General features: G+C 39.7%; 2 protein-coding genes across 2 annotated transcripts; both read right to left on the bottom strand.

Moving 5' to 3' along the window:
* Nucleotides 1-7,818: 7,818 nt before the first annotated feature.
* LOC134749322 (uncharacterized) lies at nucleotides 7,819-8,736 on the bottom strand. The gene has a single exon (XM_063684240.1). It carries the CDS (start codon nucleotides 8,734-8,736, stop codon nucleotides 7,819-7,821), a length of 918 nt encoding a protein of 305 aa, XP_063540310.1.
* Nucleotides 8,737-12,505: 3,769 nt separating this feature from the next.
* Nucleotides 12,506-55,257, bottom strand: LOC134749332 (uncharacterized). The gene is made up of 4 exons (XM_063684252.1): nucleotides 53,348-55,257; nucleotides 52,236-53,241; nucleotides 51,900-52,040; nucleotides 12,506-12,619 (listed from the first exon to the last, which is right to left on the bottom strand). The coding sequence occupies exons 1-4, from the start codon at nucleotides 55,255-55,257 to the stop codon at nucleotides 12,506-12,508; spliced, it is 3,171 nt and encodes a 1,056-aa protein (XP_063540322.1).
* Between the last annotated feature and the right edge of the window lie 16,832 nt (nucleotides 55,258-72,089).

Raw genomic sequence — 72,089 nt, forward strand, 5'->3', positions numbered from 1 at the left:
ACATTCTGAATTTATCCCGTAGTTACGATCGCGTGGGATGCGCCTTAGGAATTCGGAAGGCGTAAAATCAAAGTACCCGATTTCCAATCTGTAAAGAGTCGCTTTGTACTGACACATAGAAAGCTTAAGTAAATAAGAATACTGAATTAACTTTTAGAATATTACGTTTCTTAATTTAAGGCAAGTCTGATAGATTTTACTTTATAGCCAAAAAAATCGATTGAGGTTCATCAAATTATTTATACCTATATTGAAACGATTACCTACCCACGTACCGTATTGCCACTAAAATACAATTTTTGCAACCCGAATATATATTTTCTTTGTGGACATTTTCCCATGTTGAAAAGATTTCTTTATTCGAGTTTATTTCTAAAAACAGGTAATGACAAATCAAAAAAAAAAATTGGCCAAGTGCGAGTCGGACTCGTGCACCGAGGGTTCCGTACTTTTTAGTATTTGTTGTTATAGCGGCAACAGAAATACATTATCTGTGAAAATTTCAACTGTCTAGCTATCACGGTTCATGACGGACAGACGGACAGACGGCCAGACGGACAGACGGACAGCGGAGTCTTAGTAATAGGGTCCCGTTTTTACTCTTTGGGTACGGAACCCTAAAAATGACTGAATGGATTATTCCAAATGTCTGTAAATATACTTTATAAAATGTCTAAAAATAATTAACCATTTATAAGAAATAATATATAAACCCGACTGTTTACATATATTTTTGAAATGGTAAGAAAAGAGTTTATTGAGGGGCTTTTGGTCGAAGTTTCGGCTGATTTTATTTGGTCCAATTGAGGTAAGCCTCTTTCTGGTTCATCTAGATTGGAACTAAATATCTCTTTGTGTCAATCAGTAAAGCCGATTTTTACACGACGAGCATTAGAATGATAGCTGAAGTAAAATCGGAAGGTAGAGTAAGGTAGGCTTAATATATATTTTTGCTCACTGCTATTTTACGTAGTTGTCCATACAAACCTAGTCTCCATTACCCTCTCTGGATATTGACATTATGGAAAATAGTTTTACACAGTTATTAATTGTATAATACCTCTTCGTTAGACTTTGTTGGATTTTTAGGGTTCCGTACATACCTCAAAAGGAAAAAACGGAAGCCTTACAGGATCACTTTGTTGTCCGTCCGTCCGTCTATCTGTCTGTCAAGACCCTTTATTTCGGGAACGTGTGGAGGTATCGAGTTGAAACTAAGACCATATACTCAAATCTACAGTCCCTTTGAAATGGGCGAGTCGGACTCGCTCTTGTCCGGTTTTTTACTTATTAAAAGAGTTAGGAGCGAAAAATTATTTCATATATTTTTTAAAAATGAAATGAAATGAAATGAAAAATATGTATTTATTTTCGAGTAACTATGGACTCATACAAATTTGTTAGACTTACGTTCCTGATGGTAGTACCTAATTAACTATTATATACCTATTTATAAGACTCTGTTACAATATAAGACTCTGTTACTGCTGGAAACATGCATTTCGCAGTAGTGTCTCATATACGGACAGTCATGTCTGTCCGCTATCAAACACAGGATAGGGTCTCCATCAGGCTCCGTCCCAAGTCGAGATCCTCCTGCCGGCAGCGGTGGGCGCCCGAGATGGGCTCTAAGCAAGCTTGACCGAGACCGGCTTACAGAAGCAGCAACAGTTCAGGCGTGGCTGCCAGCGCCAGAAGGTGAGGTTGTGGTGGAGGCGGAAGCATCCTGGTTCCAGGAAGCCATGACGCAAATATGCGACGCGGCGATGCCCCGGGCAAAGCCTCCATCACAAAAGACTCAAGTGTACTGGTGGACAGCTGAGCTTGCACTCCTGCGGAAGGGCTGCTCAGATGCGCGGCGCCGGTACCAAAGACAGAGGAGACGTCGGCGGCCAGATGAGGAGGCGGAAAGGACCCTGTATGCTCTATACAAGGCAGCGAAGGAGTCTCTCAAGACTGCCATGGGCCGAGCCATGGATGCTGCGAGAGAGGAATTTTTCGAAACACTAAATGCGTATCCCTGGGGCAGGCCCTATAAACTTATGAGAAACAAGCTGCGCCCATGGGCCCCACCCCTCACGCAAACCCTTGAAATTGAGTTCCTCGAGGAAGTGGTCACGGTACTGTTTCCTGCCAGAGGCAATGTCAATCCTCCAGCAATGGCGCCACCGCGTGCTGAAGAGACCGAAGAAGTGCCGGCGGTTTCTGCCCAGGAATTGAGAGCAGCAGTCCGGCGAATGCGTATCAAAAACACGGCCCCGGGCCCAGACGGTCTTCCTGGCCGCGCATGGGCCCTCGCAATAGCGGAGCTGGAGCCGCGTCTTACTCGCTTATTTTCGGCGTGCCTGGATCAGGGACGCTTTCCTGTAGCGTGGAAAACAGGGAAACTAGTCCTGTTGAAAAAAGAGGGTCGCCCGGCAGAATCGCCCTCGGCTTATCGGCCAATCGTGTTGCTTGATGAGGTAGGGAAGCTATTCGAGCGCATCATAGCGTCCCGCCTCATCAAGCATATGCAGACAGCGGGGCCAGACTTAGCCGACAACCAATTTGGGTTCAGGAGCGGCCATTCCACAGTGGATGCCATCCTGTGTGTCAAAACCCTGGCCCAAGAATCTGTTTCCCGAGGTGAGGTCGTTCTGGCAGTGTCATTAGACATTCGCAACGCCTTTAACACCATGCCTTGGGAAACAATAAACGAGGCAATGCGCTACCACTGCGTTCCTCCTCATTTGGCCCGTATAATCCGGGCGTATCTGAGTGATCGGTTTGTGGAGTGGCCTGGGCAGCGCACTTGGAGTCGGAAACAGATGGAGTGCGGCGTTCCTTAGGGGTCAGTGCTAGGGCCACTTCTTTGGAATGTCGGTTATGACTGGGTCTTGCGGGGAGAAAACCAACGTGGAATAAGTGTATTTTGTTACGCTGATGACACGTTGGTGATGGCCAAGGGACCAAGCTATCGTGACGCGGCCATTCTGGCTACGGCGGGTGTTGCCCAAGTCGTAAGCCGCATAAGACGGTTAGGGCTGGAGGTCGCTCTCCAAAAATCAGAAGCCATCTGCTTCTACGGGCCTCGGAAAGCACCTCCAATGGATGCCCAAATTACTGTCGGCGGGGTCCCAATCGCTGTCAAGCCAACTCTGCGTTATCTGGGAGTTGTGCTCGACAGCAAATGGAACTTCAAGGCTCATTTCGAGCGTCTGGCCCCAAAATTGATAAGCGCTGCGGCGGCCCTCGGGCGTCTACTTAAAAACTTGGGAGGGCCCAAGGCCTCGTGCCGCCGTTTATACACGGGAGTTGTGCGCTCCATAGCCCTTTATGGCGCACCCGTGTGGGCTGATGCCATTGGCAGACAGTGCACAGCTCATCTGCGGAGATCGCAGAGGGCGATGGCGCTGCGAACGGTGCGTGGGTACCGCACTGTATCCACTGATGCTGCGTGCGTTTTGGCCGGATCCCTACCCTGGGACTTGGAAGCCAAAGTTCTGGCGGAACTTTACTTCTGGCGAGTGGCGGCTTGGGAGCGAGATCATTGGCCTACTCCCTCTGAGATTGAGGCTCGACGCGCTGATTTTCTCAATGACGCGATGGGAACCTGGGAGTGCCGTCTAGAGCGGCCAATAGCTGGCTCCCGTACGATAGAAGCCATCCGCCCGGTCCTAAAAGATTGGGTGGAAAGGCGGCATGGGGTCCTGACCTTCCGTCTGACCCAGATCCTGTCGGGGCACGGCTGCTTTGGTCGGTTCCTGTGGAAAATTGTGGGTCGTGAACCAACCCCTGAATGCCACGAATGCGGAGCGGAACAAGATACGGCCCAGCACACGCTGGAAGTGTGTCCAGCATGGGGCTCGCAGCGATCCGTACTCATTCCTGTAGTAGGGTCGGACTTGTCCTTGCCGGCAGTGATTGCTGCCATGGTGAGGCAAGACACGGCGTGGCAGGCGATGCTCTCCTTCTGCGAGGAAGTGGTGGCACAGAAAGAGAAAAATGAGCGCGAAAGGGAGATTGCGGCGGAAGCAGACTCCACTCGCCGTCGAAGAGTAGGGAGGAGGCGCGCTGCGCACGACCGAAATCTCCCACCCTAAATAAGGGTAGCGGGCGGCGGAGACGGAGGGTTTCCGTCGCTCCAAGCTGATCCCCTCGAGCGGGAAGCGCGTGGAAGCTCGGCAAAGCGCGTTTCTGCTAGGTCAGCCCGGGGGGGAAGTGTGATTTCTCCCCCCTTTATTGTTCTAGTCATTACTAGTCAGCTGCTGGTGGGTCCGCGGAGAATACGCAAGTGGACCCGTGTTACCACCTAAAACCAGCGAAGCGGCCAACGTCAGTTTTTAGCAGGTATTACGGGCAACATACACCCGTCGAGTCCTGCATAACCCGGGCTCCCTCTACAAGCCCGGGTATGCGTAAAAGCATTTTCTGACGGGAAAAAAAATAAAAAAAAATGGCCCGCACCAGGGCTGTGCATCGTTTGCGCGTAGTCGCATAGAAGCAGTCCACGCGAGCTTCTGCGAACATCCCTGAGGCGCTGCAGAAACGAGGTAGTCCCATCAATACACGGAACGCGTTGTTGTATTGGATCTGGAGGGCCCCGTAGGCTCGCTGCGTATAGAACCTCCATAGGCTGCACGTATCAGGCGTAAAAGCCCCTAACTAACTCTTATAAGACCTACTTAATAATAAAATCGAAAAAAAAACAACGAAAGGGCATGGCTGTTGTTGATAAACATAAAATTGTGTAAAAATATTTTCTATAATGTTATTAACATTATTTTCCAACGAGTTATCTGGGAAATACTTTTGTATACTTTGTATGAAGAAGCGTTCACGTGACTTCGTCCCCTTTCGTCTTAACAAACCAATATATTTAATAGGATTAATTTGATTCGTTCCCTAGTTGGTGTTCTTAGAAACTTTAATTATGCGAATATTGTATCTTTTCCTAAAAAAGTTGGTCATCACTTTTGCTATTGATAATAATATATAGCAGTATTTCGTTTGTTTAATCCACTTTATTTCAATTTAATTTTTCCTTTCGACGAGCAATAGGTATTTTCCGACAGCCCACCCACGTGTTAAGGCAGTAGTTTCGCAGATAGTGGAATGTGCAGTTCAAAGAGGTGCGTTCAGCTTTGAATTTCTGGGTGAAACTAGCAGAAATGTCTTTGTGGATACCACGTTGTTGTCTGTATATTACTACGTAATAATTTCAAGCTTGAACTTATTTTCCTCAATATATACGAGTACCACATATATTCAAAACGATGTCATTTGGATTAGCAACAAAAAATTTTTATACCACGTCGGTGGCAATCAAGCATACGGCCCGCCTGATGGTAAGCAGTTACCGTAGCCTATGGACGCCTGCAACACCGGAGACACGCGCGTTGCCGACCTTAGTTGAGCTCTGGCAACTTTACTTACCGGCAGGAACACAACACTATGAGTAGGGTCTAGTGTTATTTGGCTGCGGTTTTCTGTAAGGTGGAGGTACTTCCCCAGTTGGGCTCTGCTCTAGATCTGGAATGACATCCGCTGTCCTGTGCCCTACCACACAAAGCGAGATGTCATTCACAGTGCCCATACCTCTCTTTTGGACGTAGTTTAAGGACATATCCGGGTCCGGACGCAGTTTAAGGACATACCCGGGTCCAACAAATTACCTATTTAAGTCAAAAACAACACAAAGTACACAATTCGCTTCAACTCTTGTTCAGCAAATAATTCACAAACGGTCAACATTATTCGCTTCATCTAACATAACACGGCATACATTACGAATACATACTTTTCTACTATTTAAAAGGACACTGGCTAAATTTATAAATTACAAGACGGGGGCATATCTAAAGAATTATTTAAAATAAGTACCTACCTTGTCTACTAACCTTATTTTTACATCGCCGGTGCCGGTGCCTTCACACAGTACTTTGCTATTATTAGCCACTGCCACTGAAGATTGTCCTTTCTTTATAGAACTAAAACAATTTTTTTTTTTTTTATTTTTTTTTTTTATTCAGAAACAAACAGTCATACATAGTTTATGAACTTAGTTTAAAGACAAGAAAATCAGACCTATAGTTTCATAACAAAATAACATATAAATAGGTCCGTGGCTATTAACTACATAAGAGAATGACTTAGTTTGTATTTTACAATTACTATAAATATACTTAAAATATGTAAATCAATGAATTGATACCTTTGTAAAAATTAAAATTGTAAGTGAGTTTGAACAAGATTTAAATTTAGTTATAGATATTTACTATTTAAATGCATTCTTAAGTTGTGTTAGTGTACAGTTAAAAATGTCTATATCATTAAGTTTAAGGTTCTCATTAAATAGTTTACATGCGCGTTTGATGAATACATTCCCACCGTAACCAGTCCTACTGAATGGTATAGAAAATAAGTTTCTTTTACGACAACGGCGCTCTCGTCTTCGCGGAACTCTAAAACAGATTTTATGTAAAAGAATAGGGGAAGAATTTTAGTCATTAAATAAATGGCAACTCGATCCGGAATCTATATAAACGACTTGCTGGGAGACCAGGAACTCGGCTGGCATGGGATCCTTCTTCTGCTTCTTATCTCTCTTCAGTTTAATGCACTTAGAATTGACGTGGCCATCCTTATGACAGAAGTACACTTAAACTTTTTCTTTGTTTTGAATTGTACTTTGGAAACAAAAGCAGTGTTAGATGAACATGTCGCTAGCTTCCTGGACTCTTCCTGCATCAGCCTGGCTCATACAAACTGACTAGATATAGTCGATGTTAGGTAGGCTGTAGACATATTTAAAACAAGGGAATCAAACTCTTGAGGTAACCCGCTTAAAAGCAGTTCTGCCACTTCACTATCTTTAATAGTTTTCCCAATATCCGCCAGTTGTTGGGCTAATTTCATAATAATATTGTCGTATATAGCTTTTAAGATATTTTTATTGTACGTTTTGTGATTCTCTAATTTTGTGTTTTATTATTGTGTAACTTTCTATGTCTTGTAATCATTGTGTGTTTATGTTTTTATTTCAATATTTCGTGCATAGTTATAAGTCAATCAATGTGTATTATTAAGAATCAATGTCCCACAATAAATATTACCTATTCCCTAACTTTGTAAAATAGCGTAAGCTGATTGGCCAATAAATGGATACTGACTCTGCACAACTCACCCACGTGACACAGTGGGCGGGGCGCGGTCGCGCTCTCATATAAATATGACTGCCCAACCTAGCCTCGTCAGTCCGTCAACAACTAGTCCATCAACAACTAGTCTACACTTAACAACTTATTAACCTTAAAATAAGTGTTCTTACTAACCCTCACACTAACCCGGTAACATGGTGGTGGTATTTCTGAGGTAATTGGCAGCGGTAGCTTCACTTCGGCCAGCGCGTTCCAGTCTTCGGCGTACGAGCTTCAAGAAAAACAGTCTACGCTCAATAATTATGGTCCTTCGATAGCCGAATAAAGAACAAAGAAACAAGTACGCGCTGAGTGTTGAGATTTTCTCCACTCAGATAGAAGAAAGAACAAAGAAACAAGTACGCGCTGAGTGTCGAGATTTTTCTCCACTCAGATAGAAAAAAGAAGCTTGAAAAACGAACGCGCTGAGCCTTGAAGTACGCTTCGGCTCAGACCCTTACCCAATTACCCCTCCATACCCCACCAAACCGGCTTGCCGGTCGGACCGTGCTGTGTTGTAGGTTTTCCTCCACTCACGCGTCCTGGCAACTTTCGTTGCATGTGTCACATGGTTATTTATTTATTTATTTAATCGAATGGCATAAAAAGTCACAAATAAATCGAAAATATAACAGGTATGTCACAGGTTTATATCCAAGGTTCTCAGCCATTGGGCTGCGTCAGGGGTAAGTGAGAACAGGTCATCGGGGCTTCCGGGGTAGGCTCTGAGGGGGCACTCCTGGACTATGTGTTGGACAGTCTGCGACTCGGCGCCACAGTCGCATCTGGGCGAGTCGATCCATCCACAAAGATGTTTAAAATGTGCGGTACGGCCGAACCCTGTCCGCATTCTATTCAGCTTGCACCATTCATGTCGCGGGAGACTGAACCCCTTCACTTTCACACCGGGTGAGATAAGGCTACTAACAGATAGGTCTGTCTTTGACTGCCAGTCAGAAGACCACTTTTCTTTAAGGCTGAGTCTGGATTCTGTTAGAGTCTTAGCCAGCTTACAAGGTGGGTGACGTGATTTGAGTCGATGATAATAGGGGTTAAGGAACTCTTGACGCCCGGGGAGGACCACTGTAGTTATAAGTTTTTGGGTTTCCCTTAAAAGGGCCTCTTCCCGTCTCAGTCTGGCAGGAGCAATGTTACATAGGACCGGGAGCCAGTAAGTTGGAGTGGAAAGAATGGTGCCAGAAATGCATCTCATCGACTTGTTGAGTTCCACGTCGACTCGGTCCGTGTGCGCACTTTCCAGCCACACCGGTGAGCAGTAATCGGCAGTAGAGTAAACGAGGGCCAGGGCTGAGGTGCGCAGGCAGTCTGCATTCGCTCCCCACGAAGTACTAGCAAGTTTATTGAGGATGTTGTTCCTGGTTTGCAGTTTTCTACCCAATTTTGTAAGATGTTCTTTAAATGTGAGTGAACGATCTAAAGTGACTCCCAAGTACTTAGGGGCAAAGTTGTGCGTCAGTCTTTTTCCCTGCCAGTGTACATTTAACTCGTAGTTTGCCAGCTTGTTGTGGAGATGAAAGCAGGTGACATGGTGTCTCATGGTGATGCCATCACACTGCTTTCGAACGCTCTAGGCATTGCACTTTGTCATTGCGGGAGATTCAGTGCACCGAGGGATTTACGCTTAGGGGCACTGACGTTGCGCTCTGTGGCGTCAGGGCATAGGTGTTAGGCAGGTAAATTTGTATATAGTTAGGGACCCCCGCGTGTGTGTCAAGAAAGAAGAAGATGTCTACGAAGAGTACGAGAAATCTTCGACCGCGCGCTAAGGGCCCGCCTGCCCCCGCGCCCACAGACACCCTTACCCCCTCGTCCGGCAAGACCACGTCTACCGAGACACATACATGGAGCAAAGGCTCCACCGGCAACCAAGTGAATAGCGGTGGAGAGATAGACAACAATTCGGTACACTCGGACGCGTTAGAAAATACGGTAGTAGAACGCAGTAGGTCAAATACGCTAGTAAATAAAGACCCCGTGGTCGCGCCGCCGCCGCCGCGGGCGCCGTCTGTTCGTGGATCAATCAGAGGTCGCGAATCGGTAAATAGGGATCGTGATAGTCAATTATCGGTGCTCATGGCCGAGCTCGAGGTTCATAAAGCCGCTCTAGTTGTCGCTCAGAAGCAGTCCGATACTGCCAAATTAAAGCTGCAGATCGCCGAATTGGAGGCGAATTCTGACAGAGGCAGTACCGTGGCTGACGAGTCTGAACGGCGTACTAGGAATTGGGTAGGACAACAGTGTAGGCCACAGGAGCACGACGTCGCGATCGAGAATAGTAAAATTCCCTTGCCGAAGGAGACAGCGCCGCCGCCGCGCGCCGCCGCCATTGAGCGGGGTACTAGTAGGCCGCAACCGCGTTATTTAGAGGTGCCACACGGCAGTTATGCACCTATCTACCATAAGCCGCCCGAGTTACCCTCATTCGGAGGAGATATAACCGAATGGATTTCATTTAGGGCAGAGTTCGAGGACACGTCTCCCATGTTTAGTGCCGTCAATAACGTAAGTCGTATTAGGCGCGCGCTCAAAGGCGAGGCTCGGACCGCCGTGAAATCAATTATGTACACAGTTCAGGACCCGTACGAAATTATGGAGGCGCTAGAACGGCAATTCGGCGACCCGGAGGAAATTGTGTTAACGGAGTTGCATAATATAAAACGTATGCCGCGCTTGTCGGAAGACAACGCGAACATAACTTCCTTCGCCGCACATATTGCGAATGCCGTCGCAACCATACGTTCGCTGCGACAAGAGCAGTACTTACACGCGCCTGAACTTGTAAACAAAATCGTGGACAAACTTAATCTGATTGTGCGTTACGAATGGGCAAAATATAGGCAGTCTAATAGTCAAACTCCCGGTCTAGTTGCATTATCGGAGTTTTTGAACGAAATTAGCACTGCAGCCAAACGCGTCAACCGACATAGGCCGTCGAACAGATTGCGGAACACAGTAAACACGGTATCTTTTGAGCACGACCCTAGGCGAGCAAGCAGTTCTCGCGATAGGCGTCGCGCCCCCGCGTTTTCCCGCGATCCTAGCACGGAGTCGGAATCAGATTCCCACGAGCATTACGTACGCGAAGCGCCGCGTAGTAATAAACCCGCTATCGCGCAAGTTAAGCCTCGCGATAGTAACAAAAAAAAACCCGCGTCGACCGGAGCTAAGCCCAAACAACCGACATCGTCCGTCCCTGTCTCGCGCAGCACGTGCGCCGTTTGCCAGAACGGCCACGAGCACAAAGTTAGCGCGTGTCGTAAATTTTTAGCGGCGACGATTCCTGAACGGTGGGACTTAGCGAAGGGCGCTAGATTGTGCTATAGGTGCTTAGACGCGGCTCACCGTAAGTTCAAGTGCAAGTACATCGCGTGCGGAGTTAACCAATGCGAAGCCGGACATCATAAGCTATTACACGGACTGAACGCGGCCGCGCCCGCGAACGGTAATAGTACTCCGGCGGTAGCGGTTAATAATATTAGGCTCCCGCAAACGTACCTCAAAGTCATGCCTGTAGAGGTGTCGGGACCGCTAGGTACCGTGCAAACCCTCGCGCTGCTAGACGAAGGCGCGGCTATGACTTTGATGCTTCACGAAACGGCCGATAAACTCGCGCCTCGCGTAAAAGGCGAAACTTTGGAAATAGAAGGCATAGGCGGCGTAGTCAGAAATCCAGATTCGTATACGTTACGAGTCGCAATACGGGGTTTTTGTAGCCGACACATGGAAATGATGGAGGTAATCACGATTGGCGATATTGGCATAGGAATGCAGGGCGTACCACGTGACGTAGTCGACAAGTGCGAACACTTGACTAAAATCGCGGACGAATTAAGTTACCCGACCGGCATACCTACCATCGTGATAGGACAAGATAATTGGCACCTCATCATTTCTCGGCAAATTTTAGAGGGCCCGCCTGAGCTTCCCATTGCTAGCCTAACTAGACTGGGCTGGGTTTTACACGGCCCAGATAGAACGCGCCGCGCCGCGGTAAATTTTGTAGGGCACGCACGGCCTAAAACCGCGGACGACGAGGCTTTAGAGCTAATGAAACGGCATTTTGACATAGAATCATTAGGCGTTTCACAAAAGCTACCTCGGGCCGATCCCGACCAGCGCGCGCTAGACTTGCTGAAAACCACCTGTGAAAAAATACCGGGGGAGAATAGGTATCGAGCGGGCTTATTATGGCGGACAGACGACGAAAAGCTCCCAGATAACCGAGCGCAAGCATTAAAACGGCTGTACAGTCTAGAACGAAAACTAGACCGAGATGCAACGTTAAAGGCCGAATATGCAAAGCATATGGCTAACTTGCTTGACAAAGGTTACGCGGAGAAAATGGAGTCGCCGCCCCCCCTCGATGCGCCCCGGGTGTGGTACTTAGCGCATTTCCCAACATTTCACCCGCAACGCGGCAAAATGAGATTAGTGTGGGACGCGGCCGCCACGGCCTACGGACGGTCGCTCAATAGCGCGCTTTTGGCCGGCCCCGACTTGTTAGAGTCACTCTTTGGCGTACTAGTGCGTTTCCGCGAGGGTAAAATCGCGGTAATAGCGGACGTCAAAGAAATGTTTTTACAGATCGAGATAATTGAGCAAGATCGCGATGCGTTACGTTTCGTTTGGCGGGGGGAGGACCGCACCTCTCCACCGCAAGAATACAGAATGAAGCGGCTTATATTTGGATCGGCAGCGTCGCCGACAACATACGTCAAAAACGAAAACGCAAGAACGCATAGCGAACAATTTCCGATCGCAGCTGAAAAAACGCCCGCGCCCGTCGCCGATACGGGCGAAGAACGCGTTAACAAGCTCGTATGCTCGGTAGGCGCCGCGAAAAATAAGTTTGAGTACCTGCCGGAGGTATGTAGGTTCTCAAAGTTCGTACGCTTAGTCCGCGCCACCGCTAAAACACTGGTTGCCGCCGAGGTTTTTAAAGCCGCATTGCTTAAAAAGAAACCAGACACAGACATAAATAGCTGGTTTTGGGGTCAATTTGAGTTCATGCGCGGCGCATGAGTGAGGGTGTGCGACGGGGGTGCGCGCGGCGGGGGAGGCGGGGAGCGCGCGCGCCGCCTTACCGCCGCCGCTCAGGCGCTCAGTCTCGCGCCGCGCTGTGTGCCGGACGGACCGTCGGTTCATTTTCTCCTCGCTCGCCCAGTCGCCGCGAGCCGCGAAACGATGTACTCAAACCGCGAGTTTTATGAAATGGTGAGTGTACGCCAGGGCCGATAACAATCTGAGAGCGGCTCCTAGGTTGTACGAGGCAGAGATTCTGCCCGTGTTAAGAAATACCGGTTTGCCTAATGCGCGTCTCCCAAGTCTGCGTACAATTTTGTCGGCGAGTCAGAGCCTACTGGATTTTGGACAGTTTGCAGTGCTTGCGCATGCTTAAGGTCGTGGAGCACTACGTTTAGCTGTGGAAATTGAAAAGGTGTTAAGTAGGCTAATTTCGCTAACAACCCGAGGGCCAGCACAAATGACGCAGCACGGCGTTTCGATGTGAGCCAGTAATTTGGAATCAATTTAAAACCGCCGGGACCAAATTTAACCCATCAAGGAGTGGGGGGGGGGACGCTCCGCCTGCGCGGCGAAGAACAAAAGCGGCCATCTTTGAACTCTGCTTACACCGCACAGCTCCCCGCCCGCCCGCCACTCTACCCCATGTGCAAGCGCTGCCGCTGGCCGCGAGCGGGTGCCCCGCTCACTCCTCGCCTCCGCCACTGCCGTCAGTAAGTAGGGTGACCAAGTTTTCTACTGTTTCTGTGGAATCATTTGGGTGCACTTTTCTTTTTTTTTATTTGAGAAGGGATAAAAATAAAACAAAACGTATATTTCATTTACTTTAGCGATCATTTATACGAAGTTTGTTAACTGACTAAAAAGTAACCCTGTATACTCCACGAATGGAGACGGTGTTGGCACACGCGGGGGAGATTGTCGTATATACCTTTTAAGATATTTTTATTGTACGTTTTGTGATTCTCTAATTTTGTGTTTTATTATTGTGTAACTTTCTATGTCTTGTAATCATTGTGTGTTTATGTTTTTATTTCAATATTTCGTGCATAGTTATAAGTCAATCAATGTGTATTATTAAGAATCAATGTCCCACAATAAATATTACCTATTCCCTAACTTTGTAAAATAGCGTAAGCTGATTGGCCAATAAATGGATACTGACTCTGCACAACTCACCCACGTGACACAGTGGGCGGGGCGCGGTCGCGCTCTCATATAAATATGACTGCCCAACCTAGCCTCGTCAGTCCGTCAACAACTAGTCCATCAACAACTAGTCTACACTTAACAACTTATTAACCTTAAAATAAGTGTTCTTACTAACCCTCACACTAACCCGGTAACATGGTGGTGGTATTTCTGAGGTAATTGGCAGCGGTAGCTTCACTTCGGCCAGCGCGTTCCAGTCTTCGGCGTACGAGCTTCAAGAAAAACAGTCTACGCTCAATAAATATGATCGATAATATCGATATACGCGTTCATACCGGCCTGATCGGCGTAGCTGGTATTGTAAAGTTCACGTAGCAAAACAATTCGACGATAAAACCCTCTGTCTTCAAATATATTTGTAATAAACACATAGGCCAGGAAATGAATGCCCAAAAAAAGTTATAGAGGGAAATGCTAGGAACACAATTAGTAGCTTTGTTTGGACTAGTTAGGAGATGAATCTACACATTACTACATTGTAAAACGGGACTTAATCGCGTATTTAAGTTTTAACATTTACCTCCGACGTTTCGAGTACGGCGTTGTCCCCGTGGTCTTGGAGAAGACTGGCTAAAGTTGACATCAACATCTTCTAGCCGTGGCTTGATTGTAATAATTTAGTTTGCATTGTTGTTTGTACATTGTTCAGTAAAGAAGAAATGATCAAAGACTTTAAAGAGAACAAAGTAGGAGAATTATACCCCACACAACTACACACACATATCTTAGGTTAAATTTAATTTAGTTTAGTTTGTAAGATATACATTTAAGTATATATGTTCGGTTACTTTGTATGAAACTTTGGTAGGAAAAGCGGGATCTCCTGCCACAAGTATAATTTTACTTACCTACTTGGAGATTCCAACCATAATTTGCTGTACGCAATATTGTAACCAATAAACGATTTTTCATTTTCTCATTTCATTTTCAAGAATAGCGTGTTATTTTTTACGTTCTAATAAAATCACTAGAATTACCTATTTAACTTCTTACGGTCCTCAAAAAGTTACTTTGACGTTTTCGGAACTTGAACTTTATTTCGTGACACTTTATTTTCACTATGTTCTCTTAATGTATGTTTATTGTCTGTGTGTTTACGAATAAAAACTATTCTATTCTATTCTATTTCTATATACTAGTCTAGTAGTCAAGGAAAATCCGCCGTAACAAATAGCGCATCAGAGCGCAGGTAATATTATTGAATGAAGACGGACGGCAACATTGCGCGATGAGAGCCCGATGCTTTACGAGTAATGCAGTTGCTTTTATTTTCCTGTCACTCATGAGAAATCTCTCTCCCCACACGACCCCAAACTCACGAGGAGGGCCGACCCCAAATAACGGGGCATGGCAAAGAAGAAGAAGATTTATGAGAAATCTCTATCATTTTATTTGGTTTTCAATGGCTTTTCCTGATTAGGTACGTGTTTATTAATTTTATAAATTGAGTACTCTTATAGTTTTTGCCTTTGTGTCCGTATATAGCGTATATCGTATATCCTATTATCTATTCAACCTTAATTGTATAGGTAATACTAAAATGACTAAGCCTAAAAACTACAGAGGTCGCAGTAACGCGAAGCTAGTACGAGCCCCGATGCAAATTAGTTCGTCTAGTTCCACACAACAATTTTGTTTATTCTAAAAAATTATACACATGAAGATAAAATGACCCAGTAATGGGAACCGTAATAGTAATGTTTAATCTAGTTTATTTTGATCGTATAATAAAATAGCATGAGACTCTCATAGTAAAAAAAAATTACTTTTCAAAAACATTTTCCAAATCATATATATATTGTCGTCTCCTATAGCACTGCTGCATGCATGGACTCGAAACAAAATTGTCAGTACATTGGTAGAGCCGTGTTGCTTTCCCTAGTAATAGCCCTTTTCACATCTGTTATATTCCTATCCGTCAAATAAAAATTAAAAAATCTTTTTTTTTCTCAGTACAAACGATATTTCGTGTATTCGGATTTAGTTATTGGAGAATATTACCATATAAAATTAAGCTACATTAGCATTAGCATTAAATGTTAGTGATTTTTAAACTTAAACAATTTTTCTGTACAAACGCGAGAACCTCAAAAAATGGTCTGATTAGACGAAAACATATGCATCGGGGCTCGTAAAATAAATGCTGCACAGCTGCAAACTGATTACTTGGCCAGCATACATATTTATTGAAAAACTCAGTGGGTGTGAATTTTATGAATTTTTATTCCTACGTAGGTAAATTCTGTCAGTGTTTAAACTTAATGAGAAAACACTGCAATTTGGAACAGACTAATGCATCGCATCTTTTATCCAGACCTTGTCAGAACTTTCTGCGCGGAAAATGTGAATTGGTATTTAAGTGAGAAAGTTTTGCAGCAAACGGCATTAAAGCCGCACAATGGACCGTTTACCTCTAATGTCCGCGATTGTCTAGGTTAATGCGGTTATGCCCCGAATAGAACACCAAACCAACCCTGGTATGCTTTATTTATTCCATCAATATGTCAATTAGGATTATATTGGGTTAACTGGAATGTTATTCAAAGTTGGAATTAGCAACGGATTTTACAATATTAAGGTGAATTTATGAAGTGAAATAGCCCTGAGCTACACATTGACATACCAAATGATAAGTCGCAGCGGTGCATTGTCTGTGTTCCGTACAATGGCACAAAAGACCGTCAAAATATAATTAAAATACGAGCCCGCATTGTTCCTCCAACATACTCTTTCGAGCAGACTGGGAAATTTAACTTAGAACAATTTTGAGATTATGTGTAGGTAATCTACTGAGAAATGGCTCTTTCTGCCAAACTGGTTTTGCGTACTTTGTATTTGGTGATTTTACAGATAAGAAATTTAAAGTAATAGTAAACCCTTGCAGTCATTTGCAGTTATGAACTTGCAAATCGAACAAAAATTCATACTCCTCATGCCATATTAAAAAATATACCTAAATCCGATTTTAACAGTGGGCCACGTAAAATATTATCAAGGACCGAAACAAACTAAAAGGCAATTCCCACTCGCAGCTATCACGTTCAAAAAGCATTTTCGCCGTGAAAATAGAAATTAACTCGTTGGGCTCTCTCATAACCCAGGGCACGTATTCCAAAATCAATACACTAGATTGCAAATGGAATACAACTTACAGTGCGACAAATATTTCTTGTGTAAAATGTTATTTGGTAACTTTCGTCGTGAAAGCCCGCGGCGATTGTTCAAGACAGCATACATTCCAATTCCAAGTCTACATGGAACTTGTGCTCCTATTCTATACCAAGGTAAATATGCATGGAAAACGAGATTGTAGTTGTTAGAAGTTAAGTTGAAAAAATATATTTTCCATAGAAAGCAGGTAAACTTAATCAATTTATGTGGGTTTTCAATTTATTTAACGAAAAAACTTTAGCGTCGCCTTACTAGCCCACTGAGTTTTCTTTTAGTTTTGCTGGACGTCGAGAGCTCATCGTGATTTCCCATTATTGGGCACATTCTTGGGGATATTGTCACGTAGCCGTCGGTTCCGGTCAAATGGGCTATTCCGTGCATTCCCCTGAGCGGGCTCGGACAACATTATCGACGGTTGTTACCGCTTCCAACGCGATAATACCCAACTTCGCTTATGGACGCTAGAATCACAATGCCCGCTAAATAACACGCTCAGAGGAACAACGTCGTAAGTAACAGAAGTAACTGTGACCTTACGCAGAACATACGACATTTTTGTTTCAAGTATGTCAAATGGTTGGAAAATGAACCTATACTTGCCGAGGTTACAGACAAAAGGAAGAAACTGTTGGCTGCGAGAGTTGGGCCGCTCGTTTAAGGCATTAGAAGACTGTTAGGAAATCTATTTTGTATTATAGAAATGCTTACCAAGGCAAAAAGAGGCTTCAACATTTATTCAGCAAATAGGCCACAAGAGCACTTTTACATGTCAACATGGAATTTACATAATAAGGTAAGGTGGGGTAAGACTATCACCGGGATAAGACTATCACTTGACTTATATCGACCGGGATATGGACCGTTGTATTGTTTTCGAGCTTCCGATATTTCGACGTATAAGTCTAGAGAAAAAAAACACATCAACAATTATAAAATACATCTATCTGCAAATATCAATTCAAACTAAAGGATTACAATTACTTAGAGATGTATAAAGTTTCTTAATGTCGAATTACAAAAAAAAAAACTATATTCGGAGCTTGTTATAAAGCATTTTAGTGTCAGATATGAATGTTAACATACACAAAAAATCGGCCAAGTGCGAGTCGGACTCGCGCACCGAGGGTTCCGTACTTTTTAGTATTTGTTGTTATAGCGGCAACAGAAATACATCATCTGTGAAAATTTCAACTGTCTAGCTATCACGGTTCATGAGATACAGCCTGGTGACAGACAGACAGACGGACAGCGGAGTCTTAGTAATAGAGTCTCGTTTTTACCCTTTGGGTACGGAACCCTAAAAAGTGGTTTTTCGAAAATATTTTTTTAAAATATTTTTTGACTAACGTTGCTTATTAGGTATGTAACTGTTTAAGAAAAATAATAATAGTCAGAGGCTACGTTATATAAATGTTTGATTACGTACCTTAATATTTTTTATAACATTAATCAAAAACCCAATGTACAAATGGTTCACTTATTTGTCAGAGATGACACTAAAAATAAGGTTGGCAACCATGTATTTCATACAATATTCTTTTAGTGGTCATTACACGAAGTATCGAAAAGTGCCCAATAAGATACTTACTGCGTGTATGCACAAATGCGTTTTGGGGAATAGTCTAGACTTGTCTTGACAACTATAAGGTAGGGTTTTAAAGATGTGTGCACGACCCTTTATATGACAAATAAAAGTACGGGAGTAGAAAAAGAGTTAAATCACATGAGTAGGTACTGAGTTGTTCGCTCGCTTGCCCTCGTCAAACTATAAGAATAACACCCTGGACGGTTCATTAGCAGCATTCGTTAGGTTAGACCGTTAGCTTCCGCCGTCGCGTTCGCTGCTTGCACGCAAATTAAACTATAATGCCTGGGATTTACGCTATTAGAATATACAAACTGGATAATATCCTCAGCTATGTTCCTTGTGTATAGGTACATGTGCCTGAAACTATGTTTTAACTAATCTCGTAAAAATGCCCGTAGTTTGCATGTGTTTCATCCAACTTTTATACCTACTCTAACCCTAATTTTGAATACATTCCACACAGCTCACTAACCTATTTAAGGTTCGACGCAAAACAGAATTGTGTCAAGTGTCATTTAATTTTGGTTTATCATGAATTCTAGCTTTTCAGTCACTTATCATCGAAAAAATCAAACGAGGGCATAGCTGTGGTTAAAATACATTAAAATATTTTCTATAATTTTAATATCCAGAGAGCAGAGAGTAAAATGGGGACTAGGTTTGTATCGAGAAGCAGTCGTCAACTATCGTCTTAACGGGATGATAAAAATAGCTAAAAGTTGTCACACATTGCTGGGAGTCTCTTTCACACACTATATATATTAGCTAGATCTTGATTGGATGAACCTTTAGGGCGACTATATCTAGTTTCACTCAGCTTTAATACTCGACTTCTAATTTCCGACATATACTTTGTGTATAATTTTATGGTGACACCTAAGATTGTAAGGCAAGCTTAACAAAAACAACATTGTGTTTAATGACGTCGCCTGAATTGCTACTGAAATATATTTTATAGAGACGTAAATTATGATTTAGAGGGTGATCTCGAAACAACTAGTCTTCGGATTAAGAGGAGTTATTGTCGACCGTATTTTCAAGGGCGGAATATTTATGAGGATATTAACAGGGGTAGGTACGATTATATTTACTTAGTTTTCAGTTTTTACATCAAATAACCATTGACTGTTTCTATTTTCTATCAGGAATGGAGCGTGAGTGATTGAGAATAAAACAGATAAACGATTTTAACGATAAAATACTATACTGAAATTCAATTTCTCCGCTAGAAAATAAAGAAAACAAAGCTGCATTCAAATTTACTCCTGAGACTGGAGTGTATTTTTACACGACTGCCCAAAAAAAAGGAGTGTATTGTTTTTATGCGTTATATTTCACATATATCGTGCATCATTTTACCGCGCTTGAAAATACAGACTGATACCTATTTGAAAAAAGATATTCACTACTGATTTTTGCTGTGGTAGATGGGAAAACGTTGTCTCCTCAAAATGTTGTTTTAAAATAAAATACCCTGATTAAAATTCACGTATAAATATTTTAAAGAGTCGCTAATACGCAAGTGACACATCTGACTAGCCCTAAGTTACGGTTTTCCATGTACTTGCTTGTTACCAGCGTAGTACACTTACCTCTACATAAGTTAAGTGTAACTTGTTTGAATGGCGAGTCATGGCGCTCTGAATCTCTACAAAGACCTGTCAACGGGAACACTCTAACAGGAGACCGAAGAGCTGGCAGCTACCTCGCTTAACGTATAAAGTGTATAATCCATGCTGCCAGCATCTTGGCCTCTTCAGTACTACGCCGAAGGGGCATTTATATATTTTATATAGGTAGGAATATTGCAAACTCGAGTCTTTAATGCATTCCAGCCTCGTTGCATAATGTACTATTAAACGGCTATTATATTAATCAAATTAAATATTTTTAAACATAAAGAAAAATATTATAAATGTCAGTATTTTAAAAGTAAACCTCATTTATACCCACGTGGTTCGTATGAATTAGTGACATAATTATAAAAAAGCTATAACTCCCTATTTTTTTTCACAATCCATAACTCCTTGAGAACAATACGTTAAGTGCACCTGCATGAAATAAGATCTTTTTGAAGCAAGTGTGATGAAAATACTTTTTCTTGTACTACATTGCCACGGTTACGCGGATGTATTTCTGAAGGATACTGACTGCCTTAAAGAACATACACACACATTCATGCAAATTCCGTACTAACACGTGTCCGCCCAGTGACAAACGGCCCGATTCGAACTAAGATACGTCAAATATTTGGTCTAGAAACAATATGGATTAGATATGTTTGTGTTAAAAGTGACGTTTTTGTTTGAAGAAACGTGACTTTTGACACTGACATATTTAATCCATTTTTGTGTACGTAGTCCACTGAAGCGGGAGTTGCTTGTCGACCGCCACCTTGGTAATATCGTCGTGATTATTTTTTTGTGTTTACTCATTAACGTTGTTCAAAGTGTAATACTGATAGCCTATTATGCAGTAAAATAATATGGAAGTGTGCGGATAATGAAGAATTAATCTAGATACGAGTTTATCCACCGTTCTGGCGTCAACGCCAAGTATCTCCACTTGGCCCTTGTATAGTCCTGCTATCGCTTTACAAGAGCTAATAACCGTACACAGTCTTGTACTACTAAATGTACGTGTGTAAAATACTTGGTTCTATTTTCTATTCATACCTACATAGTTTAGATTTTAGTCACAGTCGACTATCGCAACTGGCCAAATTCGCGCACGATTGTTGGAATGTGTCGGTCTCTGGAGTGCTCGTGTGGGCGCCGCGTTTCTGACAAGGGTCACGGGATTGACATACTGTTTTGTAGTCGAGCGACGTGCCGCTGCCCGCTATGCTTTTCTCAAACCTTTCTATAAAGCCTTACAACTAGTAGGTATCAATTGCCCTCGGGATCAGTATATAACGACCTCATAACGATTGAAGCTTGCTCACGAGCAAAAGTAGCTACAGTACAATCCACGTCCACTGTCATCTGGTAGTTATTTAAGGGGCCCACTAACTATCAGTCCGCCGGACGATATCGGCCTGTCAGTTGTTCGTAACTGTCAAATTTTTGTTCTCGATGACAGGCCGATATCGTCCGGCGGACTGATAGTCAGTGGGCCCTTTTAGTTTAAACAGCTAAAGGGTTGTGTCTACCAGTGACCTGTCCGGTGGGTTCTCTGATCGTATATACGCTTTTCGCTACAAAGCGCAAAAAACACGTTCGTTATCGGCTAGAGTCAAATTCAAACCAAGAAAAGTGCAGAGATTTTGACAGCATACGCAGTGCGGGTATTATTTTAAAAGTCAAACTTCTATGAAATTATAACGTATAAATAACACCGGCACTGCGTGTGCTGTCAAAATCTCTGCAGACTTTTCTTGGTCTAACGCACGCACTGAATTTCCAACAGTTTATCCGTTGCGGTATTAAGAGTGTATCATGGCTATTATTATTTATGTAATAATCAAACTGTTTTCATTGAGTTTATTATACCAACATTCTAAGTGACTTAGACATATTATTTTCTACGTTTTGTTAATGAATTGTAAAAATACGGTGCGGGTAAAATGGTAGCAAAATAACGATTACTTTCGATTCTTATTCATGCGGCAAAACTGACAGTATCGCTTAATATAATATGAATTTACTGCTAGAAAATGCTAAAAGTATTGTTCATCGTAGAGCTGAATTTAACGCATGATTTTTTTTATCACTGAACTCTGATTTACAGTGACTTTCTATAGGTACATATATGACACTGAGAATACAGTTTTACTGTAGTGTGTAAGACTTATTAAGATAAATGCTTTTGAATAGAAACTTTTGCTCTAGAATTAGATTATACTGGGCATATTTATTTCATGGTTGCCACGTGTTATGCCTGTCACATTGACGACGCGAATAGAAAGTTAATATCTTCTGTTTTTTTGTGCTATTTAAAGTCAAGAGTACCTACCTACCTACCTACCTACTCAATGTTGGTTGACAATTTCAATATAAGTAAGTAAATCTTAAACAACTGAAATGGTGGTATAATTTACCTAAAAACTGTTATTATTATTTTGAAGAAAATATGTAAAAATCGACCAACTGATTTGCATTTTTCATTTCACTTCTGATTTATGTCTTAGTTTCACTAATAGCCTTATCGTCTGCTTAATGCAAACGGATATGAAGTGATGTATCGAGGGCCCTCACACCATATACGTTTATAAACCCTTTACCTGAACTTAACCGGTCCAACGTACCTAGCCCTAACGGCTCTGGGGAATCTGCTATTAATTCCGGGCCAATTTCCGAGGCTTTTGTGAAGCGACTTTTGATTAAGGTGGTTAAGAGGTTGACGGGTTGACACGGCCTGGCCAGCGGAGATTAAGAATGATGGAGGTCCTTGTGGCCAGGTATGTCTTGTTGGCACCTAGTTTAGAAAGACTTTAATCGTCAATCAACAGTGGCGAACCACTCGGAATTTAATATAAACGGGATTAAAGTAGTATAAATATCATAATAACGTGTCAACATCTATAATATTTGACACGCAAAGTATATTGGATGAATATTTCTTTAATACTTCTTATTTCTTTAAGACGTTTTTAACCTTTTAGTTGGCTAGAATGTTGCAGAAGAAATGATTTATCGAGACTAGATTAATCTTAACTTGACTAGATACAACTCTAGGGTGTTTTATTAAACACAATGTAGTAAAATTAGGTTAATAGGTACGTATATATTTCAAAGTTATTACTGAATTACACTGTAAGTATAACATTAAAACAAGGTCGTATCTTTTTTATTATGCCAGCTATCGCTGTAGCTATAGCGTTGTAGCATGATTTTAGCTGCCCTAGTGTACGAGGGAAAGCACGGATAAGATGACAGGATATTTTGTTTTTGTGATTAAGGGTCTCCGGCAAACTCGGTTCTCCAGCATACAAACGTAGTTATGCTCTCATTTTAAAACGAGTAGCTAATTTGCTCTGAAAATTTGTATATCTATGTCTATGTCTGTTATTAGTTTATGTAGCTTCAGATATCATAGTTAAAAAAAATCCAGCGAATTTAAGTTTTTCATACAAAACTTGTTTTTGCTCTATTTCGTTTGTTTTATAATCTGGAGCTATATAAACTTATTACAGACCTAGATATACCTTATATCATTGTATAGTTTGTCAAAGGACTGACTCATTTCAAACATAGACAGATATAATCTTTATCTTTGTCTTACACTAGTACTAGCACCCGAAAGAAAAGGATGAGTATAGTTTTTTTTAATTCTTATTTACTGACAATTTAGTTTGACCAACTATATGTGCAAAGTTTTATTACAATCCAACACGTAGTTTTACAATGAGAACGAAACTCCGTTTGTATGGAAACGTGAAATTCGGCCGAGCTTGCCGATTGGTGCCATATATTTTTCTGAACACATTCGACAAACCGTTCAGACCATATATAGAACGTTATATTAGGTAAGGGCAAGTTGCTTGAAGCACGACTAGCACAAGCCCAAGAAAATATCATGTACATCGGTTTTTGGAACAAGGCAAGCCCAATTAACTTTTGTCATGATTTGTACTAATTACTGCTGCTACCTTCTTACCTTTCTTGAAAGTATGTGTTCAGGTTTTAGAAGCACCTAAATTTAACGCGTATCAGTATACAAAAAATTCCATAACATAAGTAGGTATTTTTCAGTGTAAAACATGTTATTCGTACAACTGTAAAATAAGGGCTGCGCTTCTGGACGGAGTTAGGCTGGCTAGACTGAGCTCAGCGTATATACTATACGCACAATGGCCCGATCGTATTTATTGAAATTGACAAGCACCCATACATGACACAATGCACCGCCATTTTGAACTTTCCGTTAAGGTGTTGCTAATTGAACTCAAGATTCTTTCAAACTGAACTCAGTCTGCCACAATCTTACCGGTTTAAACAGCTCCTCGATTTTGGGGTAAGTGTGTTTTGTCATTTTATCCATGTGCGCCTCTTTTCCCTATTTACCCTTTCCTTTTCAAAGAGAAACAGCACGCAAATTAACTTTATATTCTTCCGTTACGAGCGTAGCTTGTGGCGTTTTTATAATAACTCGGTTCTTATTGCGGACACAGAACGAGTAATAGTATTAAAGTACAGGACATTATCTCTCGTTTAATGTTGTCGTTTAACTACCTCTCTCTCTACTCTATATTTTCTTCTTTGGTTGATGGTTACGACCTTACGACGTTATTGATTAACACTCTCAAATTGCCAACGCGATATACATATAAAAAGAACGAGTTACATTTAAAATAATTAGTGTGTGTCGATGTTGCTCAACTTTATGTTGCTAATTAATTAATACATTATAACTTACATATACGTTTCATAAATAATAATCATCTCATTTATTTCGTGATAAAACTTAAATTACATACAAAAGTATATATAAGTATAATATTACAAAAGAAATTGCACCTGATGAAGTGTTAAGCATTTAAGTAGTAAAACAGTAAGAAGTGGCAGTGCACGTTGGAATTGGCCTGTCTATCTCTTATCTAAGAAAAACTAGTTATAAAATAAAAATGTATGTCTTTCCCGTACATGGTGTGGGACAATGATGTCCCGGACATTTGAAGCTCTTGCGTCGAAGACACCTGTCCCAAGCCCTTTTCAGCAAGGCAACATTTCAGCAAACATTGTAAGGAGTACACTGGTTTACTAAGTATGATCATGAGTAGTACTATGTAGTCAGAATTTAACTCAAACAGCACAATAAAATAATACATAACTCTGTAAGGCTCACAGCGATAGTAACAATCCAACCACACAAATGCACGATACATTTACAAAATTGTTCACAAAAGAATTCTTTTCACACACATTTCACGAAATTGAATTTCATTGAATAGATCCGGACAAAGATTGTGCACAATCTTTTGGGGTCTGACTTAAACTAGCTTAGAGTCCAAGATTGCGTGTGATAGGCAAATCCCGCGTTTGTCTTTTCAGCAATATAAAACGGCCCTAATACAACCGATCCAGATGCCATTTGGGAAAATTATTCGTGAACTTTGAGCAATAGAGGCGACGCGAGTTCGATAATGGAATTGTAATCGTTACTTACACGTGGTTGGCACTTTATGGCTTTGCTTGTTAAGCCGGTTTATTGCATTTATTTTCACTTTGTTATTTAATATTTACCCAGATAGTTACCTACTATGGCGGTCAGCAAAATATTATCAGCGCGTGTCGATAACTTAGTATAATAGGTTAGAGCACGCGCTGATTCGGTTAAGATAATGTCTGTATGGCCGCGGATTAGAGATGTGATGTTAAGATAACATGATGTATAAAACACTTGGTTATGATTTAATAAATCAGTCTAAGTCTACCCGTCAACGGTACCTTTTACTTACCCAGCCACGTTCCTCTAAACCTACCTAAAGTGTTGCTATATATTGTTCGTGTCATTATATTATGTCTGTAAATGTTTTTTTTACCTGTTATACATATATAGGGTTTAGGGCAATAATTTCAGTTGGAGGTCACAGTTCCCATTTTGTTTTATCAGTCTAAATGTAAGAGAATGTAGAATTTGACTTTATGGTAACCTATTGTAATATAAAAGCTGTAAAAAGCGAGACAATAAAGCGCTTATCCGAAAATATCCTTAGATAAGTTATGTCCGCACCGATGTGCTTTTATGCTTAACATATGAGTTTCTCTAAAACGGCAAAATACATACCTACACTCATGCAATGCGGGCGCCAAAAATCCGGAAATTTGAATCCCGTACTATCGAAAACCTTGATGTCTGACCCACTGTAAAACATTTTCACATTAACTACGTTATTGACATTACATTAAACTTAATGGAAGAGATCTCATTAAGGGATAAGTTCGTCTTTTTATTTTGTAACTGTGTCTCTTCTGTTTCTTTTTATGTACAATAAAGCATATACATAGATACATTGATTTTAAAAGTAAAATTATTATGACACACTGTAATAGCGTTCTATGGTGGGTCACAAATCAGTTTGTTCGATTATACATAACACGCTAATTATTCATGGTATTTTTACCTATTTGATTAAAAGGGTCTAGCAGGCTAAGCGAACAAGAAGTGCCCCCAACGACGGATTTGGTCATTCTTTCAGGTGGTGTACTGGCAGGACCTAAGAACACTCTACGCTTAATATCAGTCCTCGATCTTCTTTTGTTTTCGAGTTATTCAGGATAATGTAAAATAATCAGCGTATCATTGAATGTGTCATATTTTGTAATCTGTTCAAGTTAGATGAACCAAACAAAATTATATTTGACAATAATAAAATAAATAGACTACAAAATGCATATTTTTAGCTTGCATCATGTCCTTATACTTCATTATAAAAAAAACAACATTTCTTTTTTCTTTAAATTTTTTTTTTACTTTTCGCGGAGGGTACACCTACAAAAAAGCATGCATGGGTAGCCACTAATACCCACTATATACACATATAAAAATATTTGCAGAAATCTTCGTGCGTCATGTCAAAAAAAACATTATCGAACAAGTATAGTTACTAGCATATGTATAAATAAAGTTCCAGTGCAGTGTGAAGATAAGTTAGTGTGTAGGTATACAATCTCTTCTAATAAACCTATTTATAATGCATCGACGATGACATGTCAACATTGATAATATTTGACACATAATATTATCTGCATTTGTTTTTTTGCGTCTTTTGTTGGTAATTGGATAACATTAAGTGTCAGTCTTGTGAAAAAACATTAAAAAATATGGATGGGAAGAAAAAAATGCATAAAAACTGGGCAAGAGGCTGATTTAAATGCAAAAAACAAATGCAGATGATATTATTTGTAGAATGTTGTTAATGTCGACATGTCATCGTCGATGCATTATAAATAGGTTTATTAGAAGAGATTGTATACCTACATGCTAACTTATCTTCACACTGCACTGGTACTTTATTTATATATGCTAGTAACTACTTGTTCGATAATGTTATTTTTGGACATGACGCATGAGGATTTATGCAAATATTTTGATATGTGTATGTAGTGGGTATTAGTGGCTACTCATGTATATTTTTTTTGTAGGTATACCCTCTGCGAAAAGTAAAAAATTTTTTTTTTTATAATGAAGTATATGGACATGATGCAAGTTAAAAATATGCATTTTGAAGTCTATTTTATTATTGTCAAATATAATTTTGTTTGGTTCATCTAACTTGAACAGTTTACAAAATATGACACTCAATGATACGCTGATTATTTTACATTATCCTGAATAACTCGAAAACAAAAGAAGATCGAGGACTGATATTAAGCGTAGTGTTCTTAAATCCTGCCACCACCTGAAAGAATGACCAAATCCGTCGTTGGGGGCACTTCTTGTTCGCTTCGCCTGCTAGACCCTTTAAAAGAGTTATGTCAACATACGTCCAATTTTGACGTTTTAATTTGGTAACTATTGGTTAATGTCAAATATGATTCGATTACTACTATTTTATAAACTAAGCGTTGTCTCCATACATTAGGATTTTTTTTTACAACCCTTTTCTTGGCAAGGCTCAAAATATCTTAAATTAAAACCTTCTTACCACTACTACTACTAGACTATTAAAAAATAAAATAAGGAAAAAAATCCATGGTTTTCAAGTTTCGGAAAATCATATGTATCATATTTGATACAATTCACAAAGTAGCCTACTTTTTAGAAGAAAACTGTGGATTTTAATATAAATAAAACGTGATGTCGTGATGCAACAAAAATCATCATTTAATGCTAACAAAACCCAATCTAAAGCATTAGAAGACTATTGCACCTGTTTAAGTTAATTATATCTACGGATACCTTATCACATGCTAGATATTTTTTATCCCGTAGATATTCAAACAACACGTCAACAAAAAAAATAGTACCTATAAAATAAGAAAAGTAAACAGATAATTAATGATTAAGAGAAAATAACTTTCTTTTAACAAGGGGCATTATTTGCCATAAATATAATTTACCGGACTAAGAATATTTTGACTTTGACGTTATCTTTGACTAATATGACATATTTGAAACGTGTTGTAACCCCACAAATATATAAATATAAAAAAATATAAAAAATCATATAAACCTATTTTCAGGACAACTTGGCAATGTATTAAATGTACTACAATCCCTTTGACACGTACTTTTCTGAGTTATTGGCGATGTATTAAATATGATACATAAGAATTTCATGTAAAGATTTTGTGCATTAAATGCTTTTAAATACGTCCACTATGTAAATTATTAGGCACTAACAGATAGTAAATGCATCAATATGCAGATCATGCTAAACTATTTACTACTCTAAGAACTAAGTGCAAAAGTTACAGTACCTACTAAACGAATTCTGTTGTTTCAGCGGCGTCATGGTGATTATTACTAATTAATTTACAGTGATACTTGTGACCACAATTTTTTGCTAAAAGAGGAGGGTAGCTCAACATATTTATAGCAGAATTATTTTGTTAGGTAAAAGAGTGAACCTGCTAGATTTTTTAATGTTCCATGTATCACGGGTATTACGATACCAAAATAAGGGCTTTTAACTGTGTATGAAATTGGACTACCTACTTGTTTCAACTTCTGAATACGATCTCAAAGCTCCTATACATACTTTATACATAAACATGCGTTATTGAATACGGAATTGTTAATTATAGTTTCGAGGGTTAATAATAAACAAGCGGAAATGGGATGTACCTAATAATCAAACGTCGTCGTGCTTGGTTTTTGTTGCATAGTTGGTTTGTTGTATTATTGTAGATTGCTTTACGTTTATAGAAGTTCTATTTACTTTTTTGGGTTCCGTAGCCACCGATAAATCAAGCTTTTCATGTTACAGATCAGGACAAAGAAACATTTATTGAAAAAAATATGCTCATTCACAACTCAACAAAGCGACGTAATACATAATAATATCTACACACTAATAAGCTATAACAAGAAAATAACTAATTTCACAAAACCATTTAAAATGCCCTAATTCGGGGTATACAACTATATAAAAAAGATCTCGAGAATTAAACTCGACGAATTACGAACCTCCGAATTAGAAATGTCGAAGTCGGTTATAAACATGAAAACCGTCTTTGCCTTGAACTGTCCAATTAAGTTCCATTAGTGTTACGCATACATTTAGAATTAGTTACCCCCGAAATCGCTATTAGGCACCAATGTATTCGGTTAACAAATTAACAACTGACTCGCGAGTTGAGAACTAAATTTAGCTGTAGAACCTTAGTTAACATTTGAAGTTGCTGACTTGGCTTGACACGATACAGGTTATTTATTACATTGAGAGATGAGATTACGCCAGACATTTACGTTAAGTATTATCAATGAGGATATAATAAGATAGAGCGGTACTGTCATAGTAAATTTTGTAACCACTGTAAATTCACTGCCATCTATCGACATACTTTGAAACTAAAAATTAAGATTTATAAAAATACGTTAAAATGTATTTAAATATGAATAAATGATTTTTTTATTTGCATTAATTATTTTTATATGATTTTGACCCATGTTCTTTCACTGATATGCGTTAAAATTATAAATAACCAACGAAACAGTCAACGCCCTCTATACGAGTGTAGGCCAAAACTAGTGGCGCCATCTGGTCGAGAGTCAAATTTTCGTGATTTTCGAGGCACGTTTTTTCCTTAGACTGTATCCATCTATTACGGAGTTATATCTATCTTTGGTATTATTATTATTAAACATATAATCTCTCTATAAGAGCGCTGTGGGAAATGTCAACAAGTAATAAACCAGCGTACTTACGTTGTAGGGACAACATTAGTACGCTGGTTTATTACCTGTTGACACGATCGTACCTACGTAAAGAGTAAAGTACGTTGTACTCGTACTTGACAGCTATTTTCGTTTGAGAGAGTTAGCGGTGGCCCTTTTATAAACAAATATTTGAAGAACAAAAAAATATTATAATATGGTAAACGCGAGTCATAAAAAACTGAACATATGCACGATATTTTTCGATTATTTTAAACATGCTAAGAAAATTAAAACTTAGGTAAACAGCCATGATAATCCCCATTAAATGACACCCTGCTGTTACCTCTATTGACAAAGACTTGGTTTAAAGATGACATTTACTGAGACAGTGACGAGCACTCGGACGTCTACCTTACCTGCCTACTTACGTAATTTATAACAATTTTTTCATGGCGGTTTTATTATACTTTCAATTTTTGAAATATTATGTGAGTAACGAGGAGAACTCTTATTTTTTACAATCTCTGTATCGTCGCAGCTATATCGGCTTTAAACGTATCTCTTGAAAAATTTATTCCTCATTCTGCATCACTTTCTTTTTTCCGTCGCTAATTTGAAGCGAGGCGCAAGGGGCGGAAAATGCCATCTGCTGTAGTTTCATATATGCAGCGCTCCTAGCAAACTCAGGTAATATAAATGTAAATTCACTAAAAGAAACGCACTCAGCTGGCTTACTGGGAGGCGGGACATATGTGAGGTGTTGTATGAATACGCTGTTTCGAGCGAAATATCGTGTCTTATATTGGTGTAAAGTCTTCTCTAGATTCCTTATTAGATAATGTAATACCTATAATATTTGTTTATTTAAAGTTTTTTTGTTTCTGAAAGTGCTGTAAACCAGTAATACTCACCAAAACTACGTTAGAAACCGTTTAGAACAGGAGTGGCAACTTTTGGTTTTAATTCATTTCGCACTTACAATTTACATTCATACATGCTTGTAAAATTCATTCCTGGCGCAAGTAGGAACAAAAATACAATGTGTATGAAATGTGCATAATACTAATGTGCATAATACTCATTCTCTCAGTTTATCTAATTTACTTCACCTGATAGTCGCCATTTTTATATGCTCTGTGGCCATATTGTGCTTGCCGGAGGCTAAAAAATTTCTGTTAGTTTTCGAGTTTTTCGTCGTATTTTTGGTTTTAAATTTTAATTCGTGTTATCATTATATAAAAATCATTTACTGAAACGGATTGTGCATATTATTTACAAAAATACGACCAAGGAAACAATATAAAACTTGTGCTATTTGTGGAATTCTTGCCTACCGATGTCCGGTAAGCAAGAAATTGGATAATATTTAGTCACGTGTAACGTGAAAGCACGATTGTATGCTTTATTCGTTAAAAAATTGTAAAAATTGTTTTGTTCGTAACACTAGTGCTGCTCTTGGTAACTATCGATAGGTATAGGTATAACTAGGTATTTTTCAGTTACAGACAGTGGGTAAAACGGTGTCACTTGCAGCAGATTCTGTTCAGCATTTCAAGCCACAGACCAGAAAGGGAGACAAATATAATCTGCGAGTGCCACAAAAATTATATTATCTTAAAGGTACCACGGATAATTTATCGATAAATGCTGGGAATGCGTGCGTATACCACTATTCGTTTCGCTGTATTGGCACTCACGTTGCTTGACTCAATTTTGGCGTTTGACGTGTCTCCTATTGTGCGTGTGTCACTAGACGTATGCATAATTGATTCCATTGGCCAGTAAGAAGGTCTCGTCTGTATTAAAACGTAGTTGTTATATTCTTTGATGCTTGTTAGCAAGTAGAAGCGACGATAAAATAAAAGTGCTATCATCGGTCTACGCGTACGCTGTCTATATATATATATTATTCAGCAAGCGTTAGCGAAAGACTAGGGCTGCCTCGTTTCTGCAGCGCATCAAGGATGTTTGCAGAAGCGCGTGTGGACTGCTTCTTCCTATGCGACTATGCGCAAATGATGCACATCCCTGATGCGCCGGGTGCGGGCCAGCCCTAACACTCTGTCCTGTGTTCGATAGCGGACAGTTCAGCAGTGTATAGATGTATTATTGTAACCAACTGGTTAAGGTACTAGCATTAAGGAACGTAAGTCTACTAACAATCTATATGAATGAGTCCATAATTACTCGAAATAAATGCTTTCATTAATTTCTTTCATATGTTCTATAGCTAGAAATATCATAGTTAGCCAATGACAGAGTCTGCAAGTGCCATGTATGGTATGGTAGGTATATGGCATTTTTGACTTTAATATACTAAGTTTGTTTAGAATTGCCCTAAGCTTGTGCTAAGACGGTTGAAATCTTTGTGCCACGTTGTAAAAAAGAACATGCAGCAGAGTTTGTACGTGCCGTCGAGGCTAAATGAGTAAAAAGTACTGTTCAAGAAGGGGCGTGCCACAGAGAGCTCCATGTCAATCTCGCTTAGGATAATCAACATAAAGCGTAATTATTTCTACCAATTGTGTATTTCCAAAGCTTTTTGTGTGGTCATTGGAACGGGTCTAACGCGATATAATTTGATTATTTTAACCTTATCAAACATTTCAGCTGGGTTGTAGCTAAAACGTCAGATGATATGTGTACAAAACGCAAGAGTTTTATCGACAGCTCGTTTTGGCGCATATGGTCACTTTTATGAAACAATGAAAGTCATTTTGCTTTTCAATGCATTATCGAAGTTGTAACGGATATATACTAAGTATTGACGTACAATCTTGAAACCTCTTTAAGTAGTACGCAAACTTCCGTGTGAACGATGCTTGAAATCAGACGGTGAGCTTTGGGGAAAACTGAACAGATGATAACAACTTTGCTGTGAAGTTTTGATTTTAAGACGAAGGAATTAGACTTTCATTTCCAAGAAAATTTTAGTGAGTAAATGGAGAATTAGGAAAAATATCCAAATTTGTTGACTTTTAAATATTTCATATTTATTCCAGATATTTACGTAGGACTAGGGATACCTTAAGGTAGCAAACTTGGTAAGTAAAAAAGTGTTACTTAGGTATATGCATTTTTGGATAGTTATATTTTGAGACCCCTATTAAGTAAACGTACAATTGGGTGGTTGATGACACATGTTGAATTTAACTCCGAATGCTGTCATCTGAATTTGAACCATAAAAGTAGAACGCTAAAATTGCGGCGCACAAAAGAAACAATGCCTTTTGTTTAACAGCTTAGGGTTTGGGCGAAAAATTCATTTGAGATAATTCGTACTATAATAAATGCAATCATTTATCCATATATAAATACATTTTATGGTATTTTTAACCATCTTAATTTTTAAGTTATAATCGTGTGTCGATAGATGGCAGTGAATTTACTGTGGCTACAAAATTTACTATGACAGTACTCCTCTATCCTATATAATATATCCTCTTTGCCATTTTGTTAGAGCGTTTCGTCAGTAAAGTGCGGGTGCCAGACTTTGACCATCATTTGTGACTTTTGTATTGCTTTAAGGCAATGGGTCCCATACAGACATTTGATCCTCAAAACAAACCGTTCGGTAGTTTCACGAACATACATACACACAAACAGACAGACGTGGCGGGGGACTTAGTTTTATAAGGTGTTAGTGATTGTTGCACATTTAAATTTACATTTACATTCACATTCACATTCATATTCACATTCACATTCACATTCACATTCACATTCACATTCACATTCACATTCACATTCACATTCACATTCACATTCACATTCACATTCACATTCACATTCACATTCACATTCACATTCATATTCATATTCATATTTATATTTATTGCTTTCACATTGGTAAAAGTACAGATATAATATCTTCGCTCCTCCCGATATATTTTTTAATACTACATAGGTGGCAACAAGCATAGGTCCCAAGTAGCAAAGTGACGTCAGCAACGTCATGATGACGTAACAATGACGTCATTATGACGCCATAAAGACGTCGTTGACGTCATAATGACGTATAAATGCTACCTGGGGTGCAACCCGTTATACTCGCAAGCGGTAACTCATGGTAGTCACGCCTGATATGTAGTCAGCTACAAAGATGACACCCCCCCTCCTTGCGTAAAAGTAGTTTTTTATTATACAACTACCTAACTACCTCTGCAACCGATTGTACTTGTTCAATTAAAACATATTAGCGCAGGCAAGAATTAACTCGGCTTAACCCAAAAGACATAAATGTAATTAAAACCGTCAGTTACCGTAGCGACAACACGAAGGCTAAATGTAGACACATTTCATTTCCTCAGTTTGACGATAAAATAAATCGGCCGCGGCCGGGGTTTCAAAAAGGTTTTCCAATAAACCTTACTAGGCCTACATATTCAGAAGCCAAATAGAGCTCGAAACAGAAATGCAGCTCGGAGCAACTTAACCTGTATAAGTAAAAGAACCAAAAACAGAATTTTGTAGTTTATTTTTTTAGGGCCATTTTCATCATTCACTAACCCGGAGTTAACCGGTTAAACCTGGAGTTACCATGGTTACCAGTATAATTTGACACTGGGTTAACGGTTTAACCGGTTAGCTCCGGTTTACTGGGATGGTGCAAGTGGCGCTTAGTAGCCTAACTGTGGGATGTACCTATAGTTATAAACTAACGTTTTAGCTAGCAGTAAAATACAGTAACAAATCAGACTATTCCATTATAAACAGTAGGAGTTTTTCCAATCCTTATTTACATATTGAACTAAATAAACGTGGTACTTGCTTAGGTATTATAGCTTTTGGAAATGCTTTAAATAAAACAATTTCTTCATACTAATTTGAAAACCGCACGAAAACTGTCTAGGTTCTACCAACTTAATTTCCTTCAAAAGCCATTTAAAACTAGCTGCTCGCAAAATCAGCAAAAAAGGTTAATGCATAAAGCGTAATATATAGAACTCAGTAATCTTTCACTTTGGCCCATTATAGTTTGTTATGAATCAGAATTAGCTTAAATTAACACTTCAGCGCAAAAACTATGCGGGCGGCAATTAATAAAAATGTTGAGTTGGTTCCCTGAGCCAGAAGGTGAAAAATCTCCTTATATGATCATGTTTTTCTAAGAGGGGTTGATATTCGTAGACGTGGAAAAAATATATGTAGTTCTTGACTATATATTATTATCTTTAATAACATAGCTTCCGATACACGATTTATGACACTTCGCTCGATACAATTAATTCCCAAAGTAACCTCTAACTCGGACTTTTAATCAAACTTTACTTGGTTATTTATTATGTGATACTATAAACAAAAAAAGATGAAAAAACAATCTTAACTTAAATAGTAATTTCATAGGTTTCGAATTTCGATATTGTAAGGTAACGTTTTTAAATAAAAATCGACAAAATTCGATCAAAATTGACACTTGGCGCGCATTATCTTTCCCGTTCTTTCTTGCAAAATGTGGCAGTGACAGCGGCAAACCGACGGAACGGCCTTAACTCCGAGCCGAATAGTATGCTACGCTAGGCTTACAGTTCTTTCTAACGAAGAAATATTATTGAGATAAAGAGTTGAAGCATTTAGATGATTTTTTTTCACCACACCAGCTGGTATATGCTCTCTTGATTGTTAAAAAACGAATGAGAAAGTTGCGTTTTATCCACATGTGTGGCAAAGTATTTAATCGAATGCAAATTTTGAGTTGTTTCCTTATGTTGGCTGGTAGAATATATTGACTTTTAATGATGACGAATTTAAATGATAACGTCCATTTGGATTTGATTTGGTTTGATTTTGTTTGATATTTTACAGTAAGTATTTTCCTCGCGTTGGTGTGGTGAGATTTTTTGTGTTTCACTCGGTGGCATAAATTGTTTAACCCTCATGCCTTGAAACCCTCGCAACGCTCAATATTCCATTTTTCTCGCTACGCTCGTGGTTCAATTTTGTAATCTTTCGCTTGCTCGGGTATCAATCCACATGTGAGGCAAAGTAATCAAATCAAATGAATGGAGTTGAAACTCTAGGTCCATGGTGTCCCAGCGCGCACAAGTTGTTTGCAGAAATCGCGAAGCGTCTGGTTGACGTAACTGGTGACCGAAGAGCTGGCGGCTTCCTCGCACAACGTATCAGCATTGCGATACAGCGAGGAAATTCCGCCAGCATCCTTGGAACAATGCCTCAAGGGCCTATTTTAGATTTAAGCTAGTTATTACTGTCAAAATGCTTATTTTTTGCGGGCTTTAATACCCTACTAGTGTTCAATAAGGCCCAAAACAGTACATTTATAAAAAAAACGTATTTTTCAAGAGTGCCGTGATATTTTTATAACTATTTTGGTACTTATATGAAGATTCGAAACTTAAATAAATGAGAGACCTATATTGAGTGAGTTTTACATAATATCCTAATTTGTTGAAAATAAATATTTCAATTTAAATTACACCTTAATTTAAATTGAAATATTTATTTTCATTTGGGTTATATGCCTCACTTACCTTATACCTATTTTAACTAGTCTCCCGTTGACCACGAACGCTATAAATATTTATTTATTGAGTGCCTAACGGTCACGATAACTGAAGACAATATTTCGTATTTTTAGCCTTAAATACTTTTCAATACTTATATTATTTTCATGGACACTGAGGATCTAGCCGAATCAAATTCCAGTGTGGTAGGGCCACACGGGAAAGGTATTTTATTCCTTGGCCCTATGAGCACTAAATGCAAATGTGCGTTAGTCGCGCCGACTGTGTTCGTTACTGATTTCACAGCTCGACGTGGCTTACCGCCGGCGCCGAATTATGCAAAGACAGTGCAGCGTAGCATTTCCAATACCATGAAGTCCATGAAATGTAATGAACTTATAGGTATTTCTGCAAGTTTTTTTATTTTTATTTTCATTAAGTACGTAAAAACAATCCTCAGCCTCATATATTTCCGCTATTTTTATAAAAAATTCCATACCTATAAAACTTAACATACCTATTAAGTTTTTACATCTTTATCTTTAATAATGGCTAAGATAAATAAGCTAAGTTGAATGTTGTATGGAAATTAAGAGAAACATTTCATTTGAAGTGTGGGACGTCCAGGGGTAAATGACAACACTAGAGTTGAGTATAGAATGAATCTTTATTGCAAAATGTTGGCCTTATATACTAGTCAAATGTACAGCTGTTTCTTTATTCTGGTTAATTGTTGCGTAATACAATAGATTTCGCTTGTTTGTCAGGAATGCTAACATATGGGAGTGTGACGTATCAAATCAGCTAAGAGATAGGTATTAGTTGTACAGGGTGATATTCGGCTGTGGCCTACACCACAAAAAAAACGATCTATCTTTCTTTCTTTCTTTTTTTAAAAATCGATTTCATATATATTATGCACTAAATATAAAATAAGCTAACTGTTCTCTTCCAGCCATAACTATAAAAACACATATATTATTTGGTAGTAAAATTATTCAGAAATGGAACAAAAAGTAGTCCTTTTCACCAGACACAGTTACATTATGTGCCTCACATGCTAACTTAATCATAAAACGAAAATATAGTTCAAATCATAATGCTGAAAACTCTGCCTGTTCGCTTAGAGTTAGGTCACGTTAGGTGCCAGAACTTGAAAATAAAATTACGCGAACCACCACTCTCGTGAGCATACTCAGCGTCAGCGCCTGATTAATTTTACTGGAATAATCCGCTTAAAATCTTCACAATTCGTTAACGAAAGCAAGGTACACCTACGTAAAAGTCCATTTGAACGGGATAATGACACCCACAATATAAGTATACAAACAGTGCGAATCGTTCCAACTACCATTACATGATTCATTAAATGGTCGTAGGTTGGCCTGCCGTTTTTTAGCAATTTAGTTAAAATCCTAAATCAACATCTGACTAACGTGGCCCCAGTTTTATGCCACGGCTCATGGGAGTCTGGGGTCCGTTTTGCAACTAAGTAATCCCAAGATTTGGAGTAGGCTATATATAGTGTTTATGAAAGCGACTGTGACTGAAATCTAGGGGGAAAAAGTCTTTTTGGGATTAAGTCCGGTTTCCTCACCATGATTTTCTTAAGGGTTTCCGGCAAGCTCGGTTCTCCATAGAAACGTAGTTCCGCTCTCATTTAAAAACGACTAGCTAGATTGCACTGACACTTTGTACTTACAATAGGATAAGGTATATCTATGTCTGTAATTAGTTTATGTAGCTTCAGATACCATAAAAAATAGAGCAAATTTATGTTTTTCATACAAAACTTGTTTATGCTCTAATTCGTTTGTTTTATAAACTGGAGCTATATAAACTAATTACAGACCTAGATATACCTCATTTCATTGCATGTATAAAGTTTTATTACAATCCAACACGTAGTTTTAAAATGAGAGCGGAACTACGTTTGTATGAAAAGGTGCAATTCGGCCGAGCTTGCCGGGGAGGGGACTCACAGTAAAGCGAATGGTAAATACCGTGCATAAGTACAAAAAATATCGGAGTAATAATGCTAGTAGTAGTAGGAAGAAATCGGACAAATTCGTGTTCAACTAACCGCGGCATCAAACTCCTTATTAACCACTCCTGTGTGACCGGTTTTTAATAACCGGTATATAGAGCTAAAACAAAAAATAAAAGATTTCCTGTACGAGTATGCTATACACACATACATAAAAAGTATGTCTAATGTGAGTGATGATTTTCAGTTAAGCCCCGATTACTGTATGAGATACTTCTACTGTGAGAAATTGAGAATGCTAAAGCGGCTAAGGGATTCTAATTTGAAAACAATTAGGGTACGGCGACCGACCGATTTAGTTGAGATATGAATTCATCGTCAAGCGGGTCAAGCCTATAGCGAGGGGGTTAAGCGATTGTCCAAATATCCCTTTAATACATAACGTGTCTATTTGTTTAAAGGGCTTATCTCCGGTATCTGTATAAAGATAGCGTAAATACTTTAATAATGTTCGGCCGTGGGCCTTATTACTTTGTGCACTTGCCTGATACAATATGGTATATCTAGAAATTTTCTTTAGGCACAAAACCATGGTATATTGTATTAGCTATCATCAATAATAACGGACGAGATCATGAGTCAGAAGGTCAGTATGCCTTATAACCTTTGCAATTTTTATGTGCTAATAAACGCTTCGAATGCATTTTTCTAGATATTATTCCGAATCCAATGCGGTATCAGTATCACACGTATTTTTAGGAGCGGTATCTCTTATTTTTTAGTCAACTTGTACATTTCCTTTTTTAGGGTTCCGTACCCAAAGGGTAAAAACGGGACCCTATTACTAAGACTCCGCTGTCCGTCTGTCCGTCCGTCTGTCCGTCTGTCTGTCTGTCACCAGGCTGTATCTCATGAACCGAGATAGCTAGACAGTTGAAATTTTCACAGATGATGTATTTCTGTTGCCGCTATAACAACAAATACTAAAAACACGATAATATAAATATTTAAATGGGGCTCCCATACAACAAACGTGTTTTTTTTGCTGTTTTTTTCCGTAACGGTACGGAACCCTTCGTGCGCGAGTCCAACTCGCACTTGGCCGGTTTTATTTATCACCATTTTGAACTTGTCGACTAGACTATACTTTTAACGCGTTATTGTATCCGCTACTACCGATCCTGATTGTATATCAGCATATATGCCATTGTTAATTCCATATCCATCGTAGCACCTCCCACTCGCCGCTATCCGGGCCGCCAAACTCTTTCATTAGAGCCTGAAACTTTTCCTAATGTACATATAACAGCGTGAATTGAAAGCATCTATTTTAAACTTTCCGTTTAGCGAAGCCTGCTTGTTATTATAACTTGTAACCATTATAAACTTTATTCTAACAATTTGGATACATTCTCCATGAAACAACAACAGGACTACAGTCCTTATTGTACCTACTCATAAAGTAAAAAAAAGGAAAAACAAGTATTAAAGAGCTATATAAATAGGTACAAGTTTTGTTGTGAGTTTTTGTTAAACTAACATAACAATTAATTTTTTTGAAGTGCTTTCCGTTCTTCTTAAATATTAACCAATTAGCGCCCATTAAACCCACTTGGGCACAATTGGGTTACGGTGTTAAATTCGATTTTCTACTGTTACTCTACGAGCATTAAAAACATGGTGGGTTCCAAAAAGTGGGTGTGGGCACTAATGGGCTAAGAAATAACTATCCGCTCTAACTTTCACAAAATCAGCAAAAATGCTTAAACCTTGGAACGTTATAAAAGAAATTCTCTTAAATTTCAGTTTGGTCTATAATAGTTACGAATCAGAATTATAGTGGCGGCTTAAATAAAATGTGCAAGAACTCTGCGGATGGCAAATAATAAAAATGTAAATTGGTACACCAAGGAAACGAATGGCACGCTACACTACGTCTACAGTGCTTATCGAGAACCAACCTTTACCTAGCAAATATAAAACGGAGGCATACACAAAAATTAAGCTACACTTCACAAATAGATCAATTAACACTGTGAATTTTCTTATGCAAATTAATTAAGAATATGTTGGTGATCTGTTGTTGTTTGTTGAACCTATTTTTATTGATTGTATTGTTCGTTTAATATTAATTTTATATATTTTCACGTAAGTGATTTGGGAAAGACTTGCTCATAAATAAATAGCCACATGCATGATTTTTTCGGAAGATATCAATCGATTCTATGTTTTTCCTGTAAAATTCAAATGTTTCAAATGTACCTGATATCTATTGTACCGTACATTGTACCCCAAAAACTTCCGGAATGAGAAAATAATTGTAGCGCGTGCACGATGTGGAAGAAATAAAAAATAAGTTTTCCATCATTTTTACCGTAATAAAGTAATAACAAAACTTCCGTGAGACACAGACATTTTAAACATATTAACCGTTACCGTCGACGCAAGCTCCTGATGACGCTCCTCGGTACGGAGTGAAGCAAGTCGAGCGTTTCGACTTAAAATACGTGTGTGACCCGTTATTAATATGTTTAATAAAGTAATAAAATTACATGTTGCTTTTGTTGTCACTGATCAAACTTTGAGGGGTGAATATGTAGTTCATACTGAACAACTTTTACTATGGGGCCAACCCCGAAATCGCTAAAAAAAAAATTGCCGTCTCATACATTTCGGTGAATCAGTGAAGGTTTTCTATAGCACAGCTGTTTTTTTTCTCTCTTTATGATGACATACGCGACCTAATCGCTCGCCTCGATAAATTTATTACCGTGAGCCAATAGCTTCCTCAATATGTTTGTGTCAATGATATGTATAGAAAATTAAAGTCTTCAGCACGGCAGCAGTGTAGGCAGACACCAATGCAGCTCGAGTCTGCAGAATAAATCTATTTATAATTTACCACTAAAACGCTTATCCTCACGCCATAAACGGGACAAAATTGCTCTTGTTTGTGGCTTTGGCTCCAAATACCTATATTTTCCCCTAAGTGGTGGCTAATGTGTAGCCTTTTTCTGATGGTAGGTTTAGAATTTAGACCGCGGTTTGTAATGTTAATTCCGTTTTGCATGAAACTGAGCCACCATTGTGACCCAAATCGTATGTATCTCTGTTACGGGCAACTTGATAAGTTCGGTCTAGGGAATGCAAACCGGTTTTTATTTGTATGAAATTTCGGCTAATAACAGTTTTTTTCATACAATTAAAAACCGGTCCCTTTGACCGGTCAGTATGAATAATGACCAGTACTCTGGGCAATGAAATAAAACAGAATATTCAGCACAGTAGTAGTTCAAAATTTAGGTTAGGTTAGTTTAATGCTTTGACTACTATACAGTGATGAAGGTCTGAGGTTCGAATCCCAGCGCGGGCGAACTTATTCCATCTTTCTTTAGGCTCCGCAGGAGGCCAGGCAGGCGGCGAAGAGCCTTCGCAAGTCGGATGCTGCCGCCCTAACGGGAACCTGCGGGTGATGGGTCGGGAGTTCTATCACTCGCCTGAAGAGGTTCCGATACGTAGAAGGCCCTTTAGAGTTCCGAGGTGCCTTCAGCGGAGTAGGCTGCTAGAGCAGCCCCAAATGATGGACCCGCAAGGGCAACGCCGGCGGGGTCTCGGAGGTCTGCAAATGTTGTTCTCGTAACCCCAGCCAAAAGCGAGCGTCGGAACACCCCAGGGGGTTTCCTCCGTGGGAGTCGGACATACCCACTCGGCTTCTCCCGCAAACGTCAAACGGATGTAATTGGATGTAATATAATACAGCCAAAGTAAATATATAATTGTTATTTCACAGTAGAGTGTGAACATGTACCAACTTTACATATATAGTTGTGAAATAAAACTATGAAAACGGATTATATCGCGTATATTGAATTTATAATACATCCCGACGTTTCGAACTCTTTACAGCGTTCGTGGTCAACGGGTGACTGAGGAAAAATTACAAAGTGCAAAAATACCCACATACTAAAATAATGAACAATCATAGACTACAAACTTTAAGGCTGGTTGTACATGCAAAATCGGTTCATAAGGCTAGTTATACACTATAATTATTTTTCAAGTAAAGATATATATATATATATACGCGATAAAAACTATGCCGGCTCCAACCCTACACCACGGACCCGAGAAGATTTAATTCCCTCCTAAATTGTAGGAGGGTATCCCAATATGGGACCGGCAACAAACTCGGCGGGACACATCTTTTCAAAACATCAGAATGTCCAGCATCATCCAACACTAAGGTCTCACAGTCTATGTCTCGCTTGCTCCTTTATCAGATGGACTACAGGATCCCAAGCTGGTGGTAGAGAAAAGCCATCTTCCCTATTAAAGTTTGGATATTTCTTAATCTCAATGGCCTCGCGCAGCATTCTGGGTATGTAACGCTTCTCCTTGGCAATTGGCACCAGAGGCTTATCAAACTTGATTGAGTGATTGGCTTTATCCATGACATGCTCACAGACAGCAGACCTAGGTCGACGGTGCTTGACATCAGCTATGTGTTCCTTCACCCGAGTGGAAATGCTCCGTTTCGTCTGCCCGACATATGATAGGCCACACTCACAGTCCAGCCTGTACACTCCTGCAGTCTGTGTTTTATTTCATGAGTAACTATCGCGTTAACCGAAGACAATATTATATATAGTTGTATTTCATTCGTTGAAATATTTCGCGGAATTTCACCGGTCTACTTGCTAAATTTTAGTTATATTGTCGCAATTCCTGAAAAATTGTTGAAAAACGTGCTGAGTTATTATTTGTAATGTGACAAAATCTTGTGTGATCGAGGGCTGTAAATCACATACAGGAAGAAAAGAAAATACGTACTTATATTGGTGTTTCGTTCAATTTTGATGATATTCATTTATACGACCTAAGCTAAACATAAAAATCAATATTAGTAGCTTATGAAGTTATTAGCGTAGTCAATTCTGTATAGATTTTTACATGGATTTTCGAAATTTTCTGCTTTCTGAACTGTGAAACGTTATGTTTTTTCGCATAGCGATGTGTGTTTTTATCGACCTCGGAACAATAATCTATCGACATATCAAAATATCATTGATGAACTTTCGGATATGATATGATATGATATGATATGATATTTATTGGTAAATATTTACATTTACACGTCATTTCTACAATTAAGCATTACAATAACAGTTAATAACATTACAAAACATAATTATTACAATTAATAACAAAACATTTATTATATTCCTATATAATTTAGTAGATATGCGATTGAGCCAATGACCCGTGGCTATCGAAGAACTCGTCAATGGTATAGCAAGCCATTTCTAATAGTACGGCTTTCAGTTTGCGGACAAATATTGCATCGCTAGAAGCATGCTTTATTTCATCGTCCAGTATGTTGTACAGTCTGATTCCCAGTACATGCATAGACTTCCTAGTTTTCGCGAGGCGACACGCCGGCACGACCAACTGATTACGCCTGCGCGTCACGCTACCTCGGAGTTGACTATGAGTGGGGATCTGATCAAGATTTTGTCTCACGTATTTGCATGCTTCTATTATATACACACTAGGTAACGTAAGGATTTTACATTTTTTAAACAGTTCTTTAGCCGGATGGTCGAGTGGTTTCCTAGTCATAATGCGGAGAGCACGCTTTTGTAATTTAAATAGCCTCTCACGGTCCGCAGCAGTACCCCATAGATCTACACCGTAGGTGAGTATAGAATGGAAGTAACCATAGTAGGCCTTCCTTAGGTTTTCCTCAGAAAGACTGTTAGTTAGCCTAGACAACGCGAAGCACGCAGAAGCGAGACGTTTACACGTCGCATCTATGTGAGGTGCCCACGTTAGTCCCGAATCGATTACAAAACCTAGGTATTTGACTTCATGTACATGCGGTACCGTAATATCATTCAAAACAATCCGCACCCGAGTATTTACATTTCTCTTTAATTGGAAGTACACTATGTTTGTCTTATCGACATTCAAACTCATCCCATTAGCAGTAAACCAATCAGATATTCTTTGCATTGTTTGAGTCAGTTTTATTTCCAAGCTAGCGAAATCATCGGCTGCTGTTACTACACACGTGTCATCGGCAAACATAACGTACTCCACGTCCTCGGTGGCGGCAGTGATGTCGTTAACAAGGACCAAAAACAGGTTATTTCCCATCGTTGATCCCTGCGGGACAGCACTGTCCCCCAATTCTTCAAAGTTAGAGTTGAATGATTTTATGTAGGTGGTTTGCTTTCGCATATACGAAGGAAAAAAATACCAAAGCCTCCAGGGTCCAGAGCTGGAATCAAACCAGCGTCCCCCGTTTACCGGATAGGTGCCTGAACCACCCGGATATCCAGCCACGGTGGCATGGGTCGAAATTTCCAAGTATATATGACAATTCAACTCGAAAACACACAAATTGAAATATTTTCATAGAAAGTAATTTAATTTGTTCATAGATAACTTTCCTTGTCTGACCTATTTCACAAAACTCAAGTTTTTATTTTAGATTTACACAAGGACTAGCAATTATTAAAATTAAAAAAATATAGGTACTTAAACGTTTTCTTTCATTTCCCATTTGGTAAATAAGATAAGTAGCAATTATAGTTAGACGATCTTGAGTGGTTGTTTTGTTACTCACAATCATAATCAAAATTTTTTACCTACTCGTATGTGTAAACGGACATTCGTAGACGAATGATTTAAATTGCGCTGTACTTTTTGATAATATTATCTAGTTGCCAATTTCGTGATATTTTTTTTACACAAGGCACATAAGTGCATAATTTATCGATATATTAAGTCGACACAGTACATCCCTAGCAAAGTAACAAACTTGTGACACCCTACACAAATGATGAATAACAAACATATTATATATATATCCCTTTTTGACACATTATCTAATTCGTAAGGAAGTTAAGGACGGGTATACATGTTTGCGAAGCATGTTTGCCCGGTTTCTATGCTTTAGTTATTATTCTAAGCTTGACACAACACTTGACACGACATTTAACGATTGACAGTTTGCTGTGTTTGCCGCATGGAGACTATATAAAGAAGCCAAATCTCTATGTATGAAAAGTGTCCATCAAAAAACAGTAATTAGGCGGCGCCGACATACACCGAAATACTACCAAAAACAACCTACGTAATTTGGTCGGGTTATTTGTTGGTTCATGTTATACTCATATCCCAGAGCCTAACTAGCGCCACCGGAGAGATTAGGAACTATTATTTAAAGCTGAAAGCGGTCACTTTTGCAACAATTCTGCCATAAGAAATTGACATCCTTTCTATACCATCCATAGTTTGCCGCATTACTGTATCGCTTATAACGTTTAATCCGTCATTCATCCAAAAACTGTGATAGATGACATATATTAAAGAAAAAGTGACGAAGCCCTCCAGTGGTGAAGGCCGGATATTTAATAAAATAATTTGATTTGATTTGTTCCCAAACTTGTTCCGTCATTCATCCGTTTGTATGGGAAGGTGAAATTCGGCCGAGCTTGCCGGGGACTCTTAAAGCGGCAAGCCACAGCCGCAGCATGAGAGCTAAACCCACCACGTATATAATTTTCTCATTTAGGCGATAAAATAAATTGGCCAGGCGCAGGCGGGCGGGATGCACATAATAAGGCGGTTATCGCACGAGCTCTTGACGTGCAGTGCAATATTGCAGTTTTACCGAAGCAATATTGCATTTAATTAAGTAATAGACAAATATTTTCTTAACCGACGAATGTTTGCTAAATATATATAGGTACAGCTAAGATACAACGACTTCATTAAACAAAAAAAATGCCATTGTACAAAAATAATATATGTGATATATGTATGTATGTGATATATGTATGTATGTATATTTCATGTATATTATATGTTATGAATTTAATTTGAATTTTAACTTTTAATATAACAAACATACTATGTTTAGTAGCTCATCTATTGCTAAATAAATACCTTCATGCAAAAAGATTTAGAACTCGGTCGGTTTTTTTACCAATGGTTCACATTGCACTATGTGTTAACATCGTTAATTTTATCAGAGCAAAATATCATTTGTCTGCTTTTTGTCATCTATTTCCGCATACGCATATCTCCAATTTCCGTTTGGCGGCGTAACCGGCGACGCATACCCGGACTGCAATATCCGCTGCAGCTATCAGAACCAGAGCCTCGTTATGTGGTGTGAGACACATCCTTTATATTTTAGAACTGACTAGAGAGCTGGATCTAACATCCATACAATAATTTATTTTAGTTACTTAAGACAGTATTAAGTACTTGTATGGACCATTATGAAGAAGTCTGAAATAAACGTTTTTTAAAAATAGAAAACAGCGTTTATCAACTGTCCGTTTGCCGAACCTCAAAATCACTTCATTACCGTATCTACAGTCAACAGAAAAAGTTCCTAAACGGGCCAGGTGTTCAAAACGATCTGAACATGATTTTATTATTGAGGATATAACAGCTTGTGTAGATAATTTTGAGCACCTTACTCGCTTAGCTACTTCTGCTGCTGACTGATCTTTGATCTTTTTTTCTCTATAGTCATTTAGGTACATATATATTTATTTCTCTATAACTAAAAATAGTTCCTAAAACCCTGCAACATTTTTTTTTTAAATTTTAAAACGAACACTATAAATTGCGAGAAGACAAACTTTTTAACATTCTTTAAGCCGAGTGCTGGTTTGGAAGAACCGCGGCGTTGTCGCCAATAATGGAAGTCTCGTGTCTTCAAAAGTTATTCTAATTCACGCAAGAATTAGAAGGATGTTCAGCCGAGACGCGCGAATCCTCAACGAAATCACTTTGTACTTTTAATTACTTATAGAATAACGTGGCGGGCTTTGAACAGTAGCACTGATGTTTCGAATACTATCTAGTATTGGATTTAAGAACACAATTCTTATTATAGTTAACTTGATCCGAAACAAATTCCAATTTAATCCGACTATCTGTGCATCAATTAGCTCCATGCATTATTTTATTTTATTTTTATAATCATAATTTATATCGTTAGATCACCGGAAAAAATAAAAATGCTTTTGTAAACCTTCACATAATTTTATTAAAAAATATTTAAAATGTTGAAAAATTTTGACATAATTTTTGGCGCGAATTCGACATAGTGTGATCACGTCACACGTTGGACGGTCCAACTGACGCTTGCTACTAATGACACTTATGTGAACTAATCTATCGAACGCGTAACGTCACGTGAAGTTTAACTTAACAAATGTCTAATCAAAATGGTAGACGCTGTTATACCTATCTCATATGAAAGTACTACCAAAGATTACCGTATAATTCTGGAACACAGTATAATTTTGAAACCTTACGATAACGTGGAATTCCAGACTTAAAAGATCATATTTTATGTGAACTTACAGTCATATTAATGCCACGTAGTTTTTGCATTGGCATACAACTGTGCTTACTTCAGAAGCTGTGTTCTAAAGGTTAAATAGTACACAGTCTTTATCCTCAACGCCAACAGAAGTACAGTCAGCCTTCAGTGCAGTCATTTAAATCTTTCGAGATTAAAATTATAGCCTAACATCTCGTTACTGGAGCGGGTATTTCACGGGCTTGAGTGGTGTTTCCTTAGAGTTATTGCTCTCCCAGGCCGTTTAAATAATCTCGCCGTGCAATAAAAGCTGGTCAAGCAATATATTGCAAGTTAACTGGCGTCAGAGCAAACAGCACTCTGTAGTACTCGAGACCAGCGCCAAGACTCGGCCAAGGTTACGTTGAGCCAGAGGGACTATTATGGTCGGGGTTTTATCGTTATCGCTGTAGATCAGGGGTCGGCAACCGGCGGCCCGCGGGCCGCATGCGGCCCGCGAACCGCTCGCTTGCGGCCCGCGAGCCTCCGGGTTACATCAGTCCTACGTCACTAAAGTGATCGAGTGAAAAAGAAGAGTCTTTCATTTCAATTTAATTATTTGGAATTGGATTGGGTTATCACAAGATCTACATTAAATGTTCTGATCACTCAATATGCACAGACGTGCCAATATGAGTGTCTGCCTATCGCAATGTAAGAGCGCGCAAAGCAAGCTGAATGTCGGGTTTCGCCCGATCTTTAAGCGTGAAGGGTTTGCTGGTTGTCGGTCTTCGCCCGACCTTTAAGGGCGCTCTTTAAGTGTGAGGGGCACCGCAGGCGCCCTGTATGTAAGAGCGCGCGAAGGGCGCTGAATAACTGTGAGGAACGCCGCAGGCGCCCTGCATGTAAGAGCGCACCAAGCGCGATGAATGTCGGGCTTCGCCCAACATTTAAGTGTGAGGGGGACCACAGGCGCCCTGTATGTAAGAGCGCGCGCTGAATAACTGATGTGAGGGACGCCGCAGGCGCCCTGCATGTAAGAGCGCGCCAAGCGCGATGAATGTCCGGCTCCGCCCGACCTTTAAGTGTGTATGTAAGAGCGCGCGAATGGCGCTGAATAACTGTGAGGGACGCCGCAGAGGCCCTAAATGTAAGAGCGCGCGAAGCGCGCTAAATAACTGTGAGGGACGCCGCAGGAGCCCTGCATGTAAGACAATGAGGGGCGCCCTGTATGTAAGAACTCGCGAAGCGCGATCTGAATTTCGGCACTCTTTTGCATAAAAATGTATATTAAAAGGTGTCCTTTTTGACAAACGACAATGTAGCCTTTTGTCTAAGAAATTCACGAATTATTAACAGTGTGCGGCCCGCTGCAATTTTGCTAACCGCTATGTGGCCCTTGGCTGCTAAAAGGTTGCCGACCCCTGCTGTAGATTAAACACGTTTATTAAATCTATGTATTTGATAAAACGTATAACGTATATATATACAGGTTGTTCTTAGCCATTGGACAAAGCCAAAATGTACGCATGCATTAGGGTATTTAGAATCAGTCTACCAAGTTTCATAACAACCGGTGTAGCGGTTACGAATAAATTAACAAATTACGATTTTTTACTTTGGAGCAGCCTGTATGTGTTAATAGCTCCTGAGGTAATAAAAAGTATGAAACCTTCTTCGACCTTATTGATTATCTTTTTTATTTATGACATTAATAAGATTCTGACTTATGACAAATGTAATCATTGCCGCACATTTTCGAACAAGTTGTCAAAAACACTGCCAATGATTAATACAGCATGTTTCTTTTTGTTGTCGATCATTGGAATTAATTTTTGTTTGAAAATTTATTTTTTTATCTTTTGTTCTAATTAGCAAAATATTAACGTGAGAGCATTCCTGAGAAGTAACCCTACGTGGGATTTCAGGGTTTGTCCAATGTCTAAGGTCATCCTGTATAAGGGACCTTGATTTAAAAATCAAATTACTTAAATTATTAAAAAAATGTACAGATACAATAAATCTTTGCTATTTTTTAAGACATAAAGTAAAGGCACTATTAAATGGTACCGTTCAATTGTGGCTGCAATGTTGCTTGCAGTAGGTGGCGATAAGTAGGAACGTTCGGGTCACATGGCCCCGACCGCAGTTCGCAACTTCGCAGTTGTGTCGCCGCGCCCGGTCGGCCGCAAATGAAAAAGCTATCAAATCCAGAGAAGAATATTTTGAAAAATAATACGTTTTGTTTCAGTCAAATGTACGTATTTCTGGGCGACCCTGTAGGTATTATTATTATTATCTGAACATTTTAAGAGGATAGAGGATTTTATAGCTGAGCCCCTTCTCAGATTTGAGAATATTAGGTAAATATCTCCGTCGCGCTGACCGGGACGACTCCTAAAATTTGTGCGAAAAGGACAACTGCAGCCTGCGAAAAAATCTTCGATATCGAGGTTTCGTTCTCGACATTTTCCTCATCCAAAACTGAACCAATCGTAACGAAAGTTTGGGAACGGAATGAGAAAGAAATTATCTGTGTCTGAACGTTTTGATCTTTGCGTTTATTGTTGCGTATTTTGTATGCTAGACGTCTGTTTACGACGCGTTTATTTGGCCGTTTTAGCGGTGTTTGAAGTAACCTAGTTCTTATAAAAACAAGAATATAAAAAAAAACCGGCCAAGTGCGAGTCGGACTCGCGCACCGAGGGTTCCGTACTTTTTAGTATTTTTTGTTATAGCGGCAACAGAAATACAATATCTGTGAAAATTTCAACTGTCTATCACGGTTCATGAGATACAGCCTGGTGACAGACAGACAGATGGACAGACGGACAGACGGACAGCGGAGTCTTCGTAATAGGGTCCCGTTTTTACCCTTTGGGTACGGAACCCTAAAAAGCAAACACTGATACTGGTAATATTGAATTTAACGATGTAGGGATATACATATTATACAGGGTGATCAATCCAAATGGGTCAGTAGGGAGAAGTTACACACTATGAGAGATAGCGACATCTATACTTAGAAACTATGGCTTCGATTTTAGATTTATTAATAATAATAGCATTATTATTTTTTCAATCTTTTATACATATACTATATATATACACATATCTCTCATAGTTTCTGACTTCTCCATGCTGACCCATTTGGATTGATCACCCTGTATATCTGTAGTTGGAAAAGTATTCCAGGGTAAACATACTTTTGGTGCATTGTTTCATTTGCTTCTATTGACGCTGAATTTACAAGCGTGACATTTTGCCATTTATCACGTTTCCCTTCCTGATTACCTAGTTTAACTACACGTTGGAGTAATCTATATACACGGTGGCTAAAAAATAAGTGCATTCCCGTTGCCAGGGAAGTTTTGGGATTATACTGAGCAACTATTACTATGGGACCAACCCCGAAATCGCGAAAAAAAAATTGGCTGTTTCACACATTTTGGCTGGTCATTTTCTATGGGAGGGTGCACTTATTTTTTAGCCACCCTGTATAAATGCACGTCACTGACTAACTGACTGACTGACTGACTCTTCAACGCAGAGCTGAAACAACACACGGTAAAAAGTTGAAATTTGCACATCAGGTTGCATTTATATTGTGTACAAGAGATAAGAAGCGATTATGAAAATTCAACCCTTATGGGGGTTAAAAAGGGGGTAAAAGTTTGTGTACAACTTTGTACTCTAGGGTCTCGAAAAGGAGCAAGAATTAAACACCGAGTTCTTAAAGAAACTGACGTATGTTTATTCTAGCCAAATATCTCCACACAATCTTCAAAAAAGTACAAAACAGGTTGATACCTTAGGCAACTACGTTGAACTAGCGTTCGCTAGTTTGACGGAGGTGACAGCGCCATCTACCGGGACATTGGGTAAACCAGTTCCGATATGCGTTTCGTACATGCCGCCCACCAAGGACAACATGTCCTTCATCATGACCGCCCACCGTGAAGTGTCTGAATTATTAGTTTGAATGTATACAAAGCTACCTTTGAAAAACTGAAAAAGAAACTGGTGGGGGATGATTTCTTATACTAATGACATAATGATCTTAAAAAAAATACACTAAAATTAAAAACTAATTAGCTACCGGCAGGACACAAAGTTTAGACGTTGGTCGCTTTATCAAAGTATTCTTACACTTGATAGTTACCACTCTGGTCAGTTGATCTGAGGCAGGGTGTTTCTGCATGATTCTGCCGAAAAGCCACTTAGACGGAGGGAGATCATCCTCCTTCACCAAAACAACGTCCCCAACGTTAGGTTCGGGAACTTGATGTGCCCACTTGTACCGCTGTAAATAATGGGTTAAGTATTCGTTAGACCAACGACGCCAAAAGTTTTGTAGCATACGCTGGGTCAGTTGCCATCGCTTAAGGGTGCTAATATTCGAGCATTCATAGTTCCTTTCTGGAACCGTAACTAGAGGTTCTCCTATCAGAAAGTGACCCGGAGTTAAAGGGTTTGGCTCATTTGGGTCGTTGGGTACAACTGAGATAGGCCGTGAATTCAAGCAGGCCTCGATCTGGCTGAGTAGAGTCGCCATTTCCTCAAACGTAAGTGTCGACTCTCCAATAACCCTTTTGATGTGGTATTTGGTAGACTTAATCCCTGCTTCCCATAATCCATCGAAGTTCGGGCTCCTAGGAGGAATGAAGTGCCACGTGGTACCATTTAAAGCCAGACTTTCCGCTACTTCTTGGATTATAGCTGACTTCTGTGCATTAAAAAGGTCCTTTAATTCTTTAGCAGCTCCAACGAAGTTTGTGCCGTTGTCGCTGTAGATTTCTAAGCAGCGGCCGCGTCTGGATGTGAATCTCTTGAAAGCCTCAAGAAATCCACGAGAGGTAAGTTCACTCACTACCTCTAGGTGTATGGCTTTGGTAACCATACAGATAAACAAGCACACATACCCCTTGTATGAGTGATGTCCTCGGCCTTTTGAAGTTCTTAAATTGATGGGTCCGGCATAATCAACTCCGCTGCGGATAAACGCTCTACCTGGAGTAACTCTAGCAGGCGGTAAGGCTCCCATCAATTGCGTTTGGATCTTGGCTTTGTGACGAATGCAGCGCACACATTTGTGAATGTGCTGTTTCACTAAGTCCTTCGCTCGTACTATCCAGTAAGCTGACTTTAAATAGTTCAGCATAGCTCGCTGGTCGCCATGAAGAGTACGTTCATGGGCATCTGCCACAATCAGTTTGGTCAGATGCGAGTCGTAGGGCAAGATAATAGGATGTTTTGCTATTTCTAAGTCCGAAGCGTTCTCCAATCGGCCGCCCACTCGCAAAATACCGTTTTCAAGAAACGGCGTTAAAGAACGAATCTTGGACGTTTTTGAACTAATAAACCCGCTTTTGTTGATTTCCTCAATTTCGTTCTTGAACTCAGCGCTTTGACACTTTTTAATGCAGGTCATGGTTGCTTCATCCAACTCCCACTTTTGCAGATAACGTATGTTGACTGGGCTGTTCGGTGCGCTATCCCGCTTTCTAAAAAAAACGTCGGCAATAGGCAACAACACGTATGAGTCTGTTTAAGGATGAGTATCTGTTCCAGAACGCTTCTTCTACTATTCCTACGTGGACTCCTGCCGACTGTTCAAGATTCGTCTCGTTGTTTTTAGGCTTAGCATAATGAATGGTCTTGTCGTGTAAAAGTTTAGGGCCAAACTTCCACAGGTCGTGTTCTTTTAACTCTGCTGGTTGCATACCACGTGAAGCACAATCTGCCGGATTTTCTTTTGTGCGGATGTGAGCCCATTGCGCAGAATCCATGGTGTTTAATATCTCAGATACCCTGTTAGCTACGAATGTTTTCCAGCTGCTTGGGTGCTTGTTGAGCCACGCAAGAACTACTGTGGAATCCGTCCACGCTTTTATGTTTGGTTTGGGGATTTCCATGACTTCTGCAACTTCGGCCAGCAACTTAGTCACAAGTACAGCCCCACAAAGCTCTAATCTGGGAATGCTGACTTGTTTGACCGGTGATACTCTCGTTTTGGCTGTCACTAAAGCTACATGTATGTTCCCAGTTGAGTCAACTACTCGAAGATAAACGACAGCAGCGTAAGCGGCGTTGGATGCGTCGCAAAAACCGTGTAATTCATGCAGTGTATCATCCGCGTGCGTGTGAAGCCATCTTGGAATCCTGAAGTCTATAAGGTGAGCTAGCTGTTTACGGTAAGTTAACCAGTCCTGTAATATGTCAGATGGTGGCTCCTCATCCCATCCGATCCCTGCCAACCATAGACGCTGGATAAACATTTTTGCTGCAATGACACACGGTGCTAACCATCCCAATGGGTCGAACAAACGTGAAACATCAGAAATTATTTTTCTTTTTGTTGCAGGTGGCGATAGCGGCGGCAGTTTCACCGAGTACTGAAATTCATCGTCATCCCGGTTCCAGGTAAGTCCGAGTATTTTAGTTATATTATCTGTCTTTATTTCCAGATTGCTTTTTTCTTCTTCGTTTCCTAGGTTCTCTCCTTCTCTTTTATTGATCTGCTTTGACAACTCTTTTTTGTTGCTAGCCCATTTCTGTAGCACGAACCCTCCCTCATTCAATAAGCCTTTCATTTCACGGTACAGTTGTAGACCTTCTTCTTCTGTCTGGCATCCGGTCATCAAATCGTCCATGTAGAACTCTTGATGGACTCGTGGTGCAGCTATAGGATACTGCTCTCTGTGGTCGCAGGCTACCTGATTGAGTGCCTTTACTGCCAAGTAGGGCGCTGAAGCAGTTCCGAAAGTGACGGTCAGCAACTTGTAATCCTTGATTTCATCTTCAGCATTTTCGCGCCACACTATGCGCTGAAAGTCGGTGTCCTCGTTGGCTACTCTTACCATTCTGTACATTTTTACTATATCCGCCACTAGACAAACGGGGTACCGCCTCCAACGCATAATGAGGTGACGAAGTTCTGGCTGCAAGGTAGGTCCTGTCATAAGCTGATCATTCAGTGATATCCCCTCATCATATTTACAGGAAGCGTCAAACACGACTCTGACCTTCGTGGTGCTTTTATCCTCGCGGATCACGGCATGGTGAGGTAAGTAGATTGCTTCTCTCTTTTTATGATCAGGTTCTGTCACAAGTATCATATGGCCTAGTTGCTCATACTCTTGTATTACTTCTGTATATCTAGCCTTGAGAGTTTTATCTTTTTCCAATTTCCTCTCCAAACTACGTAATCTTTTAACTGCAATCTCCCTTGAATTTCCCTTGCAGGTATGATCGTCGCGAAACGGCAATTTTACGACATATCTGCCCTCTTGTGTTCTCACTGTTGTAGATGCGAAGAGATCTTCGCACCTTTGTTCTTCTTTGGTGAATAGTTTCGAGTGAACGTTTGGTTCTGCTTCTATTTCCCAGAATCTTTTTAACTGATCATCTTCATTCACCTGCGTATGTAGCACCGTCACAGTGTCATGTACACTCGTTGAACCGTCTGTGCCAGACAAAATCCACCCGAGAGTGGTGCACTGTAATAGAGGAAACCCCATTGGACCTTTGAGTACTCCATCTGTAATTATCTTGCAGTAGACTTCGCCTCCGAGTAGTACATCGATTTTATTGGGTGTATTATAAGTCGGATCAGCTAACGTAAGCTGTTTCTGTTTCAGCCATTCTGGAAATGTCACTTGTTTACCAGGAAGGTAATTGGTAACTTTGTTTAATACGTATGTCTTAACTACAATATTAAATGTTGGATCTGCGAGCGATTGAATCTTTAAGTCTACTGCGTATTTAGGCACAGCAGAAGTCGGCTCGCCTCCTAACCCCGTAATTGAACTTTTGATGGGAACTTTCTTTAACCCCAAGGCTTGTACCACAGCTTCAGTGACAAATGAAGACTGTGCGCCTGGATCTATGAATGCACGAATCACCTGATACTCGCCTGTTTTGGACTCAGCCTTTACGAGGGCTGTGGCTAATAACACTTCATCTTGCACTATCCCTGTCGCAAAACAGTTGACTATCGGTGTGGACTCATTTTGTGTGTTCTCTGTCGCGATATGTGTGGCTTCCCCAGACCCAGTTTCAGCTGCCTGAACTACGCTCTCCGGATTGGCAGTTGAAGTGGATACATCCTTAGGGTGAAGCAAGGAGTGATGCCTTCTCTTACAAATTCTACAACTAGTGGCTTTTTGGCAAAATCTTACATTGTGGTTACCACCTAGACAATTATAACAGATGTTATTTTTGGTGACAAAGTCATGTCTTTTGGCATAATCCTCACCCGCAAACTTTTTGCAGAAACAAAGCTTGTGAGGCTCGGTACAAAATTCACACGCGAGTGATGCTGCGGTTGCGACATGGAGTACATTTGGTTTGTTGTGACTACTATTACTACTATTGGACGACTTCCCGTAGGCACTTGGGGTCTTATTGGCGCTTCTCGGTTCAAGAAATTCTAGTGCTCTGTATCGACTTGTTAAAAACTCTTTAAATTGGCTAAACGTAGGTAAGGCGTCTGAAGCCGAGTTAGTCGCCACGTTAAGTTCCCAGTGCCTGCGCGATTCGGGGTCTAACTTTAACGACAGAAGATAAATAACAATGATATCCCACGTAGACACGTCAATACCTAGGTTTGACAGTGCACTTAAACAATCGGTCGACGTATCCATTAGATCCTTAAGAAAACCTGGGGACTCAGTCGTTGCACTCTTTTGACTTAATAATTGTTTAAGTATACAATGCGATAAATATTTTTTATTATTGTATCGTTGCTCTAATTGATTCCAGCACCTAGCGTAATTTGTGTCTGAAACGGGTATGTTGCGAAGCAACTGCTCAGCTTCCCCGGTTAGGTAACTTTTTAAATACTGCAACTTCTGAACACTGTCTAGCGAGTCATTGTTATGTATCATGGAAACAAATAAATCTCTGAACGTCGTCCACTCCTGATACTTCCCCGAGAAACTAGGAATACATAACTTTGGAAGTTTAACTACATTTGATCTAAATGAAGAGTTAGCCTCATCATTGCTCCTTGACTGATTACCCGAAGCAATAGTATACTTATCTAAACCATCTTTTAATTCACATCTATAATTGGTATACTCTTCTTCGGTTTTGTCATAAGTATCACCCGTAATATACGACTTAGCCTTCAAAACGGCATGATCGCATGTTCGCAATAAATCCTTGTGACCCGCTCTAAACTCAGACCAAAGCTGTTCTAACCCCTCTAATCGACTCTCCAAATAATTTTTGGTTATGCGCTCCTTAGGCGATTTTTTAAAATTAACTCTTGCCTTACAGATACGACTGCATAAGTCGTCCTGATAGTTCAGTAAAGCGTCCATTATGTACACAAAATAGCTACTTGCAATTTAAGATAATCTGTGGTAACACCGAATGCACTTAGAATAAATTATAATACAAACCTAAAATTTTACAAGTGTTTGAAACTTTGTCACACTTAGGCCAAATCGGGCATAGGTTCCCCGTTCCAACAGGATTTCGCTTAAAAATCTAAGTTAATACTAGCTACAAATTATTCTATGTTAATATCCTATACAATCTCTTAGGGCAATTATTCTAAGTTGAAAGTCCATATAAATCGATGCTGAAATTTTCTAAGTCCATTTACACAACCCGATTCTTCAAAGTAAACGTGCTCTTGCAAATAAAGTTCAAATTCCGCAATACATTCACTAATTTGTTCGTTGTTTATAAAGTTGAAACTCGCGTGAAATATAAATTTAAAAGTACTCACGATTTTGCACTTCTCACTCACTCCATTGATACGTGACGTCACACTTCGTTGAACTCTGCAAATCCCTGATGGCGCTACTTGCTCGTTTCCTGTATCTGCTCCTTTGGATGATTCCAGCTACTCGTCGCTAGATGGCGCCACTTGCGCCTTTCAATGCTCCAAACAGGAAACCGCCAGCTATCCAACGCTAGATGGCGTTGGCAACCTCAGTTAGCTGCAACCCTTTCCCGGCCTTTGAAGCAGCGAACCACTGCTAAGCACGGGACGCGAAGTGTAGTCCGCACCGTCTCCCAAAAACGCCACTCCAATTTGGCTTCAAAAAGGCTATCCGGTTCGAAGGACCATGTACAACTTTGTACTCTAGGGTCTCGAAAAGGAGCAAGAATTAAACACCGAGTTCTTAAAGAAACTGACGTATGTTTATTCTAGCCAAATATCTCCACACAATCTTCAAAAAAGTACAAAACAGGTTGATACCTTAGGCAACTACGTTGAACTAGCGTTCGCTAGTTTGACGGAGGTGACAGCGCCATCTACCGGGACATTGGGTAAACCAGTTCCGATATGCGTTTCGTACAGTTTGTTTGTAAGGTTTTATTTTGAGTTTGGAATTTGAAACTTGTAAAAAAATATTTTATTAAAAAACAAGAAATCTAATTTCAGCGGTTTTGAAAATTCATCCCCCCATCCCATTGAAAAAGGGGTTGAAAGTTTGTATGGAGATCAAACATTTTTGAGAGTGGGACTTGAATTTTTGTATAAAGGCATTTTATTAGAATACAAGAAAAGTAATTTCATTGTTATTAAAAGGGTTTAAAACTTCTTAGGAAGGCATAATTATATGATTTAAAAAAAAGTCATTTCAACGCTCCCGATAATTCAACCACTAAGGGCGAAAAGGCGATAGACGTCGAAACTTGGTAAAAGGGCATTACATGACCACCAACACACAAATCCACGCGTACGAAGACGCGGGCAACAGCTAGTCTTGTATATAACATAAGTACCTGAATGTTATACCTCTGTATGTACATATCAGTAGGATTTTTTGAGCGCAACGTGTGTTAAACAACTTCAAGCAATTAATTACTACGTATTATTATTTACAACGACGGGACTTAATCGCGTAAAATAAGTTTTAAATTTACCTCCGACGTTTCGAGGACGGCGTTGTCCCCGTAGTCTCGGAGAAGACTGGCTAAAGTTGACATCAACATCTTCTAGGCGCGCGAGTTTTTCGAACTACCCGCACTTGGTCTTGTTTATTAACTAGAACGTTTTGCGCACTAGGGATGTTACCGGGTCGACACACAACACTCACAATATTCGATTTTTCAACTTTCGATATTTGGTTTCGCTTACACTTACTAATGACTGGGTTCCATGTGGATGAGATCTTAAAACCTTCGTCTCGATTGAAATTTCTATGTTTCTTGATTTCAATGGCCTCACGGATTTTTCTACTATAAAACCCACGATCTGTAGAAAATATTCTAGGGTTTTGAAGCTCAATCCAGTGGTTATTTTACGCGATTAAGTCCCGTCGTTGTAAATAATAATGAGTAAAAATCGTGAAAGTTGAAATCAGTGTAATTACTACGTAATTTAATGATATCTCGCAAGTCTGAAAAGATTAACGCTAAGTAAAATTTAGAGCCAGGCCAAGTTGCACTGAAGTGTAAGCCAGTGTAAGCCGGTAACCCGGCAGAGCAGTGTATTAGGCACTTTAGGCAGGCATTAGCTTGTCGTGCAGATACCGCTGGCCGATATTTTTTATAAGGCAAACCATAAATTAAATAGAGAACCCCACTGCGCAAGCATTATATTAAGATTATACTTGTGCTATTCCTTACTTTAGCTACTTTGACCATGATTTATTTGACACCGGGAAATGTACAATTTAGGTACGCTCGGATAACCGAAATACGTGGAATTAAATATTGCTTAAGAACTTTTAATAGGTCCTGAAGTTACCGATTTACTTCACAAGAATTCAGTATATTGGCACATTTGATCCGGGTGAAAATCAGAGTTTTATTATTTATATAGGTACTATAGGTAGGCAGCTGATGAATCCTGATGGGGATGTAGATTTTGTAGGCATTGTGCCTATTTTTATGCTTTTTGCTTGATTATATTAACGAAGCCTGTGTGTGGTTAAATTTGCCCCTGTCTTGTTATTTAGTTAAATTATTCGTTATTTAGTTAAATATTTCCATAATGAAAGATAGTATAATATTTATCTATATGTGTTATTTTTGTTCGGTTTGGAAGGTTAAATTGCAGTCACTTGCACAAACTACATACTAGTATAGTCCGTGGTGTAGGTACACTTAATTATACGGCAAATGATGATGATGGAAGTTCCTTTTGCTCCTTTTGACTTACAGATTGATTTAGGAAGGGCAGCCAATCGAATTTTTGATGCAAAATTTTGACAGTGTGAAAGGCGTCGCAGGCGCCTTCGCCCGACTTTTTAGTGCGAAGGGCGCCACAGGCACCCTGTAAGCGCGCTGAATGTCGGGCGAAGCCGGCGGAATAAGTTACTCATATAAAGATTATACTATCTTTTATTATGCAATTATTTAACTTGTGTCCCTCGAAAATTATAAAAAATAAAGTTTTGCTGTGCTCAAGTTTGGTATTATTTTCGTGTAAATCAAGGATGCTAAATTCACTTCTGATATTTAATTTATACGGTTTGATATAAATAATAAAAAAAAAACATTTTATTTCTTTCAGGATAGATGCCTACATTTTTCTTATTTTAATATACACATTAAAAATATTTGCATTGCCGTAAATCGCACTTTATTGTCGTGTACACCACGCACTAATATACCTATATTATATACGCTACAAGCTGAATCTGTCAGTAGCTTTAAAAATGCAACCGTCGTAGCATCGACACGGAACAACAACGAGGTGTCGGAAGCCGGTGTTGCTCGAAGCGTCGTAGCGTAGATGATGATGAGCACGACCCGTAGTTAATCCTTACGAGGCTGCACATATTAGGCGGCAGATACGCGCCCGGACTTCCGGCTAGCTTATCGCAAGCTGCCGCAAGTTGCAGGCTCATGTGCTGGACTTGTTAAGAAATGGAATCATGGAGACTATATAAAGGAGCCAAATCTCTATGTATGAAAAGTGTCCATCAAAAAACAGTAATTAGGCGGCGCCACCATACACTGAAATACTACCAAAAACAACCTACGTAATTTGGTCGGGTTATTTGTTGCCTTATATGGTTCATGTTATACTCATGTCCCAGAGCCTAACTAGCGCCACCGGAGAGATTAGGAACTATTATTTAAAGCTGAAAGCGGTCACTTTTGCAACAATTCTGCCATAAGAGATTGGCATCCTTTCTATACCATCCATAAATGGAATGTACATATCGAAATACGTTCGACAAGTTTCTCAGCATTTTATTCAGAAATCAGGTCTTTATTTGCCAATTGTAGACTGAAGCCGAACATTTTACTATGTTGTGGGATGTAATGACATTAAATACATGTATTTACTACTTATATTTACAAGTTATTATTTTACAGAATAAGCACAATAAAATTGCCAGACAAAAGCATACCCATTTGAATAATAAATTATAGATTACAAGACAGATTTGGAACAATGATAATAAGATCAAATTTTTTTTTAATAAACCATATTTGGAGGTCATTGAATAATATTAGATAAGCAACTACACATTAATGCGACTCTTATCACTTGCGCCGCCCTGACGTAATTTGCTATACGATAGTTGGCAGTCATATTAAGTGGTAAGTATTTCTTAGAGAACTTCCTGCTTTGAGCCAGTTCGCAAGTTCTATTGTGTCTAAAATTTCGTTAGCTTTCTAAAGGCTCCGTCACACACGCGCGTTTTGCGGGCGGAGCGTGAGCGGACGCCGGCGCGACGGGAGCGCTCTCATCGCGCTACGTTCACGCTCCGCCCGCAAAACGCGCCTGCCGCGCCAGTAGCTCGTAATGAGCATTTTTTTTGCCCTAATGCCTGAAACGTTGAGGTTTGCACGATATGGCTGGTGGTCGCTGGTCAGATCATGAAATGGTGGCGTTTCATGGTCTGCCTAGGAATATCACACCAAGAGGTTTTCACGATATAGCTGGTGGTCGCTAGTCAGACCATGAAATGGCGGCGTTTGATGGCGTTTGGCCTAGGAATATCATACCTTGAGGTTTGCACGATTTATGGCTGGTGGTCACTAGGCATATCATGAAATGGCGGCGTTTCATGATCTGCCTTGGAATATAACATCCTACTTATTCGACTGGCCTAAACGTCGCCAGGCAATTTCGGCGGAGTTTGTGTGACCAGCGAAGAAATCTGGCCAAAGGTAACGCGAGTAGCTAGAGTAGTGTAAAAAAAAATTGGTTATGGAAACAACAGTATTTTTTTAATTGTGAAGAATAAGTATTTGTAGCTCTATTTTTCGGTACTTTCATAGATTATGAAATTCCACCTCGCGCTTGGCCGGTTTTTTAAGACAAAGGATACAAAGTAACTAACTATAGTTACTAAATATGCGCTCCATAAATTTATAAAAGTTTCATACGTCTAGTCAAAGGGGCTATACCTCGGCTAACCCTTGGCCATTATATTCGAGGTGGCTCTAATCCCCGATCATAAAGCTTGCCTATTGCCTAGCTCTAACGTGCTGCATAGTGCATATTTCCCGTCGAATGGTCGGCTCACCTATCGCAGCCTTCGCATGCCATCAATTTATACTGCACCGTTGGCTTTAATAGTTCGGCTTGCAAAATAACTTTGCGGATTTTTGGACTAGGTACTAAAAGGTATTACGAAGTTTTTTGCAATATACAAACCGCATAATAGTAGGCCGATATTCGTGGCATCTCTACTCGAAACGTTATGGACAATTACGTACAGCGTCATTTTCCCCTTCAATAAGCAGAGTTTTTTTTACTGCCATGAGGCGTGTTTCGATTGCACTAACAGGTTATGAATTTAATCTGGATTTGTTATGGATATGACCGGTCAGTGTCAAACGTTACATTTCTTTAACCAGAAATGCCCAACCCACAATAACCAATCCAGATTAATTCATAACCTGTTATTACAATCAGAATACGCCTCCATGACAAACTCCGTGTTAAAAATAGACCCCCTATGGGATTAACATATTATGCAAATAAAACCTTGCTTTTTTTTTCTGAGTGCATAAAACATGGGTGGCGCAATAATTGAAGGCCTTGCTGAATGTTTAAATAATAAACACTTTTTTCTATTTAGGTAGGTACGGATGTGAGTGACGAAAGTGACACATTGCGAAGGTCCCTACTGGTTTTACCCTTACAATTTTTATAACGTTGACCTAAATCTAATTTTAATCTCATTTGTTTATGGGGATGACGTCACGTACTATCCAAAATTTTCGCTATAGCTGAGCCGAATGTGTATACATCAATGTTTAAACACTTTGAAAGTAAGAACTTTTTGAAAGTACCTTCTTATTCGTATTCACCTGTTAAATGGATAAAAGGGTTATTCCAAGATAGTTTGATCGAAGTAATTGTCATTTTTAATGGGATTCGTCTGACATAGCTATTTGCCAGCGTGAATGAGGAATTTTAAAACATTTTCTTTATACTTGATGAGGCTAACTCGTTAGCCCAAAGAAGATACAATCAATATACATACATAGATAATTGATAGTCCACTTGTTAACCACGATATAATTATGTATATAATACAAGTTTATGTGGAGACTAAAATACCAATTTTTTATATAGAATGACCCAAAATATGTTACATTGGCAATATCATTTGAGTTCAAAAATTTTTACCCTAAAAATTTAAGTTATTGTAGTTTCACTACAACTTCAATATATTCTCCTTTGGCATTGATACACAAACGCCAATTTTTGTTAAAATTATCAACAATAAATATGCTCTTTAAAAAAATTGTCGACGTATATTTAGGTCACCCTGTATTTATTTGTCTCTGTAGGTATTATTTATAAAGCGAAACATGATAATGAAGGTTGATTATACGCCTGGAAACAACCCCATTGCAACACGAGCCGGCTTACCGCTGTCATTCTCCAGCTCCTTAAGGTTTAATCCCGGCGTACGGTAAATAATCGTAGCATCGTCGAACAAAGGCGGCTATGATCCAGGATTACCGAGTCCTAGGATCCTGGTCTTTCTCGATAGATACGGTGTAATGTGCTAATATGTCTACACTGTAGACACTACATGACCACAGAGATGGCTAAATTAGAGCGTTTAGTTAAGAACTTTAAAAAGATCACATTTACAGATGACACAACAACAGTTACATTACAATATCATTAAGAGATACAAGCAATAGGTATAATTACTGAAAGAAAATAGAGCGAATAGAAGTTATCCATACGAAACTCCTACTCGGTCTATTTTATTTGTATTACAATTTTTAGCCACAAAAACTAAATAGGTATCAGACATAGATTCAAAATATATTTTATTTAATATATATTTATATATTTATCATTTATTGTAGACAACATTGGTCCATATACATAATAAGCATAACACAATAAGACAACAGTTGCAATTATAATAAGAATTAAAATAAAATTATAAAATTAAAATTATTAAAATTAAAATTATGTTAAAATTAATAATAAATAAATCTTGACATTTAAATTTAATAGATTGATCATAATAATGGATACTGGTACTAATAATAATAGATTGATTAAATTCTGATTAAAAATAATACTAAAATTAAGATTAAAAATGATCATGCCAAACTTTACGTTATTTCAGAATGTCGTTTTAAAACGAGAGCGTATATTCTATTGTATGGGGTCGGCTTATTAGTGATGGGTTCTTGAGACTCATACGTATACCTAGAACTTATAGGAAAGTAATCTTCTACAAGATCAAATTTAGTTCCGACCATAGACCACTGCGAGCCAAGATTCAATTCAATATAAAACTTCATCGCAAACAGCTTTTTATTAAAAAGATAAAACGCTTAAATAAAGACACACTGCTATCAAATCACGATCTCTTTAACTTAGAATTAAAAAACAGTTTTGATATACTCGACAAAGGCAACTTAGATAAAGATGCACAAAATCAATACAATACCATCATAACCAGTATAAAAACTGCCAGCAGTAAAATAAAACAAAGTAGAAAGAACAATAACAAACTCACTAAAGACACAGTAAAGTTAATTGAGGACCGGGAAAATACTAAACATGACAGAAAACAATACAACATTTTAGACAGACTAGTGAAAAGAAGCATAAGACGAGATATACGAAATTTTAACACGAGACTTGTCGAAATAGCCTTAAAAACCCATACATCTCTCCGAACGGCAAAAGAAGGTATAAATAAAGAAAGACCGTGGATTACAAGCCTTCGAAACGAAAATGGGAAAAAATGTAGTAGCAGGGACCAAATCACAGAAATTGCTACATCATTTTATAAATCTTTATACTCTTCCGACTCTTTATTTTCAATACAAAACGGTAACTCTAGCCCAAATAACATTCCCCCTATAACAGGTTCCGAAGTAAACGCCGCTCTCAAGAGCATGAAGTACCTGAAAAGCCCTGGAGTAGATGGCGTTACAACCGAAGCATTAAAGATGGGAAAGAAAACTTTGTTACCTCATTTAACAAAACTATTTAACTCCATTATTTGCACTGGCAAGGTCCCTACAAAATTTTGCCATTCCGATATCGTACTTCTGCATAAAAAAGGAGACAAATCAGACATAAATAACTATCGTCCCATTAGTCTGATATCCCATTTATATAAATTATTTATTAAAATAATAGAAAATAGAATTGCCCCACTGCTGGACAAACACCAGCCACCCGAACAAGCCGGATTTCGACCTAGCTTCTCCACCACTGACCATCTCCACACTCTTAATCAAATAATAGAAAAATCCAACGAGTTCAGTGTCCCTCTGTACCTTGCTTTTGTTGATTATAGCAAAGCATTCGACAGCGTGTCATGATTTATTTATGTTAACATTTAAGATAGCAGTTAAATAATAATTCTACTGTAGCAACATTAGTACGTTACCCCGATTAATACAGGGGTAGCTGGGAAAGTAACATTATACTGTTGGCAACACGGTAGTTTTAGCAAATGGTGGGGCACGGAGTAACGGGGACAGACTCGTTCACTTGGGTTGAGGCGGTCAAAGAGGACGCATCGCAAAGGACTGGTTAAGTCAGAGTACCTGTAAGTACCTCCATTGTTGTGTTGGTAATAATTTAGAGTAACCATGCAAGAAGCTTCACAAATCAGAAGTGGGATACTTATCAATGACTATTTTTACTCACGGTCACGAGTTTTAAAGCTACCTGCAACTTCATCATGCTGAGTTTTTGTAAATATTATTTTGGATGAATAGTTTACACGTCGCCTTTGATGTGAAAATAAGCTGTTGTTGTTAAATTTAATCCACTTACAACACCATAATTGACTAAATGACTATGCGCAGTCTTGACGAAATATACATGTATGAGAGTTGTAGCTCCTTTTTAAATCCAATAAGCGAAATGTGATAGTACTTCAAATATTTAAATGATATTGTGATAACATTTGACATCTTATATTTGGCTATGGATGTTTTAGTATTTTCGAGTGAATACCTACTTTTGAGTCGCAAACTTTGTGACAGTGAGTTCGTGACATTGATTAAACTTTTGTATAACTCGATGTTGTTGATGATTAATATTTGAAGAAATCTCTAGTTATAGGTGAAATGTTAAATTGTTGATTACTTATGTTCATGTTCCGATGGATTATAAATTATTTCATATTGCAATAGTTCTTTTGAGACATTGCAATAGTTCTTTTATACACACCAAGTTCTAATTATCATGATTTTGCAGTGATCACAATTGTTATTCATATTAAAAAAAAATGTCAAATATATAGAAAAATGTTTTACTATACAACTTAAACATAGGACACAAATATGGTACAGAGTAGACTTTAGACAGTACAAGGACCTATCTGGTAATAAGCTTTTGAATAGTTGAGTATGGAAAGTATACAACAGATCGATTTGTCGTATTCATGGAATTTGTGATAAAGGCTGACAAGTAAAAAAAATGTAACGTTGGTAAAATATTATCTTTTAACTGTAACGATTAAAACATGAATGGAGTAAAAGGAAGTCCACATTAACGCACTATAGTAATACTTGGTCAAGAAAGGTTTGATTGTTAAATGTAGAATGGAAAACGTAGTGCAGAGGTCTAACCATTTTTGGCTGTAAAACAATGGATATTGAATTAAATCAAAGACAAGTAAGTTTAAACGGACATAACTAATGTTTGGTTGTACGAGAATACAAAATAAAGTTTACATAATAAAAACTGAGCTTTGTTAGTTTTAGCTATTATACGAAATTTACAACAGGTACGAGTATTAAGATTTTTCTTGAATAGTATAGATTGAATGTAGGTACCTACGTAGCAAAATAAACAAGTGTGGAAACCCGAGTAAAATTTTTTGGACCTTTACGGGATAGTAATAAGAAATAGAAACGTTAATTAATGAGTACTAAGAATGAACAAGGAGAAACCGAAGACCGAATGTCATGATACTATTTTTAAGTAGAGATACATTGTAATTTAACTTAACGCATTTTCAGATCATGTAAATGCATCAATTGTAATAAGTTACGTTTGATTTAACTTCTCTGGAAACTGTTTTGATGTTTAAAATAATTTTTGACCATTGGTGGAAGATTTAAAACGGATCTAGCTTTTAGTGATGAGGTTCGTGCGCCGGAGTCATGCACGAAGTCGGATGGCCGAATGTCATGATTTATTTATGTTAACATTTAAGATAGCAGTTAAATAATAATTCTACTGTAGCAACATTAGTACGTTACCCCGATTAATACAGGGGTAGCTGGGAAAGTAACATTATACTGTTGGCAACACGGTAGTTTTAGCAAATGGTGGGGCACGGAGTAACGGGGACAGACTCGTTCACTTGGGTTGAGGCGGTCAAAGAGGACGCATCGCAAAGGACTGGTTAAGTCAGAGTACCTGTAAGTACCTCCATTGTTGTGTTGGTAATAATTTAGAGTAACCATGCAAGAAGCTTCACAAGCGTCAAACATTCCGCTATATTTTCCGCCATGCAGAATCAAGGTATAGATCCGGCATATGTTGAGCTCGTTGGAACTATTTACAATAATAGCACAGCTAGCATTAAATTGCACGCACCCGGTCCCGTATTCAGCATAGCGAAAGGCGTCAAACAGGGCGACCCGCTATCTCCAAAATTGTTCACCAGTTGTCTCCAAGAGATATTTCAAGAGCTGGCGGTCTCATGGGAGACGATGGGCATTGAAGTTGGCGGCAAGAGGTTAACAAACCTGCGCTTTGCTGACGACATAGTCCTCTTCTCCCACACGTCATCACATCTGCAACAAATGCTGCAAGACCTCAGCACGGCGAGCCTTGAGGTTGGACTTACAATGAATAGAGCGAAAACTCAGTTGATGACCAATCAAGCTAAACATAGCATAGTAGTAGATGGGCAGGATATACAATATGTCGACGAGTACGTTTACTTGGGCCAGATAGCATCCTTCGAGAACAGGCGGTCTATCGAAATCGATAGACGTATCGAGAACGCCTGGAAGAGCTTCTGGTCCATGAAAGCGCTAATGAAGGGTGACCTTCCCTTGTGTCTTAAGCGCAAACTCCTTGACATGTGCATCCTGCCCATCCTAACTTACGGTGCACAAACTTGGTCATTAACTGAGGCCCTAAAATCGAAACTCAAGGTTTGCCAGCGAGCTATGGAGCGTAGTATATTAGGTGTTCGTAGAACTGATCGAATCAGAAACACGGAACTACGCTCCAGAACTAGAGTTGCAGATGTAGGCGTCAAGACCGCTAAGCTTAAGTGGGACTGGGCGGGACATGTCTGTCGCATGCACCCGGAAAGATGGGCCAAAATGGTTACTGAGTGGGACCCACGGAGCACCATAGACGGTGCAGGCCGGGGTTCAGGCAGACCAAAAAGGAGATGGCGGGACGACTTGGACGCATTCTGCCCCAAATGGTGGGAAGATGGCGATGACAAGGTCGAGTGGAGAAAACGAGGGGAGGCCTTTGCCCAGCAGTGGGACACCAAAATAGGCTAATAAAAAAAAAAAAAAATCTTCTAGGTAACAAGTAATCCAGAGAGAACTTTGTTTAGGTGGTAATTGAGAAACCTATTAAAAGAAATATTAAGATACAAGGCTTGAAGTTTTGAAGTTGCGAATTGCAAGTGTGATCTCGGATACACATTCTTAAGTCAGGCCTGTTATTCTAGCCGGTAACATGAGTTAATTAAGTATCATAAGGAGGGATGTGCAACTTCAAGTTCCTTATGATTATCATCACATTAATTTGGCGAAGCACATCCACTGCTGGCAAAGGCCTGCTTTATATGTCTTTACAAAGTTCGGTCGTGTGCGGCGTTCATCAAACGATTTTGTGATGGGGGAATTATGTATTGCGTTTTTCGTAACGGAACGTAATCTAACGTGTGTAGGCCTCTCAAGAATATTATTGCCTGAGCGGGCAGTCCACCTGAGTCAAATGCTCAGTAAGCGATGATAATAACAACTCTGAAATTGGTCATGTCAGATACGATACAGGTTTAGGTCGCAAATCCTGCGGTAAACACAGGATAATCATAAGCCATTGATTGCTTGCCTTAGGCGCAACATGGACGTTGGCACACCTGTATGAAGGGTAATTCATCTCCTTGTCAGTGCCTTATTGTGCTTACATGTACTACTTAGTCTGGCAAGCTACAAATTGGTTTTATTATGTGTAGGTAACATACAGTTTTTTTGGATGCGGCCACCAAAAAATGGTAAGGAGTTTATTTATGCAATTAATTTGTTTTCTAAGTATAAAACAATAGGTATTCAGTCTGCCAACAATGTTTTTATCCTATTTTTGCCCCTGTTAAATGAAAGGTAATCATTAAGTAAATATTTGCGGTTTTTTTTTGAGTGACTGGCCTGATGTAGCTCAAAACCGGCAGGAGGTGAAGAAGAGGGGGAGGCTTTTGCCCAGGGACACAGTAGGCTCGCAATAATAATAATAATAACCCGGCGGGGGCAGCTTGTGGCGAGTAGCGCCACCGCGGACCCCTATTCCAGAGGGCCTTGTCACCTGGGCCTCGCGTCTGTGTCTTGTAAGTGTAAAATGTCATAACGCTGGCGGCCTGCTAAACGGATTACCGGGATCTGGCTACCGCAGACTCGCCTCTCGACAACCTCACAGCCGCTCCTAAGTGTTGCCCTATTGTCGCACTGTGCGTGCGCCCGTTGTGGGGCCCACGAAATGAGTATGCGAGTCACCACCTGTCTTACACAATTTTGAGACTGATTGTCACGGCAGGTGTCCGCTAGTCTTCTCCCATAGCCAAATATCCAGTCCATCCAACATACAAATCAATAGCCTATGACCTTAGTTCCCATCGCAGCACAAAAGTGCACCTGGCGCGGACCATCTCCGGATGATATGATATTGTGCGCTCGGGGATGGTATCTGCCATGTGTATCCCTTGCTTTTAGATTAAATTGTCTTAAAGGGCTTCTGCGCTGTTGGCTTCAGCCCCACGCTCGCCTCTCAAAAGTTCGGGACCGCATGGTCCCGAGATATGTAAAGGACAAACAAATAATAATAATAAGCTGGCGAGCTGAATGAGAACCCTTGGGTCCCATACCCCCGAGAGTCGGTCAGGCCCCTCTTCGGCTTGCCTTCATGGGCCGGCTGGAGTGAACACTGAGTAGGGGCCGTAGGACTCTCACCTCTAGCTTGCCTTAACCGGCCGTCCAGAGTGGGGTGTCAGAGCTATATGCTTGCAGGGTGGAAGTGAAATAAGCCTAAGACGCGAGATGGCACAGTGGCTGTTTACAGCCACTGGGTAGAAAGCGGTGCACACCTCTCCATGCCCTGAGACGCTCACGCAATGTTGTCCCCTTGTCGCTCTGTGCGAGCGACCGTTTTCGGGGACCCATATTGTGAGTTGGCGAGTCACCGTCACCACCTGCCCGTTTTTTCGTGTTTTAAACATATGATCAGAGCAGTTACCAGTCCATTAGCATCTCAACTCAATAGCCCAGTTCTTTTTGTCCCTTTCTCTTACACTAACTGGGGCTTGTCCATGGGTGCACTACTATATCGCATACAGGGATAATCGTCGGTTAGTGTCACATCACAGAGTAAATTGTCTATTTACAAGGGGACTCTACGTGTTAGCTTCGGCCCCACGCATGCCTACCAAATGTCCTGGACCCCATGGTCCCGAGATTATGTAAATGACAGACACAATAATAATGATTATTATGTCTGTCAAAAATACAAAAAAAAACTGTTAAAATTACATACCGTTTTATTAGGCAGGCATCTGGTTTTTATTTATCGCATAGCTCAGTACTTAGTCCATCGCTTTCACCCAATAACCTAGTTCATTTATTTTTAGATCCCATCAACTCTCAATAGTCCTTACATCCTGGCGGGTGCGGCCTCTGCGTGCGTCCTATGATACGGGCGAGGGCAGCATCCGCTCGGTGTACCCCTTACATTTCATTAAAGTATCAAAAGGGGCTCTACGTGTTGGCTTCGGCCCGACGGCGACCCTGCACGCCTCCCAAAGGTACGGAACACCATTGTTTCGTGATGGGAAAGACATAATTATTAGAAACCCGTGTTCTTTGAACAACAGTATGGACTGTAAGGAACCAATCGAACCCATTTATCTATGAGGTAATCGGAGGCTTAACTCGCGCCTTCCAATTAAACGTCTAGCACGGTGCGGATTAACGGATTTGCGACCTGAAGGTCTCTTTACAACGCTGGACAGGGTAGATCGCTCCCGATGGACGAGTATAAGTCTGGTCTCCAATTGGACACAGTTGTTATGAATCTTGGGGTATAATTTACAGTAGGCATGAGTTCACTGGCGGATGTGAAATGTCTGCTGAAAAGAGATACTAGTAGAGCTGTTTAGGTACAGGATCCCCAGCGGGTACTTCTGCTAATAATTGTGCCAATTGGATATTTCCTGATAAATAAATAAGTATCCTGTTATAGGTGTAAGTACATACACAAATTACAGCAGTTATATTAAACAAGCTAAATTGGTGGGTCAATTTACCATTGTTTACAAACACATCTGATCCGGATAATGGTACAAAATAATAGTGTATTATTTTCATTAAAAGAACATACTGTATTTTTTGTTACATAACAGCCGTAATAGAAAATCAAACAATAAACCATAAAGTATACTCTGTATACTCATCTCTGGGTTATATTGAGCCGCTCTAAGAACACGGTTCCCACAAAACCGCGGGATCTAAATCGCATCGGCAGATCAGATCGGCACTCCATTGTCGCGCGTTATTGTGAAATATGACATTATTTCGTATTGTGCTCCGTTGTAGCAGTCTGACAAAGGCTTACTTTCATCGACCATGTTTCATTGCTGGCAATGAGAAAATGTAAATAAGTCGACATTATAATTGTCATGTTTTTATCGTGATATACATAGTGTCCAGCGGCAGATTTCTGATTTTAAAT

This window comes from Cydia strobilella, chromosome 2 (genome assembly GCF_947568885.1).
Source record: "Cydia strobilella chromosome 2, ilCydStro3.1, whole genome shotgun sequence".
Classification (NCBI taxonomy): Eukaryota; Metazoa; Arthropoda; class Insecta; order Lepidoptera; family Tortricidae; genus Cydia; species Cydia strobilella.

Excerpts from the sequence above, each read along its gene's own strand:
- LOC134749322 (XM_063684240.1), bottom strand. The coding sequence starts at position 8,736 with ATGAGACACCATGTCACCTGCTTTCATCTCCACAACAAGCTGGCAAAC.
- LOC134749332 (XM_063684252.1), bottom strand. The coding sequence starts at position 55,257 with ATGGGGTTTCCTCTATTACAGTGCACCACTCTCGGGTGGATTTTGTCT. Across the intron at positions 53,242-53,347 it reads AACGAGACGAATCTTGAACA|AAAGCGGGATAGCGCACCGA; the intron begins GTCGGCAGGAGT and ends CGTTTTTTTTAG. Across the intron at positions 52,041-52,235 it reads ATTCACGGCCTATCTCAGTT|CGGTACAAGTGGGCACATCA; the intron begins GTACCCAACGAC and ends CATTATTTACAG.